The following is a 70,864-nucleotide window of genomic DNA, read 5'->3' as shown; positions in this document are numbered from 1 at the left end:
GTTACTTATACTGGGGTGGTTGTTTCATAATAAATGAGAAGTAATTATTCCTTAGCCGACATTCATAGCCGTCCGATGGAGATCTTTTTCTCTATCCATACTCACGCTCGAGAATGATCAATTGGCCAAGAATCTAAACTATCATACGAGAACTCGATTCAAACACGTCCTTTTTTTTTCTTGAATACGCATGAGTATGTGTTTCTTATATTGATAGAAGAGAGGGAATAGAATCTGGTCCACCTCGTGGTTCTACCGATCTCTCCTATACTAATTATTATAATATGTACTCCCTCTGTTCCTAAATGTAAGCCTTTTTAGAGATTTCAATACGGACTACATAGGGAGCAAAATAAGTGAATCTACACTCTAAAATACGTCTATATACATATGTAGTCCATATTGAAATCTCTAAAAGGACTTATATTTAGAAATGTAGGGAGTATTGAAAACAACATAGCGTGATTAAAATTAGCATTATGATACCATGAAGTTGACAGTTTTCATTCTTTTTGTTTAGGTACACATTATTTTTTATTTAGGTACACATATTTTTAGAATATATTTTTAAGCTACCCCCGCCGATCGTAAAATAGTGTCACAGCTATTAACTAAGCTTACTTGTACACATTCTTCCTTTATTTAGGACCACATTTTTTTTAGAATAGTTTTTTTAAGCAAATAATAGTTTATTTTTTACTTCATTTTTTAGGGAAATAGTTTATTTATTTAGGTACACAAAAAGCGCTAGGACTATATCTCGCTCAACGCGAGTCAGAAGATAGTCTCCTGAAGCATTTTGTTCCCCACTTATTAGCGGGCCAGCCCATTTCCAGCCATAGTTCCCGCTCACTCGCTCGTGCTCTTTTTCCTTTTTCTTTTTTCTTCCTGGTTTTTTTCGTTTCTTCACGAATTTCTTGGGTTTTTTTCTTTCACTGTTTCCTTCGTTTTATTCTGGTTATTCCTTTCCTTTTCTTCGGTTTTTCATCTGTTCCTTTTTCCATTTTTATTGGTTTTTTATTTTCTTTATTTTTCTTTGGTTGTTTTTTTTCATATTTTTTCATTTTTATATTCTTTTGTTTTGTTTGATTTGTTTTTCTTGGGTTTTCTTTGTTTTCTCATGCATGGTTTTCTTCAGGTTTTCTGATTTTCTTTATTTCAAAGGTGTTTTTTTAGTTTCTTCGGTTTTCACCTCTTTTGTTCATTTTTTTCGTACAACACATGTCTACATTTTTCATACACATTTTTACATTTTATGTATACATCTGAAAAAATCTATACATTTTAAATATTTCTTAATTACATGATTAACATGTCCAAAATATTTGTTTCATCACTACATTTGTATGTACATTTTCGGTATATATCAGGAACATTTTAAATATATGTTAAACATTTTTATATATATGATTACATTTTTATACAACATCATTATTGTCTAAAATTTATTTTTTTATGTTAAAATTCATGTTCTATATTTTTCGTATACACGATGAATATTTTTTTTCTAAACTTTTTTAAAAAATTAAATAGTTGTCTAACATTTTTCCAAATATTTGTGGTTGATGACTACTTTTTTCATACACATGGTATATTCTTGGTATATATCTAAAACATATTTTTTATACATGGTTAAACATTTTGAAATTTATGATTAACCTTTTTTTATAAGTAATCGGCAATTTTTTAAATTTATGTTTTATATTTAATTTTTAATATATGTTCTATATTTTTTGTATACATCAGGAAATTTTGTATACATGTTTAAAAATAATAAATAGATGGTTAATGTTTTTTTATATATTGATTAAATTTTAAGTACATGATCAATTTTTTCATACATTGTATTTTTTTGTATACATTTTTCGTATGCATGAGAAACATATTTTCTTTACACATGTAACATTTACAAATGCTACATTAATATTTTTCAAAATAAAAACTATACTGTGTATATTGTAATACATATCTTTATAATATTTGGATGTATAAACAAAAGTAAAAAAAGGAAAAATAAAAATAACGAGGCGGTTGGCTCCCAGTCTCGGGCTCCATGGGGCGAGGCTGCCCTACGTTTCGCGTCAAGCGAGACATAGGCAGTCCCAACAAAAACAGCAAAGTGCCTTAAAAAAAGCAGCAAAGTTGGCTCCATTTTCCCCCGTACATGATTCTAAAGAAGGGAAAACTCTCATCTCAAAAAGGATTTTTTTTTGTCTTTTCATACACCAACTCAGTCGCCTGGCCTGTCACCCCATTTCTTTTATGGGCAACCCCTAAAACAAATTCTTTTCTGGGACGCGCCGGTCATTTCTATTCCTAGGCTTCGGTTGCATGGGTCGAGAAATTTATTGCTACCACACACCACGTTAACGAACGAAAAGTAAAAGCGATCTTCTTCTCTTCTTTCAGTAGCCATGGGCAAAATTCAAACATTCATACTTATCGGGGTCCTTTTTTAAGCTAATAGGTTATTTATTTAGGTACACAAAAAGAAGGAAAGGAGACTCCATTTTCCCCCATGCATGATTCTAAAGAAGGAAAAACTGTCCGCATGGGCCAAGCAGTTTCTTTTTGAGCACTTTTCTGGTTGTTTCTATTCTTTTATCGCTATCACACACCACCCTCAAAAAGATTCTAAAAAAGAAACCACCCTAAAAAAACACGTTAACGAACGGGAAAAAATACGCTCTTCTTCTCCCCCTCTTCTTTTCGGTAGCCATGGGTGCTCTTCTATGCTCGAACCCACCCCAGATCGGAGCCACGCTTGCCGGCGATCAGGATCCTCCAACGCCCCAATAATTCCTCCAAAGATCACTGTTTACTGTTCTACTGCTAATTAATAGGAAACCTAGAAGTAGTAAATTATCTGCTCTTGGTGCAGGTAAATTCTATGTGCAGCGTGACTAAATGTTCCGTTGAAAGAGGATGACTAATCTTCTAATGACAATGGTTCACCAAAGTTGAAACTAAACTAAAAATGTCAGCCATGCCATATATTCTGTTTGCCGCTGGGATCATGATATTCACATGTGTGTGGGTCTGTTCTCTTTGTAACATTTGTGTGTGTTGTCTACAACTTTATTTGTAAGGTGTTTCTTTTGTTTGTTTTTTCAGTTTATTCGGTTTTCACCACTTTTCTTCATTTTATTCTTTTTTTTCTACAACACATGTTTATATTTTTCATACACATTTTTACCTTTTATGTATACACCAGGAAAAAATCTATACATTTTTAAATATTTTTCAAATACATGATTAACATTTCGAAATTATTTGTTTGATTACTACTTTTTTATACACATTGCACACTTTTGGTATATGCCAGGAACATTGTTAATACATGTTAAACATTTTTTAAATATATGATTACATTTCTACATAACATCAACATTTATATATTCTATTTTTTTATTTTAAACATGTTCTACATTTTTCGTATACACCATCAAAATTTTATGTACACAGTTTACGTTTTTTAGTAGATGATATTTGTGTTTGATGACTACTTTTCTCATAGACATTGTATTTTCTTGGTATATATCTGAAACATATTTTTTTATACATGGTTAATATTTTTTAAATATATGATTAACATTTTTTGATACACAATCAGCAAATTTAACAATTTATATTTTTATGTTTATTTTTTTGAATATACGTTCTACATTTTGTATACATCAGGAATTTCTTTATAAATTTTTTTAAAATAATAATAATATGAATAATATTTTTACTATTTTATTAATATTTCAAAATACATGATCAATTTTTTTAGACATTGTATTTTTTCGTATGCGTGAGAAACAGTTTTTCTTTACACATTTAGCAGTTTACAAATGCTAGATTAATATTGTTCAAAAAAATATGTAGAGAGATTTTGTGATATACTCCCTCCCTTCCTAAATATTTCTCTTTTTAGACATTTCAAATGGACTAATACATATGGATGTATATAGACATATTTTAGAGTGTAGATTCACTCATTTTGCTTTATATGTAGTTACTTGTTGAAAATCTCTAAAAAGTCAAATATTTAGAAACGGAGGGAGTATATATTTATAATGTTTGGAAGTATAAATAAAAGTAAAAAAAATGAAGAAAAAAAATGAAAAAAGATGTAAGAAAACAGAAAAAAAAACGAGGCTGTGGCCTCCCGCGAGGGGCCGGCCTAGTCTCACGTTCCATCGGGCGAGGCTACCCTACGTCTCGCGTCAAGCGAGACATGGGCACGCCCAACAAAAACAACAAAGTGCCTCAATAAAAGCAGCGAAGTGTGCTCCATTTCCCCCCTACACGATTCTAGAGAAGTGAAAACTCTCATCTCAAAAAAAGATAAAACTTTTTTCTTTTTATACACCAGCCCAGTCGCCTGGCGTGTCACCCCATTTCTTTTCTGGGCAACCCCTAAAAAAAATATTTTCTGGGCCACACAGCTCATTCTATTCCTACGCTTCGATTGCATGGGTCAAGCAGTTTATTGCTACCACAGACCACGTTAACGAATGAAAGAAAAAACGCTCTTCTTCTCCTCCTCTTTGTTCGGTAGCCATGGGCAAAATTCGAACGTTCGTACTTATTGGGGTCCTTTTTTAAGCTAATAGTTTATTTATTTAGCTACACAAAAAACAGCAAAGGAGACTCCATTTCCCCCCTTGCATGATTCTAAAGAAGGAATAACTCTCATCTAAAAAAAGGAAAAAAAAACTCTTGTCTTTTCATACACCAGCCTAGTCGCCTGGCTGCCATCCCATTTCTTTTCTGGGCCGCACCGCTCATTCTATTCCTAGGCTTAAATTGCATGAGCCAAGCAGTTTATTGCTACCACACACCACCCAAAAAAAAAACCACGTTAATGAACAGAAAAAAAAAACGCTCTTCTTCTCCCCTCTCTTCTTTTGGTAGCCATGGGTGCTCTGCTCTGCTCGAACCCACCCCAGATCGGAGCCACGCTCGCCGTGGATCGGGATCCTCCACCGCCCCAATAATTCCTCCAAAGATCACCGTTTACTGTTCTACTGCTAATTAATAGGAAACCTAGAAGTTGTAAATTATCTGCTCTTGGTAAAGGTAAATACAATTCGCAGCGTGATTAAATGTTCCATATCAGTTGAAAGAGAAAGGACTAATCTTCTGATGACAATGGTTCACCAAAGTTGAAACTAAACTAAAAATGTCAGCCATGCCATATATTCTGTTTGCCGCTGGGATCATGATATCCACATGTGTGTGGGTCTGTTCCTTTTGTAACATTTGTATCTGTTGTCTACATCTTTCTGATCCATGTAAGGCTTGTGTGGCAATCCTATAAACTGAAGATCAGAGAAGTGAAGAGCCAAGTGTGCCAATGACCTTCAAAGGCAAAGGCAGACGCCCCCCCCCCCCCCCCTCCCGCGTCGCTCCCAGGGGGCGACTGCCACCTCAAACTCCCCTCCTCGCTCCCTCCCCTCGCCGTCACCGGAGGGTACCGGCGGGCGAAGCCCTCGCCGGTGGAAGGCGGCAGCGGGGCCCTCGTCCGTGAGCTCGCGCGCGGCTGTTTGTGCGCTGGAGCGGCGGGAGCGCGCGGTGGCAAGGCAGGCGGTCGTCTGCGCTCAGGGGAGGCCGTGATGGTGTGGAACGCGTGCGCGGTGGCGCTGCTGTGGCGGCGGCCGGCCGCTGCTGCGAGCGGCAAAGATGAGGGCGCCCCGATCTGGGCTGCGCGTTTCTGCCCCAACCCACCCGTCCCCCTCCTTCCACCCCTCCCGGCCGCCGCCGGTGGTAGCCGCTGGGCGGGCGGGTGGGCACGCGCGCAGCAGTCCTTGACGGCTGCTGCTCTGCTGTGCCCCGGCGGTTCCTGGCGGCGGAAGCTGCGGGCCGGCGCGGCGGTGGCGCGGTGCAGGTGGCTGTTGTCGCCTGCTCGTCGCGCTCCCGACGGTGGCCGGCCTGCTGGCGCTGCACCGGTCGGTGCTCCTCCTGCGACTACAACGTTCCTAGGCATCCCTCCATGTGTGCTGGTCTTCTCCGACGTTCTTCTCCAAGTCCGGTCTGCCATTGCATCTGAGGTCCTTGTTCATGGGTCGGGGCGAAATCCCCGCGCGGCGACGGCCTGCGCTGTCAACGGCGACGCCCGAGGGTGCCGTCACCTCCTTGGAGGCGTTGGCATGACCCTGACCAGATCTCCTCCTCGAGCACCGGGAGAAATCCCAGGTCCGGCCTCCCGGACCGGGCAGCGGCGGCGTCTCAGCGCCGTTCCCCTCTTGTAGGCGCTGCTTTGGCTGCAAGTGGAGTTTGATGCGGCAGATGGAGGCTGGTGATGCATCGCTCTGGCGTAGACTGCTACACAGGGAGCAGATCGCAATGTATGCCAGCGCCCGCGCTTCTCCAACGGTTGCTACACCAGTTTCTGTTGAGCCCTGCCCTTCACCCGCCGACTCTCTAGGCACATGGGTGAGAGGTACGTTGGCCTGGGCAGTCCTGGAGGTTGTATGTGTGTGTGTGTGTAAACTGAAACCGACGCCCCAACTTGCTCTACCTGTGGCACCTTCCCTCCTTCAGCATCGAAGGCACGAGTCCCAGCGATTTTCTTTTGGATTTGTGACGAATTACAAATAGCTTTCAAGAGTTTTATCAGTGGTGTATATTTTGACTGATCGATCTCAAAAGAATGTGATATAGATCATGGTATGGAACAGTAGAATAGATAGCAATTTGCTACTTATGTTAGCATGGAGAATGGACCAAATAAGGTGTCGGTATCATGCATAAGACTCAAGTCTGCCCAAAGCACAAATTTTGGCTGGATTCGAACTTTCAAGTACATGTTGTTTTTATGATCACATATGCCAGCACTGAATAGCAGATATATGGTACTACCTCCGTTTTAGTTACAAGTCCTACGCGTATACCTAGGTTGCCAATTTTATCACCCTAATATAAACTATATAACACAAAAATTATACCTTTTGAAAGTAGAAACTCCGAAGTTTATGTTGGTATATTTTTTATATGACTTGTATTAGGTTGATCAAATTGACGACCTAGGGTACGCGCACGCCCTGTAAACTGAGAGAGAGGTAGTAAGGCTAATTCATGTCAACTCCATTATTTTACTTCCAACAGTCCAAAACAGTAGTAAATGATGAGACCAATTCATTGTTGATCATGCTTGGGTCCTAAATAGGTTACCTTCCGAAGATCAAAAAGTTTCCCAGCGCAAGTAAAATGAAAATCAGCTAAAAGATACTCAATCTTAGGAGGATAGGGGAAAGAAAAATCAAAAGGCATAAAAAGTACACAATAGATTCATATATTTGTCTAAGCATAATCGATTCATATTTTTCTAAGCATAACCTACACATAAATAACTGAACTGCAAATTTAGCACTAAACCCACTGCAACGTTGCAACATCATCAGAGCATGATTTTGCAATTCCCAGTCCGTTATTGCACCACCAGAGCATTTCTATCCTATTCCCACTCCACTGTCGCCGGTGGCTTTGATGTTACGTCCAGGACAACACGGTTGACGCCTCGCACGTTATTGCAGATCTTCTTCACCACATCAACCAGGAACGGGCGTTCAAAATCATACCTGACAGGTTTAAAAGAAAAAGGACACCTGCTGTCAAAATATGCAAGGTAGCATCAACAAACACCGAAAAATAAAGAGGAAGCCTAGATTTTACTACATCATAGAAACAAGGTACGCTTGGTAACAAAATGAGAGGAGAGAGAACACATTTCTGTGCACAACAATACTTAAGGCACTAAGAAACTCCTATACCAAAACTGCTGGTACAGGCAATGAAACATAGGTGCATGAATTCTGAATTGTCTGATTCAAACTACTAGTATTCACAAACTAGTCTAGCAGGAACACTAGTCTAAAAGGCATATATAACAGTATTTGCTGCAGACTTGTAATCTGTACAGCTGCAACAAAATGTCACCGTGTAGTGCAATGGCATGATGAAACCATTAGAGCACGATTGTATCATAGAATTGCAAAAGGGGGGACTATGGTAGAGCAGTAGGGTCAATGCAGCATACCAATTTGCAGTCATGCCATCCTCACTGGTAATTGCCCTTAAAGCAACCACATGGGAGTGAGTTCTCTGGTCACCCTGGACCCCAACTGTTTGGACAGGCAAAAACACAGCAAAAGCTTGCCAAATTTCATCATAGAGGCCTGCATCTTTAATGGCTTGAATAAAAATCTCATCCACCTGAAGACACAGTAGAGCAGTTCCCAATTAACACCGTATATTAAAGATGATTTAGAAACCAATGGTTCAAAAGGATCGAACCTGACGAAGAACCTCCAAAGCATTGCCTGCTGTAACGTCACCTATGACACGTACAGCAAGACCAGGCCCAGGAAATGGGTGTCGCTTTAAGAATGACTCTGGGACATTTAAGATACTTCCCAACTTCCGAACCTTTTGCAGGACCAAAATTCAACAAATAAATAAGTAATAGAAATATTTTTCTTCAAAATCAAACAGGAATAATTTCCCAGTATGAGGAATCTTTCAGTATAGAATGCCAGATCAATAAATATATGAAGTAATTAGATGTATAGATGGAGATCAAGACCTCATCCTTAAAAAGGAGCTTCAGTGGTTCAATGAGCTTCAACTTCATATCTTTAGGAAGACCACCTACATTGTGATGGCTTTTGATGGTGTGGGAATGTGTCCTCCCGCTCCCGGGGGGTGGGCATGATTCAATCACATCAGGGTATAATGTTCCTTGAACCAAATATTCAGGTCTTTTCCCTATCTTCTGTTCTAACATGTGAGCAAATTCATCAAATACAACAATGAATTCCCTGCCAATAATCTTTCTTTTCATCTCTGGGTCTTTGACTCCTTTTAACTCGGTAAGAAATTTCTCCGAGGCATCAATACATGTGACAGGAAGGTGCAAGTCACTGTTGAAGGTTGACATAACACGTTCCTTCTCCTTGTATCTGCAGATAAGGTGATATGTCAGTTTCGCAGCACACTGATTCCGAAACAGAACATGCTGAAGGAACAGTTACCTCAATAGCCCGTTGTCCACAAAAACACAATGAAGCCTATCCCCTATTGCGTTATGAACAAGAGTGGCTGCAACTGTTGAATCAACTCCTCCTGATAACGCACAAATCACATGTTCATCAGGCCCAACCATACTCTTGATGGTCTTAATTTCCTCATCCAGTACATCTTGCATCTTCCAGTCGGCTTTAATCCCACAAACATCAAAAAGAAAGTGGCGCAGTGTTTCCATTCCTTGGGGCGAATGTGTCACCTTGTATAAACAGAATATTGAAAAGTTTATTGCAACTATGCTAAGGTATAAACAATTTTATGAAGAAGCATGTGTACTTCTGTACAAACTACAAAGTAACCAAATGATATAATATAAGTAATATAATAGCCTAATAAGACCAAACACAATCTAGTAAACATACAATCAGTAATATGCAAATCCCCCAAAACATAAGCTTTCTATTAGATCATCAGCGCCCTGCTCAACCACCGAGTCATTCATTCATTCTGTACCCAAAATAAGCTAATCTACAAACTCAGTTGCATTTATTTTTATATCTTAGTTTAAATCCATCTCCATCTTCTATCCAAAATGGCAGAATGAAACAGTAATAAAGTTCTGTTTTCCCAGAACTGCTAAAGGAAGTAACTGCACAGCTCAGGGTTCCCCATCATTCATCAATTTCGGATACAGGACATGATAAAACAGCAAGTGATAGCTACCTCCGGGTGGTACTGGAGCCCATAGAAGCGCTTCTCCCGGTGCTCGATGGCGGCGATTGCGCCCTGCACGCTGCGGGCCACAACCTCGAACCCCTCGGGCAGCCTGACGACCTCGTCGCCATGGCTCATCCACACGGACTGCCGCTTCCCCTGCTCCCCGTACAGCGCGGAGGAGGGCGCGGTGACCTCCACCTCCATGTCCCCGTACTCCTGCCTTACGCCGGGCTCGACGGCGCCGCCGAGGGTCTGGACGAGGAGCTGCATCCCGTAGCAGACGCCGAGGACGTGCGCGCCGGCGCCCGCGGCGAAGTCGAGGAAGCCCTCGGGGAAGGAGGGCGCCCCCTCGGCGTGGACCGAGTGGGGCCCGCCGGAGAGCACGACGGCGCGGGGCCGCAGCCCCGCGAGGGAGGAGAGCGGCGCGGTGCCGGAGACGCAGAGGGATAGGACCCCCAGCTGGCGGACGCGGCGGGTGATGAGGTGGGTGTACTGCGAGCCGAAGTCGAGGATGAGGACCAGGTTCTCGCCGGCGCCGGCGGAGGTCGGGAGGGAGGCCGCGGAGGCGGAGCCCATGGCGGCGGCGGCGGGGGGGTAGGGTTTTGGGGGTTTGGGGGCTCGGCTGCGGATGGGTGGTTTGGGGCCGAATGCCCCATGAGCTGTTTGGTTTCTTGAGTATTTATTAAGATGGGTACGAAACGGATCGGGGAGTCTGTTGCCCGTCTTCTCGAGGGAAATTAGGGTAGCGCTGGCCGCGGTTGACCGGCGGGAGGCCTGGATCGGTCACCTTGCCAGCCGTTCGATTACAACGTGCAGAGTCATTTGATTTGATTAAGTTTTCTTTTTAGGGGAATAGTCATTTCATTACATACATGTCAGCTCAGCTCATCCCCTCACCCATCTCTTCTCTCTCAGGAAAAGTCATGCTACCCCTGCATGCCACGCCACTAGCTCGGCCCCCGGCATCCTTGCCACACAGCTAGATCATTGTCGCCGCGACCTCGCAGCATCCTTCATCCCCCGTGGTCGTCGTGGACTGGTGTTGCAGCGCAGTCTTGCAAGAGCCTATCCCGTCGCAGCAGCAGGTGTAGCTGGTTAGCACTCGCCGCTACCTGATGTAGCATCCCGGCGGTTGTCGCTACGGTGCCGGCTTGCAGTCATTATGGCCGGTTGCAGCTACCCTCGCTAACGGTCGCAACATCCGGTAAGCCGTCGTTCGCCATTTCTGGTTCCCGGCGCGGTCGTTTGTAGGTCCTCCGTCGACCGGTTCCAGCTCACATTGCCAACGGCCATAGCACCTCGCAGGCCGTCGTGATCCGTTTCCAGCTCCCGACGTGGCCGGTTGCAACTCCTCTGTCGCCCAATTCCAGTTCCCGTTGCCAACAGTTGCAGCATCCCATAAGCCGTCGTGCACCGTTTCCAGCTCCCGACGTGGCCGGTTGCAACTCCTCTGTCGCCCAATTCCAGTTCTCGTCGCCAACAGTCGCAGCATCCCGCAAGCCGCCATGTGTCTTTCCAGCTCCCGACGTGGCCGGTTGCAGCTCCTCTATCGCCCAATTCTAGTTCCCGTTGCCAACAGTTGCAGCATCCCATAAGCCGTCGTGCACCGTTTCCAGCTCCCGACGTGGCCGGTTGCAACTCCTCTGTCGCCCAATTCCAGTTCCCGTTGCCAACAGTTGCAGCATCCCGCAAGCCGCCATGTGTCTTTCCAGCTCCCGACGTGGCCGGTTGCAGCTCCTCTATCACCCAATTCCAGTTCCCGTCGCCAACAGTCGCAGCATCCCATAAGCCGTCGTGCACCGTTTCCAGCTCCCGACGTGGCCGGTTGCAACTCCTCTGTCGCAAACGGTCGTAGCATCCCGCAGGCCGCCATGCGTCGTTTCCAGCTTCCGGCGTTGCCAGTTGCAGCTCCTCTACCGGTCGGTGCCAACTACCGTCGCCACCGATTGCAGCATCCCACAGGGCATTGTGTGTTGTTTTCTAACACCCAACTGTTGGGAATCGTAGCATAATTTAAAATTTTCCTACGCTCACCAAGATGCATCTATGGAGTCTACTAGCAACGAGGGGAAAGGAGTGCATCTACATACCCTTGTAGATCGCGAGCGGAAGCGTTCCAATGAACGCGGATGACGGAGTCGTACTCGCCGTGATCCAAATCACCGATGACCGAGTGCCGAACGTACGGCACCTCCGCGTTCAACACACGTACGGTGCAGCGACGTCTCCTCCTTCTTGATCCAGCAAGGGGGAAGGAGAGGTTGATGGAGATCCAACAGCACGACGGCGTGGTGGTGGATGTAGTGGCTCTCCGGCAGGGCTTCGCAAGCTTCTGCGAGAGAGAGAGAGAGAGGTGTTGCATGGGAGGAGGGAGGCGCCCAAGGCTTAGATGTTGCTGCCCTCCCTTCCCCCCACTATATATAGGGCCAAGGGAGACGGGGGGCGCAGCCTTGCCCCTTCCTCCAAGGAAGGGTGCGGCCAGGGGGGAGTCCTCCCCCCCCCCCCAAGGCACCTCGGAGGTGCCTTCCCCCTTTAGGACTCTCCCCTTTTTCTTATCTCTTGCGCATGGGCCTCTTGGGGCTGGTGCCCTTGGCCCATATAGGCCAAGGCGCACCCCTTACAGCCCATGTGGCCCCCCGGGGCTGGTGGACCCCCTTGGTGGACCCCCGGACCCCTTTCGGCACTCCCGGTACAATACCGATAAAGTGCGAAACTTTTCCGGCGACCAAAATAAGACTTCCCATATATAAATCTTTACCTCCGGACCATTCCGCAACTCCTCGTGACGTCCGGGATCTCATCCGGGACTCCGAACAACTTTCGGGTTTCTTTTTTCCCGCATACATATATCTCTACAACCCTAGCGTCACCGGACCTTAAGTGTGTAGACCCTACGGGTTCGGGAGACATGCAGACATGACCGAGACGCCTCTCCGGTCAATAACCAACAGCGGGATCTGGATACCCATGTTGGCTCCCACATGCTCCACGATGATCTCATCGGATGAACCACGGTGTCGAGGATTCAATCAATCCGTATGCAATTCCCTTTGTCAAACGGTATGTTACTTGCCCGAGATTCGGTCGTCGGTATCCCAATACCTTGTTCAATCTCGTTACCGGCAAGTCTCTTTACTCGTACCGCAATGCATGATCCCGTGACTAACGCCTTAGTCACATTGAGCTCATTATGATGATGCATTACCGAGTGGGCCCAGAGATACCTCTCCGTCACACGGAGTGACAAATCCCAGTCTCGATCCGTGCCAACCCAACAGACACTTTCGGAGATACCCGTAATGCACCTTTATAGTCACCCAGTTACGTTGTGACGTTTGGCACACCCAAAGCACTCCTACGGTATCCGGGAGTTGCACGATCTCATGGTCTAAGGAAAAGATACTTGACATTGGAAAAGCTCTAGCAAACGAAACTACACGATCTTTTATGCTATGCTTAAGTTGGGTCTTGTCCATCACATCATTCTTCTAATGATGTGATCCCGTTATCAATGACATCCAACGTCCATAGTCAGGAAACCATGACTATCTGTTGATCAACGAGCTAGTCAACTAGAGGCTTACTAGGGACAGGTTGTGGTCTATGTATTCACACATGTATTATGATTTCCGGACAATACAATTATAGCATGAATAATAGACAATTACCATGAACAAAGAAATATAATAATAACCATTTATTATTGCCTCTAGGGCATATTTCCAACAGTCTCCCACTTGCACTAGAGTCAATAATCTAGTTCACATCACCATGTGATTAACATTCACTGGTCACATCACCATGTGACCAACATCTAAAGAGTTTAATAGAGTCAACAATCTAGTTCACATCACTATGTGATTATCACTCAATGTGTTCTGGTTTGGTCATGTTATGCTTGTGAGAGAGGTTATTAGTCAACGGGTCTGAACCTTTCAGAACCGTGTGCTTTACGAACATCTATGTCATCTTGTGGATGCTACCACGCGCTATTTGGAGCCATTTCAAATAATTGCTCTACTATACGAATCCGGTTTACTACTCAGAGTCATCCGGATTAGTGTCAAAGTTCGCATCGACGTAACCCTTTACGACGAACTCCTTTCCACCTCCATAATCGAGAAAATTCCTTAATCCACTAGGTACTAAGGATAAGTTCGACCGTTGTCATGAGATCCTTTCCCCGATCACCATTGTACCCTCTTGACCAACTCATGGCAAGGCACACTACATGTGCGGTACACAGCATAGCATACTATAGAGCCTATGTCTAAAGCATAGGGGACGACCTTCGTCCTTTCTCTATCTTCCGCTGTGGTCAGGTCTTGAGTCTTACTCAATACTCACACCTTGTAACACAGCCAAGAAATCCTTCTTTGCTGATCTATTTTGAACTCTTTCAAAATCATGTCAAGGTGTGCTGTCTTTTGAAAGTATCATCAGGCGTCTTAATCTATCTCTATGGATCTTGATGCCCAATATGTAAGTAGCTTTATCCAGGTCTTCCTTTGAAAAACTCCTTTCAAACAATCCTTTATGCTTTCCAGAAATTTTACATCATTTCGGATCAACAATATGTCATTCACATATACTTATCAGAAATGTTGTAGCGCTCCCACTCACTTTGTTGTAAATACAAGTTTCTAACAAACTTTGTATAAACCCAAAAACTTTGATCACTCCATCAAAGCGTATATTCTAACTCCGAGATGCTCGCTCTAATCCATGGAAGGATCGCTGGAGCTAGCATACCTTTTAGCATCCTTAGGATCGACAAAACCTTTCTGATTGTATCACATACAACCTTTCCTCACGAAAAATGGTGAGGAAACTTGTTTTGACATCCATCTGCCAGATTTCATAAATGCAGCTAATGCTAACATGATTCCGACGGACCTAAGCATCGCTACGGATGAGAAAAACTCATCGTAGTCAACTCCTTGAACTTGTGAAAATACTCTTTGCCACAAGTCGAGCTTCATAGACGGTAACATTACCGTCCATGTCCGTCTTCTTCTTAAAGATCCATTTATCTCAATGGCTTGCCGATCATCGAGCAAGTTCACCAAAGTCCATGCTTTGTTCTGATACATGGATTCTATCTCGGATTTCATGGCCTCGAGCCATTCGTCGGAATATGGGCCCACCACCGCTTCTCCATAGCTCGTAGGTTCATTGTTGTCTAGCAACATGACTTCCAAGACAGGATCACGCATTACTCTGAAGTAGTGCGCATCCTCGTCGTCCTATGAGGTTTGGTAGTGACTTGATCCGAAGTTTCATGATCACTATCATAAGCTTCCACTTCAATTGGTGTAGGTGCTACAGGAACAACTTCCTGTGCCCTGCTACACACTAGTTGAAGCGACGGTTCAATAACCTTATCAAGTCTCCACCATCCTCCCACTCAATTCTTTCGAGAGAAACTTTTCCTCGAGAAAGGACTCGTCTCTAGAAGCAATTACTTTTGCTTCCAGATCTGAAATAGGAGGTATACCCAACTGTTTTTGGGTATTCTATGAAGATGCATTTATCCGCTTTGGGTTCGAGCTTATCAGCCTGAAACTTTTTCACATGAGCATCGCAGCCCCAAACTTTTAAGAAACGACAACTTAGGTTTCTATAAACGGTGTCGTCTCAACGGAATTGCGTGGTGCCCCTTTTAAAGTGAATGCGGTTGTCTCTAATGCTTAACCCATAAACGATAGTGGTAATTTGATAAGAAACATCATGGTATGCACCATATCCAATAGGGTGCAGTTATGATGTTCGGACACACCATCACACTATGGTGTTCCAGGCGGTATTAATTGTGAAACACTTTCCACAATGTCTCAATTGTGTGCCAAACTCGTATCTCAGATACTCATCTCTATGATCATATCACAGACATTTTATCCTCTTGTTACGACAATCTTCAACTTCACTCTGAAATTGCTTGAACCTTTCAATAATTCAGACTAGTGTTTCATCAAGTAAATACACTCAGTATCTACTCAAATCATCTGTGAAGTAAGAACATAACGATATCCACTGCATGCCTTAGCATTCATCGGACTACATACATCAAAATGTATTACTTCCAATAAATTGCTCTCTTGTTCCATCTTACTGAAAACGAGGCCTTTCAGTCATCTTGCCCATGTGGTATGATTTGCATGTCTCAAGTGATTCATAATCAAGTGAGTCCAAATGATCCATCTGTATGGAGTTTCTTCATGCATATATACCAATAGACATGGTTCGCATGTCTCAATCTTTTCAAAAATGAGTGAGTCCAAAGATCCACCTACATGGAGCTTCTTCATGCGTTCTACACCAATATGACTCAAGTGGCAGTGCCACAAGTATGTGGTACTATCATTACTATCTTATATCTTTTGGCATGAACATGTGTATCACTACGATCGAGATTCATTTTAGGTGCAAGACCATTGAAGGTTTTATTCAAATAAACAGAGTAACCATTATTCTCCTTAAATGAATAACCGTTTTGCGGTAAACATAATCCAATCATGTTCAACGCAAACACCAAATCTCGATGGTAGAGGGAGCATGCGATGCTTGATCACATCAACCTTGGAAACACTCCCAACACATATCGTCATCTCACCTTTAGCTAGTCTCCATTTATTCCGCAGCTTTTATTTCGAGTTACTAACACTTAGCAACTGAACCAGTATCTAATACCCTGGTGCTGCTAGGAGTACTAGTAAAGTACACATTCATATAACGTATATCCAATATACTTCTGTCGACCTTGCCTGCCTTCTCATCTACCAAGTATCTAGGGTAGTACTGCTTCAGTGACCGTTCCTCTCATTACAGAAGCACTTAGTCTCGGGTTTGGGTTCAGCCTTGGGATTCTTCACTAGAGCAGCAAACGACTTGCTGTTTCATGAAGTATCCCTTTTGCCCTTGCCCTTCTTAAACTAGTGGTTTTACTAACCATCAACAATTGATGCTCCTTCTTGATTTCTACTCTCGCGGTGTCAAACATCGCGAATAGCTCAAGGATCATCATGATTATCCTTGATATGTTATAGTTCATCACGAAGCTCTACTAGCTTGGTGGCAGTGACTATGGAGAACTATCACTATCTCATCTGGGAGATTAACTCCCACCCGATTCAAGCGATTGTGGCACTCAGACAATCTGAGCACACGCTCAACGATTGAGCTTTTCTCCCTTAGTTTGCAGGCTTAAGAAACTTGTCAGAGGTCTCATACCTCTTGACGTGGGCACTAGTCTGAAATCCCAATTTCAGTCTTCGGAACATCTCACATGTTCTGCGACGTTTCAGAAACGTCTTTGGTGCCACAATTCTAAACCGCACCGAACTATCACGTAGTTATCAAAACGTGTATGTCAGATGTTTTGTAACATCTACAGACGATGCTGAGGTTCAGCACACCGAGCGGTGCATTAAGGACATAAGCCTTATGTGCAGCAATGAGGACAATCCTCAGTTTACGGACCCAGTCCGCATAATTGCTACTACCAACTTTCAACTAAATTTTCTCTAGGAACATATCTAAACCAGTAGAACTAAAGCGCAAGCTATGACATAATTTGCAAATACCTTTTTGACTATGTTCATGATAATGAAGTTCATCTGATTATGAACTCCCACTCAGATAGACATCCCTCTAGTCATCTAAGTGAAACATGATCCGAGTTCAACTAGGCCGTGTCCGATCATCACGTGAGACGGACTAGTCAAGATCGGTGAACATCTCCATGTTGATCGTATCTTCTATACGACTCATGCTCGACCTTTCGGTCCTCCGTGTTCCGAGGCCATGTCTGTACATGCTAGGCTCGTCAAGTCAACCTAAGTGTATCGCGTGTGTTCCGAGGCCATGTCTGTACATGCTAGGCTCGTCAACACCCGTTGTATTCGAACGTAAGAATCTATCACACCCGATCATCACGTGGTGCTTCGAAACGACGAACCTTCACAACGGTGCACAGTTAGGGTGAACACTTTCTTGAAATTATTATAAGGGATCATCCTATTTGCTACCGTCGTTCTAAGCAAATAAGATGCAAAAATATGATAAACATCACATGCAATCAAATAGTGACATGATATGGCCAATATCATCATGCTTCTTTGATCTCCATCTTCGGGGCACGATGATCATCTTTGTCACCGGCATGACACCATGATCTCCATCATCATGATCTCCATCATTGTGTCTTCATGAAGTCGTCACGCCAACGATTACTTCTACTTCTATGGCTAACGCATTTAGCAATAAAGTAAAGTAATTTACATGGCGTTATTCAATGGCACGCAGGTCATACAAAATAATAAAGACAACTCCTATGGCTCCTGCCGGTTGTCATAATCATCGACATGCAAGTCGTGATTCCTATTACAAGAATATGATCAATCTCATACATCACATATATCATTCATCACATCTTCTGGCCATATCACATCACATAGCACTTGCTGCAAAAACAAGTTAGACGTCCTCTAATTGTTGTTGCAAGTTTTTTACGTGGTTTGTAGGTTTCTAGCAATAACGTTTCTTACCTACGTATGACCACAACATGATTTGCCAATTTCTATTTACCCTTCATAAGGACCCTTTTCATCGAATCTGTTCCGACTAAAGTAGGAGAGACAGACACCCGCTAGCCACCTTATGCATCTAGTGCATGTGAGTCGGTGGAACCTGTCTCACGTAAGAGTACGTGTAAGGTCGGTCCGGGCCGCTTCATCCTACAATGCCGCCGAAACAAGAAAAGACTAGTAGCGGCAAGAAGAATTGGCAAACTCAACGCCCACAACTACTTTGTGTTCTATTCGTGCATAGTAACTACGCATAGACCTGGCTCATGATGCCACTGTCGGGAATCGTAGCATAATTTAAAATTTTCCTACGCTCACCAAGATGCATCTATGGAGTCTACTAGCAACGAGGGGAAAGGAGTGCATCTACATACCCTTGTAGATCGCGAGCGGAAGCGTTCCAATGAACGTGGATGACGGAGTCGTACTCGCCGTGATCCAAATCACCGATGACCGAGTGCCGAACGTACGGCACCTCCGCGTTCAACACACGTACGGTGCAGCGACGTCTCCTCCTTCTTGATCCAGCAAGGGGGAAGGAGAGGTTGATGGAGATCCAACAGCACGACGGCGTGGTGGTGGATGTAGCGGCTCTCCGGCAGGGCTTCGCAAGCTTCTAAGAGAGAGAGAGAGGTGTTGCATGGGAGGAGGGAGGCGCCCAAGGCTTAGATGTTGCTGCCCTCCCTTCCCCCACTATATATAGGGCCAAGGGAGAGGGGGGGGGGCGCAGCCTTGCCCCTTCCTCCAAGGAAGGGTGCGGCCAGGGGGGAGTCCTTCCCCCCCAAGGCACCTCGGAGGTTCCTTCCCCCTTTAGGACTCTCCCCTTTTTCTTATCTCTTGCGCATGGGCCTCTTGGGGCTGGTGCCCTTGGCCCATATAGGCCAAGGCGCACCCCTTACAGCCCATGTGGCCCCCCGGGGCTGGTGGACCCCCTTGGTGGACCCCCGGACCCCTTTCGGCACTCCCGGTACAATACCGATAAAGTGCGAAACTTTTCCGGCGACCAAAATAAGACTTCCCATATATAAATCTTTACCTCTGGACCATTCCGCAACTCCTCGTGACGTCCGGGATCTCATCCGGGACTCCGAACAACTTTCAGGTTTCCGCATACATATATCTCTACAACCCTAGCGTCACCGGACCTTAAGTGTGTAGACCCTACGGGTTCGGGAGACATGCAGACATGACCGAGACGCCTCTCCGGTCAATAACCAACAGCGGGATCTGGATACCCATGTTGGCTCCCACATGCTCCACGATGATCTCATCGGATGAACCACGGTGTCGAGGATTCAATCAATCCGTATGCAATTCCCTTTGTCAAACGGTATGTTACTTGCCCGAGATTCGGTCGTCGGTATCCCAATACCTTGTTCAATCTCGTTACCGGCAAGTCTCTTTATTCGTACCGCAATGCATGATCCCGTGACTAACGCCTTAGTCACATTGAGCTCATTATGATGATGCATTACCGAGTGGGCCCAGAGATACCTCTCCGTCACACGGAGTGACAAATCCCAGTCTCGATCCGTGCCAACCCAACAGACACTTTCGGAGATACCCGTAATGCACCTTTATAGTCACTCAGTTACGTTGTGACGTTTGGCACACCCAAAGCACTCCTACGGTATCCGGGAGTTGCACGATCTCATGGTCTAAGGAAAAGATACTTGACATTGGAAAAGCTCTAGCAAACGAAACTACACGATCTTTTATGCTATGCTTAAGTTGGGTCTTGTCCATCACATCATTCTTCTAATGATGTGATCCCGTTATCAATGACATCTAATGTCCATAGTCAGGAAACCATGACTATCTGTTGATCAACGAGCTAGTCAACTAGAGGCTTACTAGGGACAGGTTGCGGTCTATGTATTCACACATGTATTATGATTTCCGGACAATACAATTATAGCATGAATAATAGACAATTACCATGAACAAAGAAATATAATAATAATCATTTATTATTGCCTCTAGGGCATATTTCCAACACCAACATGGTCGGTTGTAGCTACCCCGTCTGTCGGTCCCAGTTCATGTGCCAACGGTCGCAGGTCCCCTCTCGCTATGGCCTCGTGCGATAGTGCCCACAAAAAAGCATGGCCTTGGCCACCTCCTTCGGCGTCAACACCCAAGTTTGCACCATTGCAACACTGGCAGTTGCCTCTTTCAGCAGGGGGCAGTGACTGGTGGTTCTCTCCCACTACTTTTTTTCCAGCAAACGGGAGCATGAGGTTACATGCAAGGTTGAGCAACAAAACTGAGTAGGGGAGAAAGAGAGACGAACTTGCAGTGGTAGGCGGTGGCTGACACCATGGTGGTTTCCCCTCACCCCAACTTTTTTTCTGATGTGCGGCGTTGACCAGTGGCGCGGTCGATACCAACATGAGAAGAAGGGGGGAAGGAAATGAGAGGCATGGAAGAATATGGAAGGAGGGACGGGAGACTGTAGACCGACGAGCGCCACAAGGCATGTGGTTAAACGTGTGGAGAGAGTGTCACTTCGTGAAGGCGACCAATCACGCGCTCGTCCGTCGGCCAATTAGAAACACTTCTGATGAGGTTATCTCCCACCAGGTAGGCCCAAGACGACATAAAAGCCTGTCAAGGGCCAAGCCCGTATTCTTTAGACTGGCCACAATGGGTAGTAACATAGACTAGTAACATACACATGTTACTAGTCTATGTTACTACCTCTATAGTGGGGAGTAACATATGTGTGGTAACATGCAACACTTCATTTATTAGTCTATAGACTCATTTTGCTTTGATATGTGTGATGTTACTCATACTACTAGTAACTAGCTATGTTACCACCTTTCTCCATTTCTTCATTTATTGCTTGCTACATCATCTATTTTATCTAGTTATGTGTGATGTTACTACCTATGTTACTTCCATTGTGGGTAGTCTTATGGCCCAAGGCATTGTCATTAACAGGGGATTATCAAGTGAGCACCCGTAGGGAGGATTCCATCTGTTCATCTCCGCAGTGGTGCATTCAAATCATGATCCATTCTTATTGTTTTGTTCATCACGACGAGAACTTGGAAACTTACATTTGTTTGTGTTCATAACAATTCATGTTTACACATTTTTTTGGTTGGTTTTCATCCTCAGGTTAGTAGCAGCTATCGGGATAAGCTTACAGAGGGAGGAGTATGGACCACAGAAAATTAGTCTGAAAGATGGTCAGTATCAGCGTCTCTCTCCTCCCTTGCAGACTGATGCTGCTACCTGCTAGTTCATCAAGCTTACCTGCGAACGTCGCACCCAAGCGCACAAAATTGCTTTTACAACCACCCTCCGCATAATTCCTGGCGTTTTTGTCCTCTGCTGGAGACGCGACGAGCACAAAACTTCCCTTGGTCTTGCCGCACCAACAGAGAGAAACAACAAACATGGCTGGCAAACTTAAGGGAAATGGTAGAGATAACTCCGAGTGATGGAACAGAGAGACAGAATTATTGCACAACATTTGAATACCTAAACAGATGTGGTGGGTTCATGACTAAAAATCAGGCGCAACTCGCTGGTCGACAAACAGGACAATATGGCTTAACTTCGCCGTCAACCACAGCAAAACTTGGGACCAAGAAACTAATGTGTCTTCGCTTAATATTTCTACTAGTATTTTAGAAGACCACTGGATAATACCCTCTAAAAAGCAGAAGACCTCGGTAAAAAAAATGCAAAGTCAATTCTTCAATTAAGAAAAAATAGAGAAATGAGGCATATCAATTGGCCAAACACTGACCAAAATGACTTGCTAGTAATTTTAGCAACAACCTGCACGGTAGCCACTTCAGCCCAAAAGGATACTCGAAGGAATATGAATATCATACAATCGTATAATGGCAAGTCGGGGCTTCTTTATCATAACATTTTTTGCTTAAAATGGAACCAGATGGAGCATTATTTCCCTCAAATGGTTAGCAGCTCAAGTGAAACGATGAAGATGTTTCCTTAAAATGGCTAGCAGCTAAAGTGAAATAATGGAGATAATTCTAAACAATGAACTAGAAAGAAAGAATTATAACATAACAATCGATCATTTCAATATAGAACCAGTCGGAATGAATTTATGAAGAAGAATGAATAACATCAAAACTATTCATTGTTAAGTTGAGTACACAGTGCAATCATTCATTCATTTTACGAGCAGTGTTCTAGTGTTCCAAGTTGGTCCAACAAGCAGGTGAAACTCGCGAGTGAACAAATCAAGAGGGTAAACTTTCAAATCTATTTGTCAAGTAAAACAAACTTCGAACCATGAAACACACGTATATTGCTAATTAGTAAGTATTCAGCATAGAGAACAACACTAGATCACCCCTCGAAAACAAAGAAGACCTAGATAAAAAGGCAGAGTCAGTTCTCCAGTTCAGACATAAGGCAGGTAGACTGCCAAGTACTAACAAGACCACTAGATAAAAGAGCAAAATATTTCTTCAGTTCAAGATAATAGAAATATCACACAAAATAGTTAACACATATTTCGAATGCACATCAAAATGACTTGATAATTTTAGAATCAACATGCACAGTAGTCACTTCCTTCGACATGGAAGTGTCAAAACAAGTATAGATTGCACGCAGCAACATAAAAGTGAGAGCTTCTTAGCTAGTAGGCTCATAGTGGATCCAATTCATACATATTGCAGCTCATGAGGATAAACATCTAGGAAGTTAAGAAGCACTAGCTTACTAAACAGGCCTTAGATGAAAGGAGGAGCATTCACAACATAACCATCCAGTGCTGGAAAGAAAGTATGTGGAACAAGAGTTTGCTTGAGATTGAATTGAGTAGAACCGAAGGCAACTTTGCTATAGAAAGCGGCGACCAACTTGCCGTCCAGGTCAACATGAAGTAACCACTCAGCTAAATTGACCAGAACAAGAAATTCACCATTCCTAGGCACGACCCTTACATTCCAAAGGTTGTTCCAGAGGTTGAAATGTTTTTCACACTGGACCCTGATGTCGGTAACCGGCAGTTTAATCGAGCGCTTGAAGGTCCAGACCCCGCTTTCATAGCCCTGCAACACCCAGATATCAACGATCGACGTCGCAGCATGAAAGCTAGACACGGCGAGCACTCCATCCATCTCAAACAGGTCAACGTGGCAAGAAAAAACCGGAGTGAATGGCGCATGCATCTCGCGGAACGACTCGGCCGTGGTGGCGGCGGCGGCGGCGGCGGACTCTCTCGCGGAAATAGCAGGAACGCGTTTGGGCTGGCCTTGGCCCATCTCGAGCAGATGGAAATACTAACCGACTTAAACGGGCTGGGCTGGCCTCTATTTCTGTGTACGTGACCTGGTATCTCTGAACTTCAGCCTATGCTGAAAAAAAATATATACCTGGATTCAGTCTATTCTCAAAAAGATTAAAAAAGAAACTGAATTTCGGTCGTGTTTCATACTATTTTATTTGGATGTATGCCGCTATTTCTGTGAAGGCGACTTGGTCCTTGTGTGTTTCACATCTAAATTTCAGTCGTTCCTAAACGGAAAACTGAAATTCAGTCAATGCTGAAAATATACATCTGAATTTCAGCCTATTCTCAGAAAATAAAAAAAATAAAATCTGAATTTCAGTCGTGTTTCATATCTTCTCTTGATGCGTGCATCTATTTCTGTGAAGGCGACTTGGTCCTTGCGTGCTTCGCATCTGAATTTCAGCCGTGTTTCCTATCCAACTTGGCATTGGATGTACGTCTACGAGAAGCAGATGATTCTGAATGTGTTTCGTACTAAGAAGTACTCCCTATGTATACTTCCAAAAGACTTTTTAGGATACTACTCCCTCCGTTCCTAAATATAAGTCTTTTTAGATATTTCAATAAGTGACTACATACGGAGCAAAATGAGTGAATCTACACTGTAAAATATGTCTACATACATCCGTATGTTGTAGTCCATTTGAAATATCTAAAAAGACTTACATTTAGGAACGAAAGGAGTATAACGTAGAAGCAAGTTTTAGTATCAATCCTGGAAACCTGAAACAAGGTAGAAAAAGATGTGATGATCCTGAAGAAATGATCGTGGCAAATTCAAGGAAGGCAAGTTTATTTTGATGCTCGATCTAAACAAAACAGCAGGATGATGCATTCTGTTGCACATCAGCGAGACGTGTCACGGTGAAATTAGGTGCTAAAATCTACTCCCTCCGTTTCAAAATAGATGACCCAACTTTGTATTAACTTAATACAAAGTTGGGTCATCTATTTTGAAACGGAGGGAGAGGCACCGGCTGTTTTGCAAACTTGGCTAATACTACTTTACATCACGGCTATATGTTTAATGAATGATTGAGTCCTGGATTCAACAAGCATCGACAGCTAAATCTGACAAACGCACTAGTCCAACTAAGCAGCAGATCTGGACATAGCTGATGATGCAAGTGTACCAATAGTTACTCCATGCAGTAAAGCAAAGGTGAAAACCTTTTCATTCTCCTACCTCGCCTTTTCTCACTTTTTTATTCGAAAAAAGGGGACTCCTCGGCCTCTGCATGCATACGGCCAACTTTATTAAAAAGCAAATAAATTCAACAAAGGTCTTAAAGTTATAATGAAAGTAAAGAAAAGCTCACATAGAGCCTATAAAAAAGTAACCATAGCGCCACAACCGGCTGGCATAAACAAGATAAGCAAACTAATTGCCTATCCTATTACATGACCGCCATCCAAACCGGTTGAAAATATCCCGTGCTACCATCTCCCACCGGATAGATCCAGTAACCAAACGCTCCCTGGCACTGGATGGACGTCTACGAGAAGAAAATGATTCTGAATGTGTTACTATGAAGTACTCCCTCTTACACTTTTATAAGACACCCCCTCCGTTCTTAAATATAAGTCTTTTTTAGAGATTTTAATATGGACTACATACAAGCAAATTGAGCGGATCTATACTCTAAAATACGTCTATATACATCCGTACACTGCTAGGAAAAAGCCTAGCAGTAGCGCGGGTTTTGAGTGTATCAGTAGCGCGGGCCCGCGCTATTGATACGGCGCCACAGCTAACTTGTAGCAGTAGCGCGTGTATAACCCTCGCTACTACTACTTCTGATAGTAGTAGCGTGGTTAACGCCTGCGCTACTACTACTTAGCTGTAGCGCGGGTCAGGCCCCGCGCTACTACTAACTAATTGGGAATTAAAATAAATAAATTCCATCCATGGTTGTTGCTGCTGGGCGTCATCGTCCTCTCCAACCATGTCTGCTGCTGGTCCTGTAGGGGATGAAGTTGTCCATGGTGATGGTGGCTCCCCACCCAACCCGTTCCCGCACCCTCTACTGCTGCTACAAAAGAAGAGAAAATTATTTGAATAAGGAAGAGAGAGATAGAGAGGAGTAGGAGGAGGAACTCACTGGTGGCCGCCGAAGTTGGAGCCTACGCTCGAAACCTAGATGAAGCCCGATGACCTGCTACTACTTGTCGTAGAACCCTTGACCATGGTGCTCGCATGTCCTCAGGAGTTCTTGTCCCGGCGAGGAGGTGCAAGTGGCTGCATCCATGGTGGATCTGGCCGCCGCCATGGACGATCCTCTGCTGGTTTCCCTCTCCTTCCAGCAGCGGAGAAGGAGGAAGGAGGGGTCGGGGAGGGGGCTGCGATGGGAGAGGAGGTCGCCAAATTTTGGGAAGGCGTCAAGGTGTGAGATCGGCGGCGGCGGTGGGTGAGGATGGGAATCACGGGTGGGAGGAAAAGGGAAATGGGAGAGTGTGGGAGAGAGGAGGGATTCGGCCGAGGATATGGGGACTTCACCTACCTTTTACTTAGTAGTAGCGAGGGGTATAAACCCGCGCTACTACTATCAACTTAGTAGTAGCGCGGGTTCATACCCCTCGCTGCTACTATGGCATGTCGGGGGGGGGGGGGGGGGGGGCACGGTAGAGACTGCTTAGTAGTAGCGAGGGGTAGAAATACGCGCTACTACTATCAACTTAGTAGTAGCGAGGGGTAAAAACCCGCGCTACTAGTAGGTAGCAGTAGCGAGGGGTATAAACCCGCGCTACTAGTAAGCGTCTGCCTATAAGCTTTTCCCTAATAGTGTATGTAGTCTATATTGAAATCTCTAAAAAGACACATACTCCCTCCGTTTCTAAATATAAGTCTTTTTAGAGATTCTACTATGAACTACATATGGAGCAAAATGAGTGAATCTACACTCTAAACAAGGTCTATATACATCCGTATGTAATCCATATTGAAATCTCTAAAATGACTTATATTTAAGAACGGAGGGAGTATAAAGTAATGACCTAAAATGTCTGATAAAAGTTTACGTAAGGAAGTAAGAAGCAAGTTTTAGTATCAATCCTGAAAACCTGAAACAAGGTAGAAAAAGATGTGATGATCATGAAGAAATGATCGTGGCAAAATCAAGGAAGGTACGTTAACTTGGGTTCTCTAAGCTGGTGGTACATGTTTATTACAAACTGGGCCAACACGAGGCATTCTGTTGCGCATCAGGGAGACGTGTCACGGTTAAATTAGGTGCTAAAATCTAATTACATCATAAGGCAGGCATCCCCGCTTTATATTATAAAGCAATGAACCAAGCATCCAACACACCAGTACAAAGTACAATCAAGTCATAGAGTCATGCTGGGGGCACAGCAAGACAAGCCCCAAACTTGGCTAATTACACCACGGCTATCGGACATCTAAATCTGACTAATGCACTAGTCCAAGTAAGCAGATAATCTGAACATAGCTGCTGATGCTAGTGTGCCAATAGTTAAAGCAAAGGTGAACATTTTTTCCTTCTCCTACCTCGCCTTTTCTCACTTGATTCTGACCGAGAACTAGACCCTGAATCGGAGCTTTCTCCACCCGGCCGGTTCCCACTCAGCTTCTCTCGCAGGCTCTCTTTGATGCTTCCAAAGACCGATGGAGGCAAAGCGATCTAGGGAGAATCTGGTATTCTTTGGATGATCTCTTAGGAAAACCGACTCGGGGGAATATTGCATGCTTTGATTGTTTAGTCTCTCGTTGAGTAATTGTATACCAAGATATGGTGAAGCACAAATTGCCATATAGCAGGGAAGTAGCATATTTATTCATTTAATTATAAAAATACCTACAAAAGAATCTTATAAAATTCCGAGAGGAAGATGTGGTGCCTTCCTCCTTCAACTAGATATAAGCCAAGACATGCAAAGGGAGAGCGTCGGTGCCCAACAAATGCTTGAAGAACTCGGCAATATTCCTCAGCTTATTTGTTTTGAGACGATGGATTATCGAATGCTGTTGCACAAATAATTTTACATCGTTTTCTTGATAAACTTTATTAATCGAATGCAAAATCGTTGCCCTAATATATAAGCCGTAATATCGAAGGCACACCCTCTCTTAACCGCAACACTTGGGAAGCATGGTGTTTAGCTCCATCTGTCAAATGAAACTAATGATATAAGCTTTAATGCCAACAGGATCTTGTGCAGATTTGGCATCAAGCTATCAATGAAGGATGAACACATAAGACCAAAAAAAAGTGAAGCCATAAAATGGGTGAGCGGTTAAAATAAATTAGTGCAACGGGAAAATGCATAATTTGGCACAGCTGCAAAAAAAAAAAAGAGCTCATGTCAGCACAGATATCAAGTACAAACTGCATGAAACTAACTAAAAAAACCAACTTTGTATGGAAGGAAACGTAAGACACCACACAAACAACAAGTTAAAAACAATTAAGTTAAGTGCAGAGGTAATTCTTACCAAGTAAATATCAGCAGAATCATAAGCCCCAGCTCTAAACAACAGAAGATGCTTGATCTTATACTTGGAGAGTTGGGTCATGGATATGATGCAAAAGTTTGCCTCCATATATACATCAAAGGCCGGCGTTATTAAACATACAACAAACCTGAATGCATAGGACAACTTCACCAACATGTAGTTATGGAAACAGCTAACATCTTAGGTTCATCGCTAACAAAAAAAAAATGTTTACTCCTTGTAGAAGGACAGCAAACATTGGACTGAAGGTTGTTGTGCTTCATTGGTTTCGCTGAACCTGTTGTAACCAACCTTGCGTACCTTTTCCAGACTAGTAAGGGCCAAGGAAACGGGCACCTCCGCATGCGTCCACGTGTCGCTTGCCGGTGCCCCGTTGGGACGCGGATAGTCTTCTCCTTCCCCCCGTCCATCCTAATTTTGGCAGACAACCAGAACAGCCCCAAAGAAAAACCCGGAGGCGACGCGGGGACTAGCCACCGATCCAGCCCCATTCCCCCATCTTCCCTTCCTTCTGGTCTCCGTCGGACGGACAACATCCATGAACGGAGGCATCGGCGGCGGCGGGATCCTGTCGTATGAGAAGCTGGAGGGGTACGCGGTATGGGTGGGCGCGAGCGTGGCAGCGGCCTTCTTCATCTCCATGGAGCGGTGCTCCTGCATCCACCTCCACACCATGGACGACGACGATTGCGACGACCCCGAGGAGGCCAAGGACCGGCCCCTCATGCTCTCACGCCCGCAGGCCCTCCCCGAGTACTACTACGACCGGACGGGGTCCTCCGCCTCGTTCGCCAAGATGTGACGATCGAGGTCGATCATCTCGTGTGATCTGCTGTTTTTTTTAGTTCTTTTAATTGTTGATTAGGTTTTTCTTTTTGTGTTTTCTCATGATTCGTCCGTGCTATGATCTAACTGTGTTATTCGTGTGAGGCTTTCAAGAAATCCAGCTCCTCATTGTTCATGCACGATTTAGAGGGCAGGTTAATCCGTGATTTTGTACTGTCTATTGGCGAATCTTCTAGAATTCGATTCCGAGATGGATCATGTCCCGCATTTTTGCCACATTGTATCTTGGAGCTAGAGTACATGTTATTTGGGCGTATGCGCGTCACCATGTTTGATTGTTGTAACGCGTAGCTGGAACGTGAACCTCACAGGTTATAGATCATGTTTCTACGTGGGGAGAAAATGGGCGCTGGTAGTTGTTTCCCCATCCCAAGTTCGTTTTCACCCTGGTTCAGCCATATCTTTTCCTTATTCTCTTAGTTCTTACAGTACGAGAATAGTTCACAGACACGACGAAAGGAAACATGTTTCGAGAGAGCCAACTTCCAGATGTACCAGATGATAGTGCATATGTTGTCCTTAAAGGTCAGTTGTTCGATGCTTGCCTACATGGAACAAGATTCACAAACAACAGTTTGGGAACATAAGAGGCTTTCAATATAAATTGTGTACACATAGAAAGGATCCAATATATCTTCATTTGCCTGTATATCTTCATTTTCCGGTCAGGTCGACGATTAAGAGAGATCCAATATAAATGCATCTGCCATGAAAGGATCCAATTCCCAGCTGGTGGAAGTGATGCTCTAAAGAAATGCAAATGTGCAAGATTGAACTTTGAAAATGCAATTACTCAACACAACACTTCCCCTCATCCCATTATGAGGTTTCTGGATCCACCGTTCCTCTGTTTCATCTTTATTAGAGTTGCCGTCCGCGAGTAAGGACTAGTTCATTGTCTCATGGATCATTTGCTGAAGGGGAAGTTCGCAGAGCCGGTTTTCCAAATGAAGCATAACAAAGCTTCCGGACCAGACAATTTCAGTTTTACCGAAGTTTTCGGACATCGTCAGGGGCGACCTGACAGAAATGTTTCATGATTTTCATGCTGGCAAACCCCTCTATGTAGCCTCCACTCTGGAGAGATTACGCCCTTACTGAAGGTCAAGGATGCTAGTAGAATTCAGCAGTACTGCCCTATATGCTTGTTAAATGTAAGTTATAGTTTTCTTTTACTAAGGTGGTTAACAAATGTAATCTAGTGGCCAAGAATTTTTTCTTTAAGAATAAACTAAACAAGTTAAGAAATCAAAATGCCTTTTTTCATCAACAGCTGCTTGTAAGTTGCCAGATACACTTCTGGTCTGTGGAAGTAAAAAAGAGAAGCCATAAGATTCACTGCAATATTAGAGTCGCATGCATTGCACTTGTACTCGGCACATAATCACCAAAATGCTGAGGAGGATTTCCCCTCAGAACTCATATCAGATGGCACAGTTGCAGCACAGGCAATGTACACACTGCATGACTATGACATTGGTGTGTGCGCTTCTTTCTGTAATTTCAGTTGCATCATCAGCTCAGGATTCATGAACACTCTGTTTTCAAGGGACTATATGAACATTCTTTGGCCTATGTATCTCCATTTGCCAGTCAGACTGGCGTTTCGGCGTCGAACCAGCAGCTGCGTCTCAAGTTCGCCACGCGGGTGATTTCTCCTGATCAAAATTCTCTTCCCACCAAGTAGCATTCTGCATGAAAGGATCTCATTTTCAGCTGGTAAAAGTGATGCTCTGAAGAAATTCAGGTGTGAAGGATTGCAAAAAATGCAATCAATCAACACAGCAACTTGCTGGATTGATGGTTCTGTAAGTAGGTTTAGATTTTCCCGGACTTCACAGAATATGTGATCATGTCAAATAAATTGCTTGAGATCACATGTCAAATAAATTGCTTGAGACCACTGCTCTCGATATAGGGTTTTATTTTTTATTGCACTGAAATTTTGGAAATGCGCTTATTCATATCAACCAGTAAGTGAGATGAGATTGCATACCTTGTATCCTCTTCTGAGGAATTCAAGCTGGCTGCCTACCTCTTCTTGCAAACCGAGAACTCTCAATAGTTCATCCTTGGCCTAAAAGAATGACATGGCACGTCATATTCCAAAACTTCTGTCAAAATAATAACTATAATTCATGCAAATGATATACTGTAATGACCTGCCCCAAAGTGAACCGAGATGCACTCTCTGCAACACATGCATAGGAACCATCACCCTGCTTAAGCATGACTTGCCAGGGCCCTGAACAGACAGAAATTAATAGATCAGTAGCTGATGGTGATGCGGTATCAACCAATTGTATGTTACAACACGATGAATTGGAGGATGCAAATACATGTATGAATAATAATATCTTATCACCTTTTAAGGTGAAGAAAGACATGGAAATAACAACTTAGTACTGCCAGTGGCCAAGACTACAACAATGTGCTACCTGGGTACTGACGGAAGACAGCGCCACTGTAGTTCACTATGTATGGAGTGACCGCAATTGTCTATATTGTAAAGTGGAAAATGTTAGTTACAGACAGAAACACAAACGATGGTTAGGCACGCAAGAGACAAATAGATGATACCTTCGAGTAGTCACGCTGTCTGATATAAAATACTGGGGTAAACTGAGAAAGAAACCGGTAATGCAAATCCTTTGGGGGGAATCCCAGAAGCCCCAGGTCAGAACTGGAGGTTAAAGTTCGTATGTTATCGCTAAAGGCACTCAAAACGCTTATAAGGAACAGAGTATCAAATAGAATACAGAAGACATACCGCAAGGTATCTAGTTCAAGGTTAAAGAGAACAGCAGGTACAGAGGCAGCAAATTGGTCCTGGTCAAGAAGGAATGCACATAGGACGAATCAGCAAAACATGCAAACAAACACCAGAACTTTTATAAACAAAGTTGAAGTTAAACATTTTTTGCTCCTGTGCTATAATAGTAGAGAATCACTGAAAATTACGGATTCATGTTCTCTTGCAAATGCTTAGAATACAAAAGCAGTTTTTCTAGAGGGGAGACACAAAAGCATTATTCTAGACATACCACATACTTCTCTATAGATGAAAGGTCACCCGTGCTGCTGTTGATAAAGATATATAGTGATGGTGGTTCGTCAGACTTCCATTGATCTGTAAGCACACTAGCACATCAGTTACAAGCAATATCTGATATCTCCAGGGATGTTTATGTGAGGATTTTCTCACAGTAATAGGGCTCAAATTTACTGATGGCTGGCTGTTACGGAATTTCTGCTCACATTAATAATAGTATCATAATGAATAGTTAACTACCCACGGTAAAACTGCCTACGCTTGATTCACACACACATCCTGCTCATGTTCAGTTATCCTTTTATTTCCACTCTTTGAACTGATGATAAATTAACACGAAAATATTTTGCCAACTAGGCAACTACAAAAAGAGATGCTAGCATATCAATGTTATTCGGCATGCTACATGTACTCTGAACTGGTAGCTTTTGGCACAAAGCGCTCGGCAAGATTTAGTCAGGTCCTGTATAGAACAAAACATCAATGCAGAGAAGTGGCATAAAAATGCAATTTTCAGTATTTCATCTTAGACTCAGCAGATTCATCGTCGGAGTAAATGAAATTGGTGTTTTCGGTGTCACCACATTAGACAGAGTTGGCTGAGATGTTACCTTCGTTGTCATCAGCAAAATCGAAATCAAGGGTACTTCTTATCGATTTGAAGAAGGTATCGACAGGCCCGGTGGGCAGATCGTCCAACGAACTGATGGATATACCCTCGATCTAAAAGAAGTGCCAAGAGAAAACCAACCCATCACTTTAGTCACCCATGAAGCCACTGGGAGAATGCAATGTTTCGAGGTGCAGTTTACCTGATCTATAGCTGTTTTGAATATCTGCGAGGCCCTTCGCTTCTCCGGTTGATCAGGAAACACCTGGAATGGACTAGAAGAGAACGGATGAGCATGGTTCCGCACTCGTGGAACAAACCTGGAGGACAAAGGGTGAAGCGTGGAGCCTGAACTTACTATGCAGGACCGAGTCCCCTTGAGCTTTTTGAGGTCCCTTACAACGGCGAGAGCGAGCTGGACGTTGGCATCGATGAACTCGTCCGAAGACCCCTAGAGAAAAAGAGGTGAATCGGCGTGATCAGAACTTCAGAAGCAAGAGGAATAGTCCAAACATCAGTCTAACATCAACCCCTTCATTTCGGTAATGGGAAAAATTTATTAATGCGTCAAATGTGATGCAAATAAACAAACTCGGACTCTCTGACAACACGATGACGACGAAGCGTTGATGCACATTATATAATTGGTTCCTAATTCATCCTCAGATTTTAGAGGTGGGTAATAAAGCTCCTATTTTCCAAAAGAGAAAAAGAACATGATTTTTTTTGCGGGGGTAATAGAGGTTTTATTCCAAAAAGATAGAGTTATAATCTAGGGGCAAAATTTCCTCGATACATGGGGGCCCTCTCTTGAGCTAGACAAAAGTGCTACATTCAGTACGGCTGTATTTTTCCAAACAATCTGCAACTCTATTTTGATGAGGTGGGTGCATCCACATTACATAATTTATTTATCTATATATGTGCATCAATCACTAGTCAATTCGTATCCATTGATGACCACAATGTTGCTGCAGCAGGAAACTTTGGGTTGAACCAATTTGTATCCAGTGTCCCATAACAAGATTCTTATGTCCGTTTCAAAAAAAAGCAAACAAGATCCTTATGTATGGATTGAATTTTTGTGCATATGTCACTAGAATCAAACTTTATCTGGTAATATACTGTATATGGCAACATGTCACAGCAGGAAATTTGGGCAGGGGTTGGAGAAGAAGGGCGTGCAGTCAGTACCTTGTAAGAAGAGATGCTGCTGGGCAGAGGCCTAGCCATCGTTACCCGTGGAGGTTCATGAAAGAAACACGAATGGGATGTGAGAACAATCCTGGGATTGCATTAGATTGGAACGAGACTAATGAGATAGTGGAGCGGAGTGTGCGCGTACGGGAACTCGATCTCGAGGCGGGTCCTGCCGTCGTCGATGGCGGCGGCGAGGGAGCGGGCGGCGTCGGAGACGAGCACCTCGTAGGAGCGCGGCTTGTAGACGGAAACCCCGGCCCTGAGCTCCCCCACCTCCGCCTCCTTGGCCGCCTCCGCGCGGAGGCGCAGCGACCGGCGCCGGCGGACGCGCGCTGGCGCCCCGGCGAGGCGGGCGGGCGGATGAGGCACAGCGCGCGGAGCAGCGGGCGAGCGCAGGAGGCGGACGGCGGTGGAGAGAGGCGCCATGGCCGCGTGCGGAGGAGGAGGCGAGGCGGTGGTCTGCTCTGCTCTGGTGGTGGCTGGCGTCCCGCCGCGAGGAGGGAAGGAGAAGCGAGTCCACACCACACACTCGCCACTGATCCTCCACGTCCATCGAGAGTTCGAGACCTCGGCCACTGGCAGTGGGCCCAGATAGAAATTCCCGGAAAATTTCTTCTCCTGCAATTAATGTACTTGGCCCTTTTCTTTCACAAACAGAGCCGATTTTTCTGATTTTTTTAATGAAAGAATAGCACGTATGCCCGTGCGTTGCAAGGATAGAGATATTCTTTTGAGGAGCAACAGGAGAGATAATTGACGCGTGCACCAAAAAACAGTCTGCACAGCAGTGGGGCGACAGAGCAAGGAGTTGTGGTCTTCTCTCGGATCGTGTTTGGCCTGCGAGATCTTGACAGTGGTGGGGTTAGTCTGCATGGCGACGACCAACCAACTCGTGCCTTTTTTTCCTTTGGGTTCGCCCTCGTGTCGGGGGATGTGGCTCCCTCCTCATTTGGTGGCTGCGCGGCGAGCACGGTTGCTTCGCCACTCTCTCCTACTACGATGTAACCGGATGGATTACTAATTGCAGTGCATAAATCAAGTTTCATTAGCATAATCCATGCATTACCAGGTAGTTCCTTCTTTATCAGGGTCTATTCTCTTTGAATATTTTAGTGGTCACTTTGCCTACAATTCTTTTTATTAGAGCCAATTCAGCATATTCTCTTTTATTGACTTGTGCCCACAATTTCTTTCAGTTATAACCAAAAAGTGCATGGGAGGCACAATAGTTCGCATCTGGGCCAGCCACTGGGTTTGTAAGGCACGAATATAAATCCAAAAAAATCACAAGTTGAAGGATCAAACTCACGACCTAAAAACTCGACCACCGGGTGCTGGCCACTCGAATAAACGGGTCCCACTTACCAACGACCAACGTGAACATTTAAGATCATACTGCTTCACCATATTCAAAACTTTTTTGATTTTTTTCGAAATTTGCCAAAAATAAATTAATATTTATGAATTGAAAAATATTTTTTTAAATGAACAATTTTTGAAATCTAGAAAGGTTTTTCGAAAATTTCCATCATTTTGAGAAAAGATGAAGAATATTTTAAATTTTAAATAGGGAATTTTTTTAAAATTCACAAACATTTATTCAAAACATGAACCTTTGAAAAAGCACTAACTTTTTTTTAATTTGGGAACAATTTTTTAAAACAGGAACATGTTTTCAACATTTATAATAACTTTTGAAAATGTGTTTCTTTTAACCACGATCATTATTTTAAAATTTTGAACATTTCATTAAACAAGAATATTTATAGAATCTGGAACGTATTTTAAAATACAATTTTATTTTGAAAATCCCAATTTGTTTTGGAGAACACATTTTTTTAGAAACAATGGAACATTTTCTAAAATGCAATTTTATTTTGAATATCTCATTTTTTTAGTAAACACAAACATCTTTTAAAAATTTTGGATTGTTTTTGTAATTTTGAACAAATTTGGAATGAGAACAAGAATTTCAAGTTTCGAACATTTTTTTAAACAGGAACAAACCTTTGGAATCGGAATTATTTTCTGAAAATTGAAAACACAAATCGAAATTCTGATTTTTTTTTTTAAAAATTGTATTTAAGAAAAAAAGTAAAAAGTTTGCAGGGAAAAAATACAGAAAGGAACAAAAATAAAATAGAAATAAAACACAGAAAAAAAGAAAACGGGCTGGCACAGCCTTGCGCCCTGTGCGAACGTCATACTATTTGTCGCCATGTGCGGTAAATAGAGTTTTTCTAGCTGTGTGCGTAGAGAAATAAGTGGGCTGGCTTCAACGGGCCACAACACACACGGCCCATGTATTAAAATAGTTTTTTCTTTTATAGCAAACGAACGCACAAAATTTAGTACCACCTCGGATAGGGAAAAAACTTTTCGGCGATGAACGGATGAAAAAAATCAGAGAAACGCACCTTGCTTTATTAGTAGGTATAGATATAGATGAAGGTCTTATATAAAATAAAACCAGCCCTTACAAGAATAGGAAGTTGCAGGCAAGTTCTTGAAGAAATCATCACCGTCTTCCTTTTACATTCACTAGCAGTCGGCGTGTCGTGAGGGCACCTCTATGCCTCCGTCTTATCGGAGCAACCTTGTTGAAACTCAGTAGCCCATAGAAGCAGCAACCGGCAAGTTGTCGATGTATACTAGAAGAGGCTGATGACCACAAACAAGATATATCGCCGTTCCGGAGAAGCCGGCGTCGAGGAGGGCCATACGACAATCACAACTCCTACTGGAGAAGGGAATGGACACAAAGCTCACAAGTTCCCCGATGAAGCAATATCTGGTTGAACATCATGGGATGGAGAGGGAACCGGAGAATATAAACACGTCGCAAAGCCACCCCCTCCACAGGCCGTCGCCGCCATGGACAAAAAATATCACACCAAACCGAGTACCCGACTCGGCAACATCTCCAACTCGTCAACGTCACTCCGAAGAACAATATTAACATTGGGAAATCCAATGAACTATTATTCGCATCGCTGTTGCTGCCCCAACTTCGCTGATGACAAAGACCCTATGAGACACATATTGGGACACTCAGATTCAGGGTTTCCCCCATACCCCACCCACACATTGGCCGGTGGAGGCCATGGGAACCCGCGAAGGCACCGACGGTTCGAGGTCACCTCCACTCTAGCAAACCCTATAAAATATTTGGTCTATTTTTTTATTCCTTGTGTCCAATTTCAACTTTGGTTAAACAATCTCTCACCCCCTTGATCTGATTTGGCCGTGACTATCCATGTCTCGGATGTGTCGTCGTCAGGTAAATACTTCTATCCAAACCAACCGGAATTGGCTAACGTCGTGGAAGCGTTGGATCATTCACACATTGTTGAGAAGTTAGGGTCCCCCTGCCCTGGAGGTAGTGGTGGTCGAGCTAGCACACGTTGCAACGATGGAGTTCAGATGGTGTTGCGTTGGAGTCGTGCCACATCCCTAGGTCTGATGGAAATGGCGCGCGCATTGAGGGGCACGTGTGTGTAGTCCGCGCAACTCACAAAGCAGAGCACGACGGGAAAAGAAGGGTGCATGGACTACTCTAGGTGGACGGTTGTGAAGGAGTGTTGCTATGCACACGATACCTATTGGATGATTGCTGGACGATACTGGAAATCAAACCATCCATACAAAGGACTGGGTGCAACATAGCCGGTGGATTAACATATCGTGCCTGAATCATCTAGCAGGTATCGTTTGTGAAGTAGTTTCAGTTGTGAAGAGTTGGGTAGTTGCAAAGGCTCGATGGCATATTCATATTTCTGGGTACTTCAGCAAAATACGAACAACTAAACATCAATGTTTTTGTGTTGATAAACAAATAAGAGCACATGACTTACAATATCCAAATAAGAGCACATGACATTCAATATCTATGTTGACTATCACTGGAAACTAAGATTTTGAATGAACCGGCAAATGACAATGAAATTAACAACTGAAACCAAAGTTGGTTAACAATGAGTTTTTGTGAACGAATTATTTTCTCTCTCTGCTCATCCATCCACTCTTGATAATGTGTAATACTATTCTGTACGTATCCATTCACCATCTAGTCTACTAACGATAACTTGTACCTATCCATTGCATCGGTCTTCTTTACTCATGCCTGCGCATCCATGGTGCCGACACCTGGAAGAATGATGGTCATCCCCATCAGGTTCACCATTACGTAGCATAGTAGATACAATTTTTTCTACACCCACACCACTCTTAAGGTGTCATGGACAGATATAGTGTAAGGTCCATAACAATTTAAAAAAAGGAAATACCAATTTATCTAAATATTACATACTTAATTTAGTCCCGTCTAATATGTCAACAAACATTATATCATGTTTATGATCTTCTTCTAATGATTTTTTGGATAACCTAACTTCACGCTATGGTCGTGACAAACGACTTGCAAATACAGTGGCTCATATAAATGCTATATTTTTATAACCTGAACAAACAACACATGTTCTATCATCTTATTCAAATGATTTTTCAAACATGCACTTGATTAAGCTTATTAACCTGATAACATTAGCGATGTCATGAAAAATAGATGATGGGTTCAAAAATCTATAAAAGAAGTATGATGAGCTTTTGGTTAAGCTTATTGAAACAAAACAAGTGTTATTGTGTCTTTACATCTTATTGCACTTTCTTCTCAAACTAGGGTTGCTTTAGTGGATTTGGCAAAGAGTATCGAAAAGGTGTTATTTTGATATGAACATAGTGAAGAATATATATAAGTTGAAAAGATGTATGCCCGGTGGATGTGACGCATATGTTTAACTATTTTATTGAGCAAGATATTTTAGGTGATGGCAAATTACTCAAGATATTTATCGGAAGGGAACATGTAAATTAAAGTAAGTTGAGTTTGACAACAAATTTGAACTATTTTGTAAGATTAAAATCCGCCATCCCTTAACCTGCACGATCCAGTCAATTTAGTACCCGACTCCAAAAAAACATGTATATTCCCTAAATGCTTTGAAAAATTATATGTTTCAAAAGATTCATATCATGAATCGTGGCCCTCGCATAAGCAAACTTCTGGATACGCCACTACGGGCGTCCCTTGCGGAGGGTGTCGCCATGATAGCGAAGGAGGTTTCTAATGCTGCCAAGTAAGGTAGAATGCTCCCTTTGGTCCATCAACATGGTGCATGACGTGGCGGTCTTGCCACCAACATCATGTTTAGTGATGGGCTCTTGCTCTAGCATGCAACTTTTGCCGAACCAATGTGCGTGCTCTTTGCTCTATTGCGCACACGCAAGCTGTTCAGCCAAATGCACATGAATTGGCCTCCGAATCGCCCTTGCCATCTTCTCCACCTCAACCAGTGCCAAGTATCCATATGTTGTTGCCCTTCAAAGCCCATTGTACCTTCCTTACATACAACTAGCCCAACCCTTTCCGTTCAACTCGTCGAGACCATCATTGTACTCTTGATATAATCCAATATAAGTAGGAGTAGGGTTGTTACCAGGATCAAGGGGGTCGAACCTGGGTACAACTTGTGTCCCAAATTCATTCGGTAACCCGAGGTTATGTCCCACTACCATACTACCTCCAAGTTGTGGGAAACATTTAGGGACATTGCCGAAACACCCTCGGACCTAGTGCTCAAATCCTAGCAAGCCTTTGCAGGAAAAGAAAGAGGAGCCCCCAATCAACGTTATTACCGAACCAAATATGAATCCTCCCTGGGTTCAATGTGTTGCTTGTTGCTCTTGGGTATTTGGGAATCCCTAGCCAAAAGGTGTTGCCCACAAGACTCCAAATTATGGTATTTGTGCTATGGGATTGGTTATGAGGGTTTGGAGACCACATCAAGGTCTACATCTAGTGATTGAGTTCGGAATTTGTTGGCTGAGGCACAAGGAGAAGGGCGAGACATTGGTTATCATTAGAGATATGTTTGCATTTCCCACGCCTGTCTGACAAAGATTAGCACCCCCCCCCCCCCACACACACATAAATTGGTGTGAACTATGGGATAAATGTTCCCCTCTGACTTTGTGTGGTCATTTGTAGCCTTTACCTTCATGTAGGGTTGCGCTAGCTTGTTATCTTGTATTTGTTGTTGCTAGGTATCTTATCATATATGGCATTCTACTCAGTTGGATTTCAAGAACACTGCAACCTCTTAAGTCAATCAAGAAAATGTTAAAATCTGTAGTTCCCTATTCACCCTCTCTCTCTAATCAATATTTTTTATCCTTCAAAAAGTGAACATGTGATCTGGCTTACTCATTGAATCAACGAATTTCGACGTCCGTACATGTTACCCTTGTTGAAAAAAGGTGTTGACTTGAAGTCCCGCTTCTTGGGTGATAACCCCACGTTTGACCACTTGGTGCATGTGTGTGTGTGTGCCCGTGCGCACCCCACGCTTATTGTTAGGTTCCACGTTGTTTTGCTGTGGATTTGGTCAATGGTGATAGGTTTTGAAGATGTTGGCACTCGTCAGATCCTAGTGGCCCTCAAGTTTACCTTTCTTTTTTCCTTATTTTGTAAGCCAAATGCTTTGGCATTAATACTCGAAACCATTCAACAAGATATGATTGTGACCATTGCAATATGTAGAGATTGGAAAGTTTGCCTTCCTTCTTGGAAAATACGTCCAAAATTTCAAAATTTTGTTCCTTAGATAAAATTAGATTACTAAGTAGTAAAAAATTCATGGAAAACATGGGAATAATATTATTGGATTATCCTTTGATTCTTGAAAGTCCTTTAGAGACTCCTGCTTCGGGGGTGCCACACTGAGAACTCATTTATCTTTTCTAGAATTTTTTCAGAAACAATAAATTTGTGTTTTTAGGGAAGCAGACTGATCCGAGCTAGCTAGCTAGGGTTCGTCGCCGACGGGAGAAGAGATCGGTGCAGAGAAACAATAAATTTGACTACTACGCATGACCGAACCAAGAGAAATTTCCGGGATGAACTGATAATAATCTGTTGATGAAACGAACAAACTGCGACGATGCACATGCGCGAGCACTAGCTAACCTATTTCCAAAATGTAGATGAAGGTAATGCATCCAAGTCCAACATCATCACGAAAATATAGATGAAGGTGCGCATGCACAAGGTGGGGAAACTAGCTAAAAAAGCAACAAACATGATGTCTCTGCATTGTTGCCTCATCAGTTCTTGTTGGAGAAAGCGCCAGTTATTTCTCTCGGCTAGTGTCCACGCCATATGGGCTCGATCAGTTCGCTCAGAGGAGCCAGCTCCGCCCTATCGATTAACTGAAACTCCTGCCAAAAAAATAGTGCCAGCAATAAGTCACTGTGATGATCGAACCGCATGAGGCATTCCATTCCATTACAGCCAAATTTGCTCGAGACTCGAGAGACGTAGAAGTGGTGAATGAACGCTACTGAATAATAGTGCTACTAATCATGATGATCAAATGACAAACTCTAGTCAATAGGGTGATCAACAAAACCATCATAATTTGTTGTTAATGTTTGCAGTGTGCTTCTTAAGAATATTGAGGATGTGTTTGTGTGCACAATGATTGATCACAACTTCTAAAGCAGTAATCTAAATCAAAATATTGAAAGTCGGAAAGATATTAGAATTCAGAATCATGGAACCAAACTACCAGGAAACCAACTCCCTTCTTTTGCATTCCATGATAGACATGAGAGGTTGGTACAGAAGGCATGAAAGTTGGGTGGTTACCGATGTGAAGAGCACGAAGTGCTTGAAGCAGGTGTTGAGATGTGCTTCTTCCTGGAGCTTAAGAATCATCTGGAAATGCGAGTGGTATATGTGAGCATACACCCTGAACAGACGCTTGAAGATGGTCTTGGCGACGTCCCGGAAGTTTGGAGGGAAGGGAGCCCCTGTTGGCACCACAGGTTTTCCACCAGAGCATGATTAGACCGGATCATTTTTAGCACTCTTCATCGATTACACCAAAACTAATAATCAGTTACCAAGCTTTTGAGGGAAGATGGATTCTTCGTCGAGCTGGGCTTCGATCCAGTCCATCAGGTACTCGACATACTTCGGTGCAGATACTTCAATAGGCCTCTTGATCTTGACTCCATCAGCCCACCTGTACTCATACCTGTTTGATGAAGAATTCTTCTCATTAAGTTCAGAATGTGACACGAAGCATATAAGATACTTTTGGTTGTCCCATATTAGTTGTCGCTCAAACAGATGTATTTAGCATTGAAATACGTCTAGATACATCCGTTTCAGTGATAATTAATATGAGACGAATGGAGTATATGCTTTGAAGATTTGAAGGAATTAATGTACTTTGGACCGGCTGACATGGTGGGGCAGGTAGCTGGCGTGCAGAACTCCATGAGGGTGCCATACAGGAGGCTCACTTGGTTGAAGAAGTCGACAGCTGGAGATGGAGGTGGTCAGAAAAGAAACTAGCAAAACTTTCAGCTCATCAACTAAAACGGCAAGCAACAACTGTTTCAGAAAGAAAAAAGTGCAAGAACTCACTGTTGACAGCGAGCCACTCGTTGAGATCCTCTCCGACAGGCAGGCGGACCACCTCTCGCAGGTTACCGCTGCCGAGGGTCGCGTCGATGTGCCTCTTCAGCTTCATGCCCTGTGTACGTACAGTCCAAAATATGATGATGATATTTTCCATCAGATTGGTAACTGAGCTTCTTTTTCTGGATTGAGCATGTGGATAATGACAGAATGCATGCAGTTATATGTATAGCTGGCTGTGTGCATCAGAATTATGCAGAGGCTGGGGGTTTCGACCTGGAAAAAAGGGGGGAAATTACTATATATAGCTGGCAGTCCAAATCATTAATTCTTCCTCGTCATAGCAGGCAGTCCTCCAACTGAATCGAGTCCATGTTATTCAGCGGGAGGTAGAGGCAGATAATCTAAGAGATTCAAAATCCTTTTGATGAACTCTTACAAAAATTGGCCAACGTTTGTCACTAAAAAATGTTTGATCCTGCAACTTGCCACGTACCTTGTCCCTCGCCGGAGCACTCTTCTTGGGCCTGAATGTCCTCTGGTTCCTGCGGGCCAATCCAACACCAAATCAAAAATTTAGGATCCTCTGACAAGTAGAGAATTAACCAAGAGCCAGAAAAGCAGACGAGACATGAGAAGAAGAACCCAAAGAAACAAGAAACTAAAACAGCAACCGAAGAAGGAATTAGATTCGTTCTCGCGTCTTCACCTGCTGCTGCGACCAAAGAGGCTCTGCATGGTTCGACGTCGAAGGCCGCCGCCAGACCAGATAGATGTCAGCGAGCGCGAGAGGAAACGACGGCGACGGCGACTGCGCAGCACTCGACAAGGGCAGAGGATTGATCCACGGTGATCCGAGGAAGGGAACTCTCCGAGCTCTGACGTCTACCTGAACTCCATATATATATGGGTACCGACGACGTACGCCGAGAGAAAGAAATAAGAGAGACAAAGAGCTACGCTGGCGACGACGGAGGGGGGAGCGGTGGTGGGTGTGGGTGGCTGGCGTCGTGAGTGCGTGCGGTGCATCCGTTACTGTTTTGGGCTGTGCGTTGGCTGTTATCCACTGATTACGTCCTGCTAGCTGTGCGCTCATCTGCCGCCTTTCATGGTTTTCCGCTTGCTCCAATCCTGCCTTGTTGGTACTCATTCACCGACAGCTAAGCTATACCCGGCCTTTCCATACAAGTGACCCCAGCCCCTCCTCCATAATTTCTTTTTTCTCGCCAGCTTTTTCTTTTTTATAGAAACACAATATTTGTACAAAACAAGCAGTGGAAAGCATATAGCCGGTGTCCATTTCTAGACTCTCGATACAAATCACGACTTCGCCGGTTTCAGCGGATCAGCTAACCACTACCCCCCCCCCCCCCCCCCACAGGATTCTCATGACACTCTCGACGCCCATTTACGCTCTCTCTCTCTCTCTCTCTCTCTCTCTGTGTGTGTGTGTGTGAGACAGACTTCGGGGGTACCATCTCATCTGCGACGGTGGGTTTCTCCTCCCTCACCTTACTCGGTGTTGCCGACTTTCTTTCTCTCCTCTCTGGGTGATAGGTGGACCGTGTAGTGGCAGCAAGGGACCCGAGATGGAGTGATGTTCTTGAACTGTGTGGTAGCCAATGAGTGCAAATCCAGCTATATGGTCCAAGATATGATCCCCTAATCCCCTACTGTGTGGTGTGTCGGATCTGGACTGTTTGTAGAGAAATTTAGCATTCCATTAAACTGGTGTCAGATTACAATAATATAAGAAACAGTGAAAACAAACATAAACTTGGCGGCCTCGCTGGTGACATGGTGAAGAGCCACGAGTTCATGTTGGTGACCATGACTGGCGATTTTGACAAAGAAGTGAACACGGTGACATTTTTGGCGGCTTCGCTGGCGACATGGTGAAGGGCGATGAGTTAGTGTTGATGACCAAGACAGGTGATTTCGATGAATACTCGAATACAGACAATTTTTTGGCAGCTTCACTGGCGACGTGATGAAGGGTGACGAGTTCCTGTTGACCACCAAGACTGGCGATGTGATGAAGGGTGACGAGTTCGTGTTGACGACCAAGACTGGCGACTTTGATAATCACGCGGACACGGACAAATTTTTGGGGTTTTGACTGCTGACGTGGTGAACGGTGACGAGTTTGTGTTGATGATCAGGACTGGCAACTTCAATGAAGACACGAACACAGACAATTTTTTGGCGGCTTCGCTGGCAACATGGTGAAGCATGGCGAGTTTGTGTTGACGTCTCTGATCGGCGACTTCGATAAAGACGTGAGTATAGACAATTTGATTGCGGATTAGCTGGTGACATGATGAGTTCATGTTGATGACGAAGACTGGTGACTTTGATAACGACCCAAAACAAAGACAATTTTTTGGTGGCTTCAGTGACGACATGGTGAAGGATGATGTGTTCATGTTGTGACCATGACTGACGACTTCACTAAAGGCGTGAACATCGACAAATTGTTGATTGATTCACTGACAACATGGTGAAGGGTGAAAAGTCGTGTTGATAGTCGGGTGTTCAGACTAGGAGTCCTACTCTCCTACGACAAGACCAGCCGCCTATAAATATATAAGGGTGGTGGCTAATTTACAACACACACACAATCGAAAAAAATCAATCTGCTACTTTTATTTTCATCTACTTCTTCTTTACCATAGTTTTTTAGCTTATTGTTCCTCATCGTCGATTGCAGCTGACTACAAGGCTTTAGGCACAACCAGGCCGACCTAGGACAACCAATAGCCGCCACACTCTCTAACACGGCCCCTCTCAGGCGTGTGGGGTTTCGGCATCAAGAGACCGCATCGGCTTGTCTTGCATATCGTGACAAGGCTTCTCTGGCCATGTGTCCTAGGTATCGCCCTCGACGGTGGGAGGACATGTGATGTCTTCATTTGCAAACACACTTTTGGTGTTTGAGAGAAAAAAGATCGAGGGATAATGTTGTTCATCATGTCTGACAGCAAGTTCCCAAAGCCTTAAGAAATCAAGGCCGATAGCATAGTCAACTTGGCTAGTACGTGTTATCAGAAGAACAAAGTAAATCTTGCAAGGTATATAAGAAGAAACATGAGGAGGGGAGTTTACAGGCGTATCTTGCAAATATCAAGAAGGATCGTCAATGCAACAGTCACCCTGATTGAAGAAATTGTGTACCCTCCTCCACAAGGCAAACCTGTTAAAACCTCTATAAGTTATATTTTCTCTCCCGAGCAATTAGCTGAAATTCAAAGTTAAGTTATTCAGTACCATAAACTTGTGTTTCAATTATTTATGGATGATATGAGTGCTAGAAAGAATATGCCTTGGTCACCTATTGCTGAATATAGATGATGTTGCAGAAGGACTTTTGCAAAATGAGTGATGTTGCAGAGACTTTTTCTTGCATAAAAGATGATGTAACATGGCCCTTGTTGGAGAAGACGACTCGCAGAAGAAACGTGTGGATACGCCGGCGACAAGGATAGCGGTGTGGTGGGCTCCACTGAGACACGCGTCGTGCAGAGGAAGTGGTGGACAAAACGAAAATATCCGCCTGTAGATTTCGAGCGTTTCCCTTGAAGAAAAAGTTCACAAAGTAGAATAATAAAAAGGGACATAAAAAAGGAAAAAAGAAAGGAAAGGAAAAAAAGACGCAAAACATCTATGTAATCACAATAAGGTTAGGTGGCTGGGTGGTTATTGCGTCTTACACCTAACACACACGTTGCGGGTTCGAATCATAGTTTGTGCCCTCTTTTTCTCAGTTTATAAAATAGAGAAAAATAAGTGAATTGGGCCAGCCCAACTCGCGGGATGGGGGGTGGGTTTGCAAATGGGCGCCTGAAGTGCCAAATAGGAATTGCCTATTCCTATTCCCCTCTATGTGTACACGGAAGCCGGCAGCCGCAGCTGCACACCTTTCGCCTTTACATTCGCTTCCTCGACTCTGCGATCAACTATCTCATGCAAATTACATAGACGCACACTTCATGATTGCCCTTGTTTTTACTGATGTAAGTCATTAGGAATCCATGTCATCCATCTCAAGCTTCATAGTGCTTACGGAACTATACAAGTTGGAAGGTAGAAACAATCCAGCAGAGATAACTCCGCATACTTGCCACAAACCCAATATACATGCCAGGTCTATACAATAAGAAAAGAACCGGATCTATGACGGTTTTATCCCCAACTAAACTGAATCTCGAGCTTCCTATAAAGCTAGGTCATTAGGCCTTTCCTATGAAAAGAAAAATAATCAGAATGGTAGCAATGGAAATCACCTGCACATCTCCTTCACAGGTCGAAAGCTAAGAAAACTGTCATGAACTGCGAAGCTTGTGGTGCTCGCTGTCGGGGCAGAGGAACATAGGCTTTTCATCTTGGAGTTGATGCTGGCGGTCGAGCCAAGTGGAATTGATCGACATGAACATGAGCTGCCATAGTATCAATCTGACTACAAGCCCCCACGGTGAAAGAGGGGATTGTCATTCCTGGGATAAAATGAAGCCAGGGGCGGGGCGGATGAGTCAATGAAGTAAAGGCTGCACAGAGGTATAAGGCTGGTCATAGTGGGGAGTAACTTAGACTAGTAACATGCATTTGTTACTAGTCCATGTTACTACCTTCATAATGGGTAGTAACATATGGTTGGTAACATACAAGCCTCATTAGTTGAGACATAGACTCATTTTACCCCGGGGTGTGTTATGTTACAGTGACATATTATGTTACCACAAGCATCTCTCCCCTCATTAACTCCATGCCACATAAGCAAATTTTTCTTGGGATGTGTCATATTACTACCTAAGTTACTCCCACTATGACTAGCCTAAGTCGTTATGGGCTTCTAGATTGATTAGGAGAGATTTTTGTTTACATCGGGGAATTAGGAGAGACCTAGCTTATGAATCAAGTTGACATGTGAGCTCAAAAGGTGCTTTCAATTAATGCTCCATCCTTAAATTGTAAGTCGCACTTGACTTTATACGGCCTTTGACGCGATCTCTGACCATTAATATATACCAAAATACATGGATTGAAAATGTACAAATAGCTCTCATATTTGTCATGTGAAACAATTCATTTTTATATGTTTGTACATTATTTTTGTAGACATACAATAAGTTAAAATTATAGTTAAACTTGTGCAATGAAGACCAGAAAAATTCAAACGCACTATATTTTTTGGGAAGAGGGGAGTATATATTTTTATAAAGGAGGTTGAAACCCCATCCTCTGCATCAATAGATGCACACAACTATCTTTATTAAATTATATAAAATGGTTACAGCAACCACTATTGCAGAAATGGAGTAGATGACAAAGTCGTCTCAAGGGAGGACCAACTGAACAGCCTTTGTTCATCAGTCATAAACAAAGAAATCCAAATATAAAAGAAATGTAATAAACTACATTATGTGCAGCACCCTCGCCTCATATACTTAATCTTCAGGTCTGCACTTTCTAATGATTGGGACCTGTTTTCCTCACTCATCAGGCTGTATATTTTGCATCATGTTTTTGTCCTCTGCAGATGTATACACACGAGCTTGACTCAAATGCAGTATATAGAAAACTAAACGAAGAAATTTAAAGGAGGAAATAAGATACTCCAACCGCACGAGAACATTACCAATTCTGAATAAACGAAACCAGAGTGTACTCTTTACCTGTAACAACGAATTTTTTATCAATCAATTGCCAAACAGCTAGGTAAACCATTATTATGATGGAACACAAACAGGTCAGAGCCCGCTAATGTTCTTTTTCTATCAATCAATTGCCACACTAACTAACAGCTAGCCAAACCATTATTATATTGTGATGGATCACTAAACAGGTCAGCACCCGCTGGGTTTCTTTTGTTTCGGTGCCGTCCAGGTTTTTCGCCCATAGTGTACGTTCTAATATCGGTGCAAGTGGCATTTCTGGCACTACGTTGAACTGACTTTTCCTTCTTTCTCGTCCCCTATTTAAACTCTAGAACTGTTGTATTTTCGTTTGATTAAATTGAAAGAGGGTTAGCACAGTTAGAAAAAACAGGCTAAGCAATGCGCCAGTTTGTTTATCAATAATGTACCAGTTTTCAGTTGAGACATCTTCTATTTGCAATTTTCTTCTTCTTATGAGATGATGATGGGGTTGTCAAAACTGTGGCCGGGTGGCTTTATTGGAAGTACTGGCACATCTTAAAATACTTTATTGGGCCTTTCTTCTGTGAATTCACAAATTGACAAACTGCTGAGTTAAAGTTGTCGCCAATGTCCTAACCAATCATCTTAACCCTCTAATCCCACAACTCGTTCATGGTGACCAAACGGGTTTTATATCTGACAGGAATATTGTGGAGAATTTTGTATATGCTGCGACATCATCAACTCATGTCATTCTAAAAAAAACACTATGTTTCTAAAGTCAGACTTTTATAAAGTTTTTGACTCTCTCTCTCTCTCTCCACAATCCTCCTCGCAAGAGGTTTCCCTACTCAATTCTGCTCTTGGATCAATAATGTCCTTTCAACTAGGAAAACGACAATCTTACTTAGTGGAGTACCAGGGGATTGGATCAACTGCAAACACTGGTCTACGACAAGGGGATCTGCTATCATCATATCTATTCATCATCGTTGCAGACCTTCTACAATGACTAATCCGCCAAAATCCACACCCTCTATCTCTGCACCACCCAATCTCCCTCTACCTACCACCCACTACGCTTCAGTATGCTGATGACACCCTCATAATTGTAGAGGCTTCACCTACGATCGCCCTAAAGGATATCCTAGATGACTTTGCCAGGGCTACGGGTTTAGCCATGAACTTCAGTAAAACAACGTTCGTACATATGCATCTCCCTGCCGGCTAGGCAAGCTCAATAGCTAATATTCTTGGCTGCCCCGTGTGGGCCTTCCCTCAAATCTATCTAGCTAGGACTACCACTTTCGCCTATTCGACTATGGCTGGACGCCTTTCTAGTTTCTACCAATCCTAGAAAAATGTCATAAATATCTTTTGGGTGGAAGGCTAAACTTCTGTCCAAAGAGGACATGTTAATCCTATTATTATCCATCGTCCTCACCTCGATCTCTAGCCACCTACTTTATGCCTGTATTTAGGATCCCAAAAAACTGCTCAAAAAATAGAGAGTGTTTGACAAAAAACTACCAGTTTAGGGGTTCGCGTCCCATAGAACTACCACTTTTTTAAAAGTGGCCGAAAACTACCAAAAAAACGTAATCACGTGACTAAAAACTACCAGGTTGACCGAATGATGGTTTTGACCGTTTTAACCGTGATTCTGACGTGAGTGGCCCACGTGCCAGGCTGGCGGCCCGCCTAACGGCTAACGGCGCGCGCGCGGGGCCGTTAGAGCCGCTCGTCGGTCGCACCTGGTTGGACCAGGTCAGACCTGGCCGGCCGGCTCCCCATTCCCCACCCTCTCTCACTCTCCCCCGAGCTCCTCCCTAGCCCTAGCCGTCGCCAGCCATGGCGGCTATGGATGCAAACTCCGGCGGCGATTCAGGCATACCTCCGGGCGGCAGTGCGGCGCAGCAGCCTTCTCAGTCCGAATCTAATCCTTCCGCGGGCGGCGCGCAGCAGAGGTTGGATTGGTCGGCGCCGGCGCGACCACCGTCGACGACAAGAAGCAGAGCTCAAGGTCGGCGGAAGCTTCCTCGTTCTACGGGCGGCGGCAGGTACGACATCTCATCCAGTAGATCCCACCATAGATTGCGAGTCAGAGATTCAGAGAATCAGTAAATTAGGCTAGTTTTTTGCATGGTTAGATTCAGTTTTGGTGACCTTGCAAATTGTTAGTATTGTGCATACTTTGTTGTGTAAGAAACTGAAAAAAGCAGTTTGACAGAAACTCAATATTGTGCCTAGTTAGGTTCAGTTATCATGTTTTCAGTTAATAAAGGTTTTTCATTTTATAATTTTCAGAATTGATGACCCAAAGTGGTCAATTTGGTTCCATTTCAATGCCAGAGAATCTGTGGTTCGAAATTTATACCAGTCAGACATATCATATTTGACAATGCTTTCTCTTATTGGGAGTGAGGGCTTTGTGGCTGATGATTATATGTACTATGTATTTGATGATGAGAAAGGATTAGAAGATTTAGATAAAATATGCTATGAAGATGATGTGCAGCAGATGTTGTCACACTCTCATAATGAAAAGATTCTGAACATAAGAGTAGTGGGAGCTCTTGAGGCATGTAATGCAGATGAAAATCATGAAAACAGAGATAGTTATTTTGCTGAACATTGCATTAACACTCAACAAAGTTGCACTAAGTTGGTGGATATAAGCATGGACAGAAAGGAAGAGCTGAAGAAAAGCATGGTGCAGAGAGAGGCTGGCCTTAACCATTTTAAAGGTGACACTGATGTGTCTGAATTTGTTTCTGATGATGAAGCTGCAAATTCAGGTTCAGATGGGAACAATTTGTATTTTCAGTCAGAGTATTCCTCTGAAGATGAAGCTGCAAAACAAGATACAGCAGTGGTACAGAAACTGAAGGTAGTGAGAAAACCTGGTCCAACCAGTAGATCCCACCATGAGGTTTAGAAAATGGAGAAAGCAGATTGGTTCCCTGAAGCAGATGAAAAATGTTTCCCTGGTGATTATGGCATCAGTGATGAAGAAGATGAGCCTGAAGGATCCTATAAACTACCAAGTGGTAGGAAGAGAAGGAATAAGAAGTTGAAAGACAGGATATGGTATGATCACAAACTTCAAGGACCAGTAGAATAGTTCTGTAAGGGCTTGTGCTTCACCACTATGTATGAGTTCAGAGATGCACTTAGGGATTTTCACATGAGGACTTTGAGAAATTTTCAATACCACAGAAATGCCCCAGATAGGATTATTGTTTGGTGCTCAGAGAGAGCCGCCCAGGGATGTGATTTTTATATATGTGCCTCTAAGTTAGCTCATGAAAAAACATTCTGCATCAAGAAGTGTGATATGTTGCACACTTGTGGAGCATGTGCAGAGTCCACAAAGGTTACTACTAAGTGGATGTCAAGGTCAGTAGAGGCAGCATTGAGAGAAGACATTAGATCTCCTGTGGATGCATTAATTAAGAAGACCAAGACTAAGTTTTCAGTGGATGTATCAAGAAGTGTGGCATATAGGGCAAGGAGGAAGGTTGTTGATGTAGTTCAAGGTGACCACAAGCAGCAGTACTTGAGGCTCAGGGATTATCTTCAAGCAGTTCTTGACACAAACCCAGGTAGCAGGTGTATAGTAACAACATTTGAAGATCCAGAGAACCCAGCACCTACTCCTAGATTCAAGTATATGTTCTACTGTTTAGCAGCTTCAAAGGAAGGTTTCCTTAATGGTTGCAGACCATTTATAGGTCTTGATGGATGCTTCATCAAGTTAACCACTGGGCAGCAAATTCTTGCAGCCACAGGAAGGGATGGAAACAACAATATTTATCCTATAGCTTTTGGTGTGGTTGACAAGGAAGATGGTGAAAGTTGGAATTGGTTTTTAACTCAATTGAGATGTTGCATTGGCAGTGGCAACAAATTTGGAACATACACTATCATATCTGACAGGCAAAAGGTTGGGAAGAATTTCATTGAGCAATTTAGTGTTATTACTTTTTTAATTATTTCATTATTTTCAATTGTAGTAATAATTTGTGAATGTACAGGGCTTGCTTAAGGCAATAAATGAGGTATTCCCTGATTCACCTCAAAGGTATTGTCTTAGGCACATATATGCAAATTTTCAATCTGCTGGATTTAGAGGCCAGGAACTAAAGAAGTGTATTGACAAGGCTAGCTACTCCTACACTAAACATGGGCATGAACTAGGCATGGCAGAGCTGAAAGCACAGTCTGAGGATGCTTGGAAATGGCTCAAAAAAATTTAGGTCTCTACTTGGCCTAGGTTTGCTATGGATCATACTTGCAAAACAGATTTAGTTGTGAACAATCTAAGTGAAGTCTTCAACAAGATGATACTGGATGTTAGGGCCAAACCAATAAGGACAATGTTTGAAGGGATTAGGACCAAGCAAATGATCAAGAGGCAACAAACTAGGGAGAAGTTACAGATTAGCAAGTGGACAATCACACCAACCTACTCAGAGATTTTAGAAGAGAACAAGCAGTATGCCAAGTATTGCCAGGCTGACAGAGCTGGTCCAACAATTTGGCAAGTTACTAGCAAAGAAAAACAGTATTGTGTGGACATGGAAGGGTATACATGTGACTGCAAGAGATGGAACATGACTGGTGTACCTTGTAGTCATGGCATATCTGTAATGACAAAGCAAAAGCTGCATCCTGAGGACTATGTCAATGACTTTTTCAAGAAGCCACTTTATTTGGAGACATACAAAGAAATTATATACCCTGTTCCTGGTCCAGATTTCTGGCCTCACACAAACACTCCAGACATTGAACCTCCTGTGTTCAAAGAAAAGGCAGGCAGAAAACAGACTGCAAGGAGGAAAGGAGAGTTTGAAGTTCCTGCCCTGAGAGACACCAGTAGGATGGGAACAATTACCTGTTGAAAGGATCGATATAGTTGACTAGAGGGGGGGGTGAATAGGCAACTAACAATTTTTAGCTTTTCTTTACCAAATTAAACTTTGCATCAAAATAGGTTGTCTAGATATGCAACTAAGTGAGCAACCTATATGATGCAACGACAACAAGCACGCAAGCAAGTAAGAGAAATAACACAAGTAAACTAGCGAAAGTAAAGGAACAAGATAACCAAGAGTGGAGCCGGTGGAGACGAGGATGTGTTACCGAAGTTCCTTCCTTTTGAGGGGAAGTACGTCTCCGTTGGAGCGGTGTGGAGGCACAATGCTCCCCAAGAAGCCACTAGGGCCACCGTATTCTCCTCACGCCCTCACACAATGCGAGATGCCGTGATTCCACTATTGGTGCCCTTGAAGGCGGCGACCGAACCTTTACAAACAAGGTTGGGGCAATCTCCACAACTTAATTGGAGGCTCCCAACGACACCACAAAGCTTCACCACAATGGACTATGGCTTCGCGGTGACCTCAACCGTCTAGGGTGCTCAAACACCCAAGAGTAACAAGATCCGCTAGGGATAAGTGGGGGGAATCAAATTTCTCTTGGTGGAAGTGTAGATCGTGGCCTTCTCAACCAATCCCGAGCAAATCAACAAGTTTGATTGGCTAGGGAGAGAGATCGGGCGAAAATGGAGCTTGGAGCAACAATGGAGCTTTTGGGGGAAGAGGTAAGTCAACTTTGGGGAAGAAGACCCCTTTATATAGTGGGGGGGAACAAACCAACCGTTACCCCCCCTGCCCCGAAGAGAGCGGTAGTACCGCTGTGCCAGCGGTACTACCGCTTGCAACAATAAGCGGTACTACCGCCCAAAAGCGCGGTACTACCGCTTGGTCCACAGCGGTACTACCGCGGAGGGAGGGCGGTACTACCGCACAGGAGCGGTACTACGGCCCCCCACAGCCGCGGCCAGTACCGTAAAACCCGACACGAAAAATGAGCCCTCGAATCGAGGCGGTACTAGCACGAGACCAGAGCGGTACTACGGCTTGGGGCCACCAGCGGTACTACTGCTCTGGAGCGGTACTACCGCGCCCAGAGCGGTACTACCGCTTGTGGCACCCAAGCGGTACTACCGCTCCGTCCCGCGGTACTACCGCTGGGACCAGAGATAGCACACACACGGAGCTACTAGCGGTACTACTGCTCTGGGCGGTACTACCGCTCCGGAGCGGTACTACCGCTTGTACCACCCAAGCGGTACTACCGCTCTGGCCCGCGGTACTACCGCTGGGACCAGAGAGGGCACAAAGAAAGGAGAATCCAAGCCCATCATCGAAACGGAAAGGCTCGGAGGGAGGGGCAAAGGAAGTGTACGTGATGATTCCGCCCTAGCCTTTCCAAAACGGACCCCCTCTTGATAGTACGGTGATCCCTATGAAACTAGTCCACCAAACTAATCCGAAAGGACTACACCGTCTTCGCTTTAAGTTCCGAGGGGAGGATATCGTCTCGTGCCCAAAAGAATGAATCTCTGAAAAACACTCAACGCACATGATTAGTCCGCAAAAGCATTGTCATCAATCACCAAAACATCTTAGGGATAAATATGCCCTTACACCTGTGGAAATTGTGGGTCGAAAGGACACAAGTATACAAGTTGCAATAAGACTCTTAGGCCTAAACTGCAAATGAGGAAAAACAAACACCAGGTAATTATCAAGCATCAGAGCAATGTTTTCTTTTACATAGTCTAATCTAAGTGAAGTTGGACCTTTAATGTAGGAAAACAGGGCAGTTTATACACCTGCTCCATCTGCTCCAGTACAAACTCCAAGAGCACCAGCCCCTACTGCAAGAGCACCAGCTCCTGCTGCATCAGCACCAGCACCACATGCAAGAGCACCAGCTCCTGCTGCATCTGCACCAGCTCCTACTACAACAGCTAAAAGGGGTAGGCCTGCAGGTGGAGGGAGAGGCAAGGGATTCAGTGCACCAAGATCTGTTGCTGCAACTTCAGATGTTTTGGCTGGTACCAAAAGGAAGAGGTTTGCAAGCAGCAAATTAAAGGGTTATTTCTATGCAAGTGGTAACTGACACTATAAAAAGGTAGAATTTCTCTCTTTGAACCTGTTTGAATTAGTTTAGAACCTGTTTCACTTTGTTTTGAACCTGTCTGTACTTTTCTGCATGAGTCTGTCTGAATTTGTGTGAACCTGACCGAACCTGACTGTACTTCTATCCAATTTGACGTGTAACATGGGCCTGATGATGGGCTTCCGTGTTGGGCCTAACTAACCCACCAAGCCTGCCACACTGTCTACATAAGAGAGGCCACCAGAAACCACTGGATCCCTACGCCTCATTCCCCTTGACCAAAACCTAGCCGCCACTGATGGATCCACAGTTAGGAGAGGTAGTTGATGAACAAGACGAGGTTGCTAGGGCTGAAAGGAGGGCCAACCGTCGAGCACAGGCACAGGAGCGACGCCAGAGGATTGCTGCCATGATTATGGCGGAACGCAACCAGAATGACGTGAAGCAGTTCAAGGAGATGTTCCCAGAAGGAACCAACATCACAGATGAACTAATCATCTGGTGGGCCAGAGACAGGGCATCTTTCCATCGATTCCAAGCAACAAGGAAGAGATGGACTCAGATCCTGGGTGCAGCAGAAGGAAGACAGGATTGGGATTAGTTCAACGCGGTAGTTTCTGACTAAATTGTGGTGTTCTGAATCTGCTTGTCTTGTGCTGAATATTGCCCTGAATCTTGTTCTTAGTCTTGTTTTGAATCTTGTCTTGTTCTGAACTTTCTGAACTTTTATGATTGCAGTGAAGGATGCAGTTCAGGAGATGCACCAACCGTGATGAAGACGATGCAATGTGGCTGCCTGAATCTATGTTACAGACTATGCTTATTTCTGAACTATCTATGTTTGGGTTGTTGAAAAATATATGTTAAAGACTATGCTTATTTCTGAACTATCTATGTTTGGGTTGTTGAAAAATCTATGATAAAGACTATGCTTATTTTGTAAGAAATGTATCCATGGCACAATATTTTTATGTCTGAACTTATGCCTGAATCCATCTATCTGCATTTATCTGAATGTTTCTATATTTGGGCTTTGCTGAAATGTGATTTTTTGGTCACTCTAATTTTTGAAATACTTTGACCAACAACTACTCCACTGTTTTAGCACAAGTTCCAATCTGCTGGGTTTCAACAAAGACTTTAATTGCAGCACAACTACCACCATTTCTCATCACTCAATCTACCACTTCCCCACTGTCACACTCCATCGCACTTCCTCCACTCCAACATTTAAGTAGCCCAACAACTCACTCTATCTCTGCTCACTCTATCTCTCTCTCAAAAACCTCACTCTACCTACATCCATGGCTGGTTCTTCCTCTACGCCAGACCCATGGCTGAACCCCTTCCCCACCGGCAAGGGCTGGGTTGCCATGCTTTTTTGGGTCGGCTCGCGGCGACGAAGACCTCTTCCTCGACTACATGAAGATTGCCATGAGATACAGCAGCGCAGAAGGGCTCGTGGATGCATCAGAAGAGGTGAGGAAGAAGGCGATGACTAAGGAGAAGCAGCGCATGGACCAGCGCTATGCAACCCCAGGTAAGGGTATCATGCCCATCGACATGTTGCTGTGGACAATGAAGGAGGCGGACTCCGGCGATGCTGGGCAGAGAGAACGGTGGGCAGCCCACCAATATATCCCTCCAGCACAAGCTACAGCTCCAACTACTATGGGCAACGACAACGAGGACCTGCAGATCATCGCCCCACCACCACTGCTGGCTCGCCGACGTCCTCCTCCCATCATCGTCATCGATGGAGACGAAGAGGAGGTGCCAGAGCTGCCACCTACCACTCAAGTCAAGCAAGAGGTGCGACGGTCAGGTCGCATAGCAAGGCAGGGGCCTAACAATCTGAAACTGTAAGTTTCAGATTCAGTTACAGCAGTTATCGCTAGATCTATGTGAGATTCAGTTCTGTCAGTTTAGTTCTGTCACTTTATCAGGGTGTTTGCAATCTCAGTGAGATTCAGTTCTGTCAGTTTAAGTGTCTTTGAACAATTTCAGTGTCCATGTGCTATCTATGTAAGACTAAATGCTATCTATGGGAGACTAAATGTCTTCCAAACTTCTCTGAATTTGTCTGAACCTGTGATGAAGCAATTTCTGAAGTAAACAGATCTCAGCAAGAACTTATGATACAACACACAGAAATAAACTGCATCAGACTTAGATAATTTAGTTCTTAACTTAACTTAGCACCAATTCTCAGCATCAGGATAATATTTGGGCAGTATAGATCAGGGCAAACAGCACCCCCCACACCAACCAAAATGATCTGAACCCATTACAGTTCTTAGGTAGTTCAAAGGTAGTTCATAGGTAGATCAGGGCATATTTGCATCAGACTGATCATTCCTAGGCCAATTATATATATAGGCCTCATATATACTGACCATCCAGAGCTTCCACTTCACTCCTCCATCACAACTTCCTTTATCTTGTCCAGCTTTTCCTTGCACCCATGACCAACCTTCAGGAGCTCAGCAATGACATTCTCTAGCTTCTTCTCTTCTTTAAGGAGGTCTTTCTCCACCTCTAGCTCCTTCATGGCCTTCCTTGTGTTTTGCATTATATCAGCTTGACTCTGAAGGATGCACCTTTGTTCTTTCTTGAGCTTAAGCTTCTCCATTTGAAGCTCAATCTTTGCCTGCTCCTCAAGTTGCTTCTTCTTCTCCTTCAGTTCATTGATTGCCTGGCTTGTGCAGTCCATGTCATGAGATTTGACTCCATCCTGATAATCAAATAACTTGGACACATCATCCACCAGCTGGCTATACTGATTGGCCAGAGAGTCAAGCTCCTTCTGCAGTTTTGCAACCTCTATCCCATGAGCCTCATTATCCTGGGCTCTACCAAGGTTCTGCTCATGATACATATCCCAGAGCTTGCTTAAGCACCTTTGCAGAATTACAGGACAGGGGGCATCTACCCACTCCAGAACACCACAGTTCACACCATCCTGAAAATCAATATAAATTTACAGTGAACACCACAGTTAACAAGTAAATTCAGAATAAAAAATCATAAACAATAATAATATAAATAGCTACACGAGCTAGTTAGTTATATACTAAAAATACAATACATCAATATGTTTCATATGTTTCCAGTGCTCTTATTACAAGTACAGTATTCAGACATACCAATGTTTTCAGACTTAAGGAAAATTTAGAAAAACAGCAACTAAACACTCTGTTTCCACTACATAGCAGAAATTCAAGCTAATCAAATCCACACCAACTTGGTCCATTACCTCAGTAGCACATCCTATGAATCTCCTGCCAGTGTCAGTGCCTTCAAATGCCACGAACTTGCCCGGCCTCTGCCTGTGCAGGATGCACCTTCTGTCAGATTCAGTCACAAGCCCACAGAAACTAGGGTCTATCACAGTGTCAGGAGTTTGCTGCAACAGCAAAAGCATATCTATATCAACAACAACTCACATATATCAACTTAAATGGAAAAATCTCAAATATCTTCAAACCCTAACCCTAACCCTAGAACAGAACAGACAGAAGAGGGAGAGGATAGACTGAGCTGACTTACAAAGTACTCCATCTGCATGCTGTTGAACTCGCTCATGTACTCGTCATCGTCGTCCGACGTCTCGTTGCTATTCGGCCACGACGACATGTTCGCGGCGTTGCCGGAGTGCGAGAAGAAGAAACAGAAGCAGAGGAGAGCAGAGAGGAGTGGAGTGAGCTCGGGGGAGAGTGAGAGAGCTGGTGGGGACGAGCGGCCCGGTCGGCCAGGTTATGACCTGGTCCGACCAGGTGCGAGCTCTAACGGCCCCGTGCGCGCGCCGTTAGCCGTTAGGCGGGCCGTCAGCCTGGCACGTGGGCCACTCACGTCAGAATCACGGTTAAAACGGTCAAAACCACCATTCAGTCAACTTGGTAGTTTTTAGTCACGTGATTACGTTTTTTTGGTAGTTTTCAAAAGTGGTAGTTCTGTGGGACGCGAACCCCTAAACTGGTAGTTTTTTGTCAAACACTCAAAAATACGGCTTTTGCCATGTAGGTTGTAGAGGACACATGTGTACTGCTGCCCAGTGTCTAATTGCTCGGAAGAACATTGTAAACCAAAAAAGTTTGGTGGTTTGGGTTTAAAAAAACTTACATCAACAAAACAATTGCTTACTTATTGAGTTTGCAATGAATTTTTCATTTCCAAACACAGGAAATGTTATTGGATTATCCCATGATTCTTGAAAGTGCTTCAATGTTCCTGCTTCGGGGGTGCCACCCTGATAACCCTTTTCTTTCTCAGAATTTTTAGGAAACGATAAATTTGGCTATCGCGCATAACCCAACCAAGAGAAATTCCCCGGATCAAATGACAGTCTGTCGAAATGAACAAATTGCCATGATGTAATCAACACCTACTTGGGGGAGTCTGAGTACATACACGAGCACTAGCTAACCTATCTCTAAAATGTAGATGAAGGTAGCCCATATCCAAGTCTAACATCCGCACAAAAACAGAAACACAATTGCGTGCATGCACAAGCTAGAGAAACTAACTAACTTAAAAAGCAACAAAAAATGAAGTCTCTGCACTTTTGCATCATCAGTTCTTGAAACAAAGCTACAATTGTCTTCTCGGCTAGTGTCCAACTAATATGGGCTCGATCAGCTCCCTGAGAGGAGCTAGCTCTGCCCTATCGATTAACTGAAATTCCTGCCAAACAAATAAGGCCAACAATAAGTAATTGTAATGATCGGACCATATGAAGCACTCGATTAGAGACAAATTTGTTTGAGACTCAAGAGATGCAAAGTGGTATGCGGCTGAAATAATAATAATACTAATCATGAGGAGGCAATATAAATTGACAAATTCTAGTCGATAGAGCAATCAGCAAACCATCATAACTAGCCGCTAATGTTTGCGGTGTGCAGTGCTTCTTAAGAATAGGCAGGATTCCTTTGTGTGCATAATGATTGATCACAACTTTCTAAAGAATTAAATAATCTGAATCAAAAGATTGGATATTATAATTTAGAATCATCGAACCAGACTACAAGGAAACTCCCTTCTTTTGCATTCCATAATAGGAAAGGTTGGTACTAAAGGCAGCCATACTGGAAAGCTGAACTGCTGAAGTACTGCCATGCATTATCGGCGTGGGCTAACGCGAGTAGGTAGATTAGCGTGTGTCTCGGTGGAGTTTCGCATATTTGTAACTCCAACGTGGAGGGGCTCTTCCCCCTTGTTTCCCCCCCTTTAATATATAGTACGCACACTCGTGCGTATTCGAGAAAAAAGAAGTACTGCCATGCATAACTTAGCATCATCCATGCTGCAAAACTAGTGTATGATGTGGTTCTAATTTACAGCTACTTTACTTGGTTTTGACTTTTGAGTACTGTATGGCTTCTCTTCTACTCCCTCGGTTCACAAATATGAGATGTTTTGGATATTTCAATATGGACTACATACAGACTGAAATGAATCCAAAGCGTGTCTATATACATCCGATTCACAAAAAACTAGAACATCTTGTGAACGGAGGGAGTAATTCTTTGCCAAGAGGACACTTATTATCTTCTATCAATTCCCTCGAAAGTATATGGCACAAGACAGTTATTATTCCAGCAATTGCTGACGAATGCAACTTTGTGTCATGAAGTTATGGAGGGTACTTAGTTACCCATGTGAAGAGCATGAAGTGCTTGAAGCAGGTGTTGAGATGTGCTTCTTCCTGGAGCTTGAGAATCATCTGGAAATGCGAGTGGTATATGTGCGCATACACCCTGAACAGCCGCTTGAAGATCGTCTTGATGACGTCCCGGAAGTTTGGAGGGAAGGGAGCTCCTGTTGGCATGCACCACCGTTTTTTCAGCAGAGTACATACATGATTAGACCGAAATTCTGAAACATTTTTAGCACTCCCATCAATACACTAAAATGATAATCAGTTATACCAAGCTTTTGAGGGAAGATGGATTCTTCGTCGAGCTGGGCTTCGATCCAATCCATCAGGTACTCGACATACTTTGGCGCAGACACTTCAATTGGCCTCTTGATCTTGACTCCATCGGCCCACCTGTACCCATACCTGTTTGAAGACGATTTTTTTTCTCATTAAGTTCAGAGTGTGACACAGCCTATATAATAGTATAACATACGTTAGCTGCATCTGCAGGTGCCAAGATTTGAAGGAATGTACTTTGGACCGGCTGACATGGTGGGGCAAGTAGCTGGCGTGCAGAACTCCATGAGGGTGCCGTACAGGATGTTCACTTGGTTGAAAAAGTCGACAGCTGGAGATGGAGGTCATCAGAAACTAGTACTACAAGTTAAGACACCTACTTTTTTTCTCGATAACGAGTGAATTTTATTGGCTCAAAATAAAGCATCAAGAGGATAGAAATACAGTTAAGACACCTACTAGGTGTAGAAAGATTCAGCTCATCGACGACTGTTTCATCATTAGAAAGAAGAAAGTGTCAAAAATGAACTCACTGTTGACAGCGAGCCACTCGTTGAGATCCTCTCCGACAGGCAGGCGTACCACCTCTCGCAGGTTACCGCTGCCGAGGGTGGCGTCGATGTGCCTCTTCAGCTTCATGCCCTGCGTAGTACAGTCCAAATATTTATGGTGATCAACTTGTTAACTGAACTTCGTTTTTGGTAGAGTTAGATGATGATCTCAGGGAGAGATTCAGAAGCCTTTTCATGAATTTTGACAAAACTTGACCAACATTTATTAAAATTTCCTAAACCAAGAGAATAATGAAAACACATGACAACATTTATCAAAAGTATATATTGCTCTCGTATGTATTCCCTCCATCCCGGTTTATTAGTCTCCTTCGGATTTTGGGTCAAAGTTTGACCATAAATTTGACTAATAAAATATGAGTTATATGCAGTGAAAATGGGACCATCAGAACCTTCTTTCAAATATGAATCCAACAGCATAACGTTTTGTGACACATACCACTTATAATTTGTTAGCAAATCATATCTATGGTCAAATTTTGACCCAAAATGGAAGCGGGGCTAATAAACTCGAACATCGAACAAAGGAAGTATATATGTAGGTATATCGTACGTTGTTCCCTGCCGGAGCACTCTTCTTGGGGCGGAATGTCCTCTGGTTCCTGCGAGCCAATCAAAACAACAAATCGAAGCGAAGTGAAGGTCAGTTCAGATCTCTCACCTTCCCCAGACAAGTAGATAATCAAGCAATGAAACGAGACATGAGAAGAAAGAGGACGACGAACAACAAACCAAAGGGAATTCCAAGCGAATGAAGGAATCAAAAGCAGCGATCCAAAAAGGAATTTAATCTGTTGGGCTTTACCTGCTGCCTCGACCGAAGAAGCTCTGCATGGTACGACGGAAGACGCGGGCGAGAGGAAGAAGAAGAAGGCGAAGGCGGAGCAGCGACAAGGAATGAAGCGGTGAGATCTCGATGATCCGAGGGAGGGAGCTTTCAGAGTTCTGACGTCCACCTGAATGAAGTCCATATATATGCCATACCTGACGTACGCCAAGAGAGAGATGTAGAGAGACAGGCTGGCGGTGATAGATGGAGGCTGGCTGGCATCGATCGTGAGTGCGTGCGTGCGTTGCAAACGTTCCCGTTCTGTTATCCACTCACGCCTTGCTGTGCCGCCTTTGATGGTTTCTTTCCGCTTAATCCAATCCAATCCTGCTTTGTTGGCAGTTGGCACTGATGCAGCGACAGCTTAGCAATATCCAGCCTTTCCATACAAGTAATCTCAGGACCTCCAGCTCCGTACGATTGCGATACCTTTTTTATTTATTTAAGCACAGTACAGACACAAACACCCTAGGTATTATGAGTGAATTCATAAGTTTTAGCCACTTTCTGTTCCTAGACTTTCAATCAAGGTTTTCGATTTCGGAAACAGAACAATCTCGGACCTCACTGAAATATGCGAAATTTGGGAATTATTTCGGATTTTAAGATTTCGGAAATAATGTGGATTGTCAAGCGAACTTTGCACGACGGAGGAATGGACGGTGTTGTCCAATTATGCAGTGTGCACGGACGGCTTGATGAGATGCGTCGTTCGAAAGATCGTCTGGAGCATGTCGTGTGTATAACATCTCTCTTTATCCTAAAGAACCCACTATTGCAGTAATGGAGTAGACAACATAGTCATGTCAAGGAGGACCAGCGGAATAGCCTTTCTTTGTTAATCAGTCATAAACAAAGAATACCAAGATATATAAATAATATAATAAGCTACATTATCTTCTTTCTTATGTGCATCATCCTCGCCTTTTATACTTAATCTTCAGCTCTGCACTTCCCAATGATTGGAACCTGTTTTCATCGCTCATCAGGCTGATCACCGTTACGCACCAATAGTTTAGATCATGTTTTTTTTCTTCCGCTGCAGATGGATATATCGAATGACTGAAAGAGGCCGAGAGTGAGATTTTAGCTCCAAAATAATTTAGATATCAGAAAGTAGTATGGCCATCATTAGATTGTATAACAAGAAGACAGCACATGAGTTTGACTCATCAAATGTATAAAAACCTGAAGATGAAAAGAAGATACTTCGATTGGACGAAAACAGTACTGATTCTGAATAAACAAAACTAATGCGTACTCTTTATGTGCAACAATATTATTTTTTTATCAATCAATTGCCACACTAACTAATAGGTAGCTAAGCCATTATTGTGATGGAACACAAAACAGGTCAGAGGCCGCTAATGTTCCCTTTTATCAAAAATCAATTGCCACACTCACTAACAGCTAGCTAAACCATTATTATGATGGAGCACAAAACAGGTCAGAGCCCGCTAATGCAGCAAGCTAAGCAACGCGCCAGCTTTCCGGTTCAGACATCTTCTATTTGCAAATTTCTTCTTATGATGATACTGGGGTTGCCAGAACTCAAAACGACAATTGTAAATTATTCTTCAAGAGAACTGGGACAATGATGATGGTGTACGTATCTGTTTGTCTGATGGAGCAACGCAAATCATCCAAGCTGGTTGTCAGTGCTGATGTTGTTATTGTTATATGTTGCATTTTGCTCTGTTTCATGGGGTTCTCTTTTTCTTTTTCGCTTTGGTTTAAGTGAAAGTGGTTGAGCTATCATCATGGGCTGACAATTTTGTTTTCCTTTTGAGCCCCATGAAGCCCAGCACGCAACCTGGGTTAGTATGTTCCTTTTTCTAAAGGTAAAAAAAATAAGAAATTACAGATAAGTCCTTGAACAAGTCAACGCTCTCTTAGTTTTGCATTCATTAGCAGTGCGCTATGAGAAATGCTCGCCGTCACCTCAGGGTCTCTCTATTACTGGGGCAACTCTGTTCAAACCCAAAAGCTTGTAGAAGTAGTGGTCGGAAAGTTGTTGATGTAGACCGGAGGACAAACCGGATAGATCACCATCTGGAAGAAGCCAACACCAAACAGGGCCAGAAGATAATCCCACTTTAGCCAGACAGAAGATATGGACACAAACCCAGCAAGTACCCGATGTAGTCATATATGGCCAACCTTCATCCTACGAAGATGAAACATTAGAACAAAAAGACGTCGCAAGGCCATCCCCTCTGTATGAAGCCACTGCCATGGACAAAAGGTGATCATGCCACATAGTATGTCAGGGATCGACAACATCCTTCGACTAATCGAAGCCACTCTTAGGAAGGACATAGACCTGGGGAAAGCCCCCATTCTTCCCATCAAACTCGCTTCCCCAACCTTAACGGCAATGAAGAACTCAAAGATCCCGCGAGACACGAAGTGTGACACTCAGTTTCGGAGTTCCCCCCATTCTCCCACCGCAAGCAAAATTCAGAAGATCGTGGTTGCGCCGATAGGTCGAAGGGAAGAGCTAGCCGCATCCTGGTCGTTGCCTCTCTTGATAAACCAAGAAAAACATTTTGCTGTAAGAAAGAGGACCAGTGCCCTAGTTGCTACTTGTTTAGGATGGGTTGCTAGACAACAAGTGAAGCACTCCGTTGAATTTCGTCCATTTGATCAATAACTACTATAGTTTTTCTAAACAATGTGACCATGTCATTAACCTTTTTGCAAAAGGCCCCAGATTTATTATAAAGTTCAACTTAATTATGAAGCACCACAAACATAATAAGTATTACACCGATGTCCCTGGATCACGAAAAAACCACCAAAACGAGGCGTCGATCCGTCGATGTAGCCGCTCTCCTACTGAAGCCGGTCTGGCCTTGTCGATGACAAGTGGGAAGTCTTTGTGTGCATGCCCCTAAACAACAACACCCCGGAGGTGCAGTCGTCGCCATTGAACCCTTTAATCAATTTGAAACGCCTCAGACCAGATCTTGTCATTGTGTATGCACGACGAGAAACCCTAACCATGCGGCTTCAAGAAGAGGGCATAAATCAACTTAACATCATTAACATGCACTAGTTGAATGCTTGTGTATTACGACGCACTAACAATAAAATAAGCACACCAATACGGAGCCTAGTGATGATCTAGACCCAATAGGATTAGAGGTGGGCAGCGACTTGGACGGCTGTCTCAGATACAACCAAAGGTAATTATTGTCAACAAGCCTAAATTATATTGTTTAAAATTCTCCCAGGCAAAATACTACAAATTGTTTTATGGGATATGAAGTAGTAACAGATATTTGTATGTGTCACATATTAGAATATGAGGACATGACCTCTGTGTGCATACAGTGGCAAAGGATTGATAAAATTTAAGGTAGAAGGAGAAAGGCGACAACACACGCCACCGACAACACCGGCGTCGGTTTTGACCCTTTTCCTAAACTTAAGCACGATCTGACCCTGGCGGTAGGACTTGCCTAACCGTAGATTGTGCTTAAGTTCAGAAAAAGGTCAAAACAGTGAATTTGGCCTGTTGTCGTACACGAGTGCTTACAACCAGGAGCCAGCGCTGTTAGCACGGTTAGGGTTATTGACTTGTCCCTCTGTCGTCGTTGCTCAGGAAGAATTGGTCGATTGCTTCGCCGTTCCTCGTCTGTTCCAGGTCAAGCTAGTAGGAGGAATTCATCCCACAAAAGTTATATATCGCTTACTGTCATACCTACGGTAGCCTCCCCTACGGGGGAGTCCCTATGGGGGCAGTGCTGAAGGAGGTTGGACCAATAAGCCGTTTAGGGAAGCTTTGAGAACCGATTCGCGAAACCTTCTGCTCAGTTTTGGCAGTTTTGGGAAGGTTGACCGTAAGTTTTTTTTCTGCGTTTTACTCTATATTTTTTTAATGTTTTATTTATTTTTATTTTTATCAAAATACATGTTGACTTTTTAATTACACAATGAACATTTTCGTATAGAAATAGAATATTTGCAAGATGCATATTGAACATTTTTAAAATAAACAGTGAAGCAAATTAAACACACATTGAAATTCCTATTTAAAGTGTGCAAACATTATGTTAAGTGTTAGAACATTTTTCTAAATGTCATAAAAAATATAAATTATGAGTTTTTCTAAAAAATAGCACGATTTTTATACATTACATGAATTTTTTTAAATGTAAATACATGTCATAATTTTTTAAAGTCATGAATATATTTTTGGGATGGTGGAACATTTTCCACCAACTACGTGATTTTTTTATATTTTCTATAAATATTGGAAAAATAACGTAATGGACAAGTTTTTAAGCGTCCAATTGTTTTTTGAATTGTACGACCATTTATTTCAAATAAGGTGAACACCGTTTTATAATCCATTAACATTTTTTCATGAGCTGTATTTGGAGTATTTTTATGTACAAAAATGAGAAAAAACAAAAGTAACTAACGAACCAAGGAACGAATGTGCATGCTACTGGCCCTGCCGAGAAGGGTGAGCCCATTTAGCAGCGAGGTGTGCGTTCCACCGATCCTGGTTTTTCCTGATTTTGGGGGGTTATGTTTTCTGTTTCCTTTTGGTTTTCATTTTTTTCTTTTTCTCTTCTTTTTTACTTTTTTTCAGTTTCTCCTTTTTATTTTATTTATTTAGTTTAGATTTTATTTCTGTATTTTCAAGAAATGTAAAAAATGTTAGCATTTGAACATTTTCCTAAAAGGTTGCTAATTTACAAAAGTTTAGAATTTCAAATTTTTGTTTCGTTCTTTATACAAAAACATATTGTAATTTTCAACAACAGAGAAATTAAAATTTTAAAATTGTTAAAATATTCAGAAACTTTCCGTGAATTTCAAATAACGTTCCCACTATGAAAATTGAAAATGTGTTCATGTTTTGAAAATTTGTTCACCAATTCAAATGATGTCGGGGAATTGTAATAAATGTTGCCATTTCCAAATTTTCTTCACAAATTTTGAAAAAAACATGTATTGAAATTTGTTCCCAAGTTCAAAAAAAGCTTGCAGAATTTCCTAAAATATTCGCATTTTCATTTCCGTTAACAAATTCAAAAAATATGCAAGAATTTCAGAAAATGTTCCAGCTTTCTATATGTCTTAATAAATAAAAAATGTCATGTTTCCAAATATTTTTCAAATAAAAAGTGTCAGCTTTCTAAAGGAAAGTGTCCGTGTTTTTTTAGTATTTTTTCTATATTGTTCTCGATTTTGATCCTTTTTTTAGAAAAATGCTTGAGAATCCCCAGTAATGTTCTGATTTTCATGAGATGTTTGATGTTATGTTAATTTTTTCCACAATTCTAAAAATGTTTGTGTACCAAAAAATATTTACATTTTCAACAGGGTAATCACATTCAAAATTTCAAAAATAAATAAATTATCTTTTGCGGCTTAGTTCATATATACACCAAGGTGCCATTTTAGAAACATATTCCTAGGAATTAAAGGTCGCTAGTGACCTGGTTCAGTAGCATGAGGTCCTCTGTTCGATACTACTGTAGCTTTTTGCCTTTTTGGTGAATGTTTAAGTTTTTACCGCTGTTGTTTAGTTCTTTAAGCGTTGCGCTCCAAGTCTATCACAAATGCTATTTTGTCGCAGCCGCTAGCCCAGCTTGCGCTTCGCTACAAAGTCAGGGAATCGAATCCCAGCGCTAGCACTGCTTTTGTCGTCTTTTTCCAGCACGCGAACGCCAAATGGGCCGGCCCAGGTGAGCTGCGCCCTGTGCGAAACGTGATTTTTTGACGCAAAGAGAGTCACGCAGGAGCTCCCCAGTCTCGCGTCGGTCGGTGTTCATGAAGTTGCTTTGTTCACTTAGTGACCGACTCATCGTTGACTTTTTAATATGATAATGGATCTGAAAAACTATGTTAACGTTCTTTTTAACAATCTTGTATTTGAAAAGTGTTCATCGATGTGAAAAATAGATCACGGATTTAAGAAGGTGTTCATGGATTTGAAAAACAAATCACACCTTCGAAAAATGTTTGCAGATTTGAAAAGTTTCACCAATTTGAATAAATGATCATGATTTTAAAAAATTATACAAAATTGAGAAAAAGTTCACGAAATTTGAAAAAAAATCAAAACATTAAAACATTTCATGAATTTGAAAAATGTTGAGGCATTTAAAAAAATATCATATATTTCAGAGAATGTTCACAAATTTAAAAAAAGATAAAGGTGAAAAAATCACAAATTTGTAAACTATTAAAGATTTTTTTGAAAATTTCACGAATTTATTTTATTTTTAAAAAACAAAAACGATAAAAAAACAAAACCAACCCAGAAACTTCTTGCAGCTTCGGCAAACTGGACATAAAAGCTAGAAAAACAGAAGGGCTATGCTTTTTAATCAGCCGGCCCAGTTGTCGCGGGTGTGAGCACTACGAACAGTTTCCGAACAAAACGGCACGGAGCGTCAAAGAGACCTACTTAATATATAGCTGCTGCAGTAGATAGCTGGACACTCCGGGGTCAATCATCCGAGTTTTTAATTTCTCTGCTGCAGACTTCAGAAATAGTCCAAAAACATTCAACATGAAATTTGTTCGTCTCGTCGAAACAGTTAAATTTGCTTTTAGGCTCATTTCCGTCCAAGGTCGTTTACCACCTCAAAAACGATCCACAAGGTGCAGCCAGTTTTAGACCCAATTGTTTTGGAAAGTTCGGACCAAACCATCTGAATTGGACTCAATCTAGGGTTTTGGGCTTGAATTGAAGCCTTTTCCTTGCAAGGGAAGTCTAGGCGCCTCTTATATACCTAAGGATGACGGCCAATGGAACAACACATAATCAATCAATCCATCTACCATTTTAACCTTTATCTTTATCTCTCTCCTTTGTTCTTCTTCTTTCTCGTTCTTCGTTCGTTCTTCGACGTGAGTTGCTAACAACCAATAATGAAGCCTAGCGAACTCTCATGCCACACAACAAACCAAGGTCCCTCCGCATTACATGCTAGATTATGAGCCACTCTATTGCTCCCATTGTAACTATGGACAAAAACAACAGCAGCGAAAAAGGCCGAGAAAGGATAGTGCATTCTTGGCCGACCTGCATGCCTCGGTGTGTTATCACCGCCCCGGAGATTGAGATCGACAGTGCTTTTAAGCAAAGAAGAAGAGAGCAGTCGGTTCTGTAGCAATCGCTGAGGAAATCATCAAACTGTAAACAGCACGACTGAATGAAAACAGCAAAATGAAGAAAAAGAATGTGGTAAAAATGGAGGTGCGGGGAATCGAACCCCGTGCCTCTCGCATGCGAAGCGAGCGCTCTACCATATGAGCTACACCCCCGATCGACGACCACCTCGGGACGCGAGCCTAGATGATCCGTTTATGAACCTGTCCGTTGGCCCTTACCACCATGGCCTGCCTCGCCTCCAGCGAATGGAGAAGGCCAAGTGCGTGGCTGCCTACATCTTCCCCAGGGACTCCGGCCATTCGTACGAGGAGCTGTATTCACGGGTCCTCGCCGTCACAGACCAGGCCCGACGCCTGTACGCCGATGACACGATGTCAGGTATCATCCCAGATAAGTTTGGGAGCCACTAGATTTCAATCGACAGGCGCATGCATACGTGGAAGGCTGCTCTGTATAAAACTGCATACATATACACTCTCCATCCACGTTTGTATGGCTGTACGTATGTACGCATATGTGGAGGCAAAGTATAACACATCCCCATAGATGTAGCTCATATAAAAGAGAGATAAAGAGCACATCACACGCAGTGCAAATATTAGCCAACTACTCACCAGTTTTCGCACAACTATTATTTTAACACTGGTCGTAATGTGCAATGACAAAAAGTCGTAACTATCAACGTTTAATCAAAAAATAAAATATAAGCATCAGTGTGGAATTAGTGGTGGTATTACCATTAAGGAAGAAAGAGAATGGCAAAACTAAAACAAATAAAAATAATAAAGTTCTATAAAGAAGAATGAATAAGTCATAATGGTACTACCCTTTAAGAAAAAAATGAAATAAACACCAAAACTAAATCAAAATATGATGTTTTCCGACGAAGAATGAATTAGTGGCATTTATATTACCCTTTATGAAGAAAATTTATAATCTCAAACAAACAATGTATAAATTTGCACACAATCTACAAAAAATTGCGCATTTTTATAATATGCAAGAATAAGCATATAATAGTGGAATTTACACAAAAATGAAGTTTCCAGAGAAGGGGTGAATTAGTGGAATTGGTATTATTCTTGAAAATCGAAGAAAATGATAAATAAACTAAAACTAACTCAAAACAATAATATTTTCTAAGGAAGAATGAATTACTGGCATTTGTATTACTCTTTACGAAGACAGAAATGAGAGAACAACAAAATATGAGATATAAATAAAAAATCAAAATGAAATAATTTTGAAGGAATAATTAATTAGTGGGATTTTTATTACCCATTAAGAAGGAAGAAATGAAAGAAGAACAAAAAAAATTGAAATTTAGACTCAAAAAAATCAAAAATATGAAGTTTTCTAATATGAGTGGCATTTGTATTACCCTTTACGAAAAAACAGAATGAAAAAAATAATCTAAAACAAACAATGTCAAAAATTAGACATAGTTTACACTAAAATTGCACTTTTTTATAATATAAAGGAATAAGCATAAAATAGTGAGTTTTTTT

General features: G+C 43.0%; 5 protein-coding genes and 1 non-coding gene across 8 annotated transcripts; 1 reads left to right on the top strand and 5 right to left on the bottom strand.

The window, feature by feature from the left end:
• Positions 1-7,259: 7,259 nt before the first annotated feature.
• Positions 7,260-10,378, bottom strand: LOC123143226 (GMP synthase [glutamine-hydrolyzing]). Its single transcript, XM_044562071.1, has 6 exons — positions 9,736-10,378; positions 9,021-9,271; positions 8,573-8,948; positions 8,284-8,415; positions 8,027-8,202; positions 7,260-7,568 (listed from the first exon to the last, which is right to left on the bottom strand). The coding sequence occupies exons 1-6, from the start codon at positions 10,303-10,305 to the stop codon at positions 7,445-7,447; spliced, it is 1,629 nt and encodes a 542-aa protein (XP_044418006.1). The 5' UTR covers positions 10,306-10,378; the 3' UTR covers positions 7,260-7,444.
• Positions 10,379-28,509: 18,131 nt separating this feature from the next.
• LOC123140888 (uncharacterized) lies at positions 28,510-29,137 on the top strand. The gene has a single exon (XM_044560153.1). It carries the CDS (start codon positions 28,614-28,616, stop codon positions 28,875-28,877), a length of 264 nt encoding a protein of 87 aa, XP_044416088.1. The 5' UTR covers positions 28,510-28,613; the 3' UTR covers positions 28,878-29,137.
• A 1,118-nt stretch (positions 29,138-30,255) lies between these two features.
• LOC123143225 (protein LPA3) lies at positions 30,256-34,316 on the bottom strand. Of its 2 annotated transcripts, XM_044562069.1 has the most exons (12): positions 33,929-34,311; positions 33,778-33,808; positions 32,942-33,034; positions 32,786-32,848; positions 32,585-32,696; positions 31,966-32,051; positions 31,692-31,750; positions 31,502-31,604; positions 31,360-31,420; positions 31,084-31,166; positions 30,918-30,998; positions 30,256-30,612 (listed from the first exon to the last, which is right to left on the bottom strand). In XM_044562069.1, exons 1-12 carry the CDS (start codon positions 34,207-34,209, stop codon positions 30,553-30,555), a joined length of 1,113 nt encoding a protein of 370 aa, XP_044418004.1. In that variant the 5' UTR covers positions 34,210-34,311; the 3' UTR covers positions 30,256-30,552. The 2 variants fall into 2 exon arrangements, with proteins under 2 accessions (XP_044418004.1, XP_044418003.1); XM_044562068.1 differs by having other exon boundaries at positions 31,502-31,750; positions 33,929-34,316.
• Positions 34,317-40,731: 6,415 nt separating this feature from the next.
• LOC123140887 (MOB kinase activator-like 1A) lies at positions 40,732-43,234 on the bottom strand. The gene is made up of 7 exons (XM_044560152.1): positions 42,978-43,234; positions 42,765-42,813; positions 42,275-42,383; positions 42,077-42,170; positions 41,746-41,879; positions 41,489-41,652; positions 40,732-41,058 (listed from the first exon to the last, which is right to left on the bottom strand). Exons 1-7 carry the CDS (start codon positions 43,004-43,006, stop codon positions 40,984-40,986), a joined length of 654 nt encoding a protein of 217 aa, XP_044416087.1. The 5' UTR covers positions 43,007-43,234; the 3' UTR covers positions 40,732-40,983.
• Positions 43,235-59,231: 15,997 nt separating this feature from the next.
• On the bottom strand, positions 59,232-62,346 carry LOC123140886 (MOB kinase activator-like 1A). Of its 2 annotated transcripts, XM_044560150.1 has the most exons (7): positions 62,192-62,346; positions 61,940-61,988; positions 61,348-61,456; positions 61,052-61,145; positions 60,807-60,940; positions 60,533-60,696; positions 59,232-59,559 (listed from the first exon to the last, which is right to left on the bottom strand). In XM_044560150.1, exons 1-7 carry the CDS (start codon positions 62,218-62,220, stop codon positions 59,485-59,487), a joined length of 654 nt encoding a protein of 217 aa, XP_044416085.1. In that variant the 5' UTR covers positions 62,221-62,346; the 3' UTR covers positions 59,232-59,484. The 2 variants fall into 2 exon arrangements, with proteins under 2 accessions (XP_044416085.1, XP_044416086.1); XM_044560151.1 differs by lacking the exons at positions 61,940-61,988; positions 62,192-62,346 and having other exon boundaries at positions 61,011-61,145; positions 61,348-61,452.
• A 7,089-nt stretch (positions 62,347-69,435) lies between these two features.
• On the bottom strand, positions 69,436-69,508 carry TRNAA-CGC (transfer RNA alanine (anticodon CGC)). The gene has a single exon. It is a non-coding gene; the product is annotated as a tRNA-Ala (tRNA).
• Positions 69,509-70,864: the final 1,356 nt, after the last annotated feature.

Source organism: Triticum aestivum, chromosome 6D, assembly GCF_018294505.1.
Source record: "Triticum aestivum cultivar Chinese Spring chromosome 6D, IWGSC CS RefSeq v2.1, whole genome shotgun sequence".
Classification (NCBI taxonomy): Eukaryota; Viridiplantae; Streptophyta; class Magnoliopsida; order Poales; family Poaceae; genus Triticum; species Triticum aestivum.
Note: the sequence above shows the minus strand (reverse complement) of the source record. Positions and strands in the feature narration are given on the sequence as shown.

Bases quoted from the DNA above. Each gene is read 5' to 3' on its own strand.
- LOC123143226 (XM_044562071.1), bottom strand. From the start codon at position 10,305: ATGGGCTCCGCCTCCGCGGCCTCCCTCCCGACCTCCGCCGGCGCCGGC. The intron at 9,272-9,735 runs GTAGCTATCACT...TGTTTATACAAG, and splicing joins GGCTCCAGTACCACCCGGAG to GTGACACATTCGCCCCAAGG. The intron at 7,569-8,026 runs GTATGCTGCATT...TAAACCTGTCAG, and splicing joins GATGGCATGACTGCAAATTG to GTATGATTTTGAACGCCCGT.
- LOC123143225 (XM_044562068.1), bottom strand. From the start codon at position 34,209: ATGGCGCCTCTCTCCACCGCCGTCCGCCTCCTGCGCTCGCCCGCTGCT. The intron at 30,999-31,083 runs GTCATTACAGTA...TCATTCTTTTAG, and splicing joins CTCGGTTCACTTTGGGGCAG to GCCAAGGATGAACTATTGAG. The intron at 30,613-30,917 runs GTATGCAATCTC...CCTTTCATGCAG, and splicing joins TCCTCAGAAGAGGATACAAG to AATGCTACTTGGTGGGAAGA.
- LOC123140888 (XM_044560153.1), top strand. From the start codon at position 28,614: ATGAACGGAGGCATCGGCGGCGGCGGGATCCTGTCGTATGAGAAGCTG.
- LOC123140887 (XM_044560152.1), bottom strand. From the start codon at position 43,006: ATGCAGAGCCTCTTTGGTCGCAGCAGCAG. The intron at 42,814-42,977 runs GTGAAGACGCGA...ATTGGCCCGCAG, and splicing joins CTCTTTGGTCGCAGCAGCAG to GAACCAGAGGACATTCAGGC. The intron at 41,880-42,076 runs GTACATTAATTC...TTCATCAAACAG, and splicing joins ACCATGTCAGCCGGTCCAAA to GTATGAGTACAGGTGGGCTG.
- LOC123140886 (XM_044560150.1), bottom strand. From the start codon at position 62,220: ATGCAGAGCTTCTTCGGTCGAGGCAGCAG. The intron at 61,989-62,191 runs GTAAAGCCCAAC...ATTGGCTCGCAG, and splicing joins TTCTTCGGTCGAGGCAGCAG to GAACCAGAGGACATTCCGCC. The intron at 61,146-61,347 runs GTGAGTTCATTT...CTCCATCTCCAG, and splicing joins CGAGTGGCTCGCTGTCAACA to CTGTCGACTTTTTCAACCAA.